The sequence below is a fragment of the Lytechinus variegatus genome, chromosome 14 (assembly GCF_018143015.1).
Source record: "Lytechinus variegatus isolate NC3 chromosome 14, Lvar_3.0, whole genome shotgun sequence".
NCBI classification, from domain to species: Eukaryota; Metazoa; Echinodermata; class Echinoidea; order Temnopleuroida; family Toxopneustidae; genus Lytechinus; species Lytechinus variegatus.
This window is the reverse complement of record NC_054753.1, coordinates 23,942,008-24,014,096: the sequence shown is the minus strand read 5'-3', so window position 1 is coordinate 24,014,096 and position 72,089 is coordinate 23,942,008. Positions and strand designations below refer to the sequence as shown.

Here is a 72,089-nt window from a genome sequence, read left to right as displayed (position 1 = left end):
TGAGTACATTTTTTTTTTAGAAACAAAAGATGATTTGGAAACAATGGAACATCAGAAAAGTTGAGAACTTGCTAAGATTAATTTCAGCAATGTTGAGGAAATTTCATTACTATAACAGTTTTGACCCTGAAATCAAAGAGGCTACATTATGAGAAATATGACAGGAATTGACGACAGCTACAAAAACACTTGTCTTGCCTTGTATCACCCAAAGCACAAGTATGAGTAAATGTTGCAAAAATAGATGCCTTTTTAAAAACACTTCAATGACACATAATCTGGATATTTTAGTGCATGAGTTGGACACTTTGCGGCAATTGCCTTCACCATTATTACTCATATGTGTATGTCTCCGTTTTACTTTTTTTCAGTCATAAAATCTTTCTCTCCCTCTCTCTCTCTCTCGGTTGTTTTGTACTCACAATTTGGCTTTTCCTTTCTTGTCCTCACATTTAATTTCTCCCTTCCTTCTTTGTTTCATTCAAACTCGATTTTTATTCCTGCTATCTTCTTTGTTCTCTCTTTGATTCCCATTCTTTATTACTACTTTTACCCCTTTCATAAACCCCATTAAAATGAATTAGGCGGCTAATAGCAGCATAATTTGGTCGTAAAATTGGAGGAGGACAAGAGTTATCCGCATTACTCTGATGCTGCAATTATCCGCATTACTCTGATGCTGCTATTATCCGCATAATAGCAGCATCGGGACAAGATTTTGAGTTTATGAACGCATTTCCAAATAATGCGGATAATTGCCATGGTGCGGTCACAAGGTCACCCTTTTCCAACACAACCGCATCGGAGGGGGCGTGTCCAGTTGTCATGGCGATTATCCGCCTTTTTCAGGACGGGCGCTCGTAAAAATAATGCGGCTTATTTTCGGAGTTTATGAACGCAATTTTTATTGAATTATACGCATTACTCTTAGGCGGCTAATTGGAGGATAGGTTTATGAAAAGGGTATTAGTAATACCATTCCCTTCTCCCTCCCTCCCCTCTTCCCCTCCCTCCCCCTCTCTCTCTCTCTCTTTCCCCCTCTTCTCTATCATGATTTCTCTTCCTTTCTCTCTCCAGCTTGACAGGTGGATGTTATATGATAGCACCCTTTTAAATCTAATTCCTCCACTGGACACTTCACACCATTTTCCATTCAAGCGTAAAGACTACTTAGTAGGTGTAGGCTGGATACATAGAATGGCACTTTTTTTTTACTGTTTTTACCTAAATTAGATAGGGATGAAAGAAATGTAAATGGAAGTGGGGATTGAAAAAAAAGTGCATTTTATTTCAGATGAGATTGAGAAAGCGGTAGGAAGAGGTTGGAGGGAGAGGGGGAGAAGAGAGGATGGGAGAGGAGAGGAAGGAAAGGAAGAAAGTGAAGAGGAGAAGAATGAATGAAGAGTTAAAAATATTGGCAAAAACTTAGAAAGGAGAGAAAAAAAAAATGAAGGGAAAAGTCAGGGATGAGACAGCTATCACTGCATAGTAAGTGGACTAACATTATCCTTTCAAGATAGCACTGACAATTCCCAAGTCAATAACACCAGGAGTCAATTCAGGAACATTGATGCATCCAACAGATGTTTTATAATGAATTCATATCTAGCCTAGATGAAATAAAACCCTGTAATCTTGCCTATGTAAGATGGTGATATAAGGTATCCTCAATGTAACCATAATAAACCTGTTACCTACTGCATTCTGCAATTTCCCTTGGTATTATTTAGGAATCATCTGATTCCATCATGCAACAGGTTTAATAGTGCTATGTCGGGCAATATCTTTGTGGTAGTATATTGCTTCAATGAAAATGATTACACAATTACCTATATGCTTACTCACTGTTGAGTTTTTCAAGCTCTTGGAAGACAGTTTAGCTGGCAGGCACAGACTCCTTTAATGCTCAGATTTCACAGGGCTTACATATATTTGTGAAGCTTTTGTGAAGGACGTGAATGTACGAAAATGAAAGCTTGACATTCAGATTCATGCAGTATAAGCAATTAAGGTTCAATAGGGTCTGTTCCTACAGATTAGAGATGATCTTGGTCTAACCAAAGAAGAGAGCAAATGATGCTATCTTTCACAACACTGAAAGTCTGTAATGAGTTCATATCTATGGAAGATGAGATAAAATCTATAACAAGCTGTTGTCTCTTGGAAGTGATGGTAACCTTTATGGATTAATATAATAATATCAAACCTATGTCAGGTAAAGCTTGCACAATGTGTAAATGTTTAAAGTCCTTGAATTATGCTTGTTTCATGGAGCTAAATTAGCTCCATGCTTGTTTGAGGTTCATGGATTATTTTGTTTGAGTTTGCCAACTTCCTGATTTGCTACATTATTGTTTAGCGAATGACTTTGAGCTGCAAGCCTATTGCTGTGCAAAGAATAAGATGAAAGACTCACCTTGTAACAACAAGTCCATTTGAAAACAACAGAGGCAATACTATAAAACAGTCAGAAATACATATATATATTCACATGGGGAAAGGCCATAATAGTTTATATATATATATATATTTTACATTTTTTACAGAATGGCAGTGCCATTTTAAAGATATGTATTCCAATTCCATTATGAAGTATTCAGTTACTTTCAAATTCATTAGTCTCCTACCAGATATTCATGATTTATGAATATCATTTTAATGAAGGTGCAGTCAAGGTCCAAAGAAATTGTTGCCTTCAGAATTCATTGCATTGTATTGTACATCTTTAAAGAACATCTACCAGAAATGCCTTTGGCTTGAGCATACCCCTGGGGCATGCCTGAGGCATTCAAGAGTAATGGTCCTATCTTACCACCAGTGACAACCAAACCAGGAACTGGTGGACCAATTTATTAGTCCAACCCGGGGTCAGACATCCTCGTTACCTCCGAGAAATCGAACAATGATTAATGGTTGGATGGGGGAAATTTAAGTTGTAAGAGCCTTAGTTGGGAACCACGTTCTGGTATCCTAATTTGCAATCATCCCCGGCATCATAAGTGATTAACACTCCTTAACGGCAATTTAATGCCATTTTTTTCGGCGGCCCGCATCTGGTGATTCGCAACCAACCCTGTCAGAGGAGCGGTAGCAGTTTTTATGAACCCTCTAATATGATCCGTGTGATGAGGGGCCCGGGGTTTGGGTAATCTGTCATCATTCCATGCACGTCCTGTAATTAGGGGATGAGTTTTAATTTTCATACGTGTGGCTCATCTCGCCGTGCAGACCCACCCCTCGCTGCGGCATTGGCGGAATCGCACTCTCACACTCTCCCTCTTTTTCCTTCCACAATCCCAAGATTTGGAGGTGTACATGTATGGTCAAAATGGTTATCGCCACGGTAACCACTCGTGGCTGAAGTAGGGGGTAAAGTGATGTAGCTGATTGTGATCTGGTAATGAATTGGAACTTGATCTAGCCGAATCGATGAAACCTTTGTGGCTTGTATTATGTGAAACCTGTTGTCTAGTTCAGTGATCGTATCGACGTGCATCGCTTCCCTTTTTGTGTGATTTCATAAGGAGAATTGGGATTCATGATTTTGCGCAGTCTATCATTGAAACATCATTTTGATGATATTAGCTTTCGTTTAATCCAGATGGTGAATTTTCCTGATTGAGCTCCTTTCTTGTTGATATCATATTCATCATTCTATGGACCAGTTGGGATGCTCTGTAATGTTTTAATTGGAATTGCCATCCAGATATTCTTGTATTCAAAATTCCTCATTATAACATGGTATTATTCATCTTCAGATGGTAGCGGCGGATCCAGGATTTCACAACAGATGGGGTGCAAAGAGCAAGTATATAAATACCGGTAGAAGGGAGTGTGCAATGCTGACAACTAGATTCAGCTATATTGATACATGTTGATCAGAGGGTGATTCTCAAAATACAAAGGGGTGCACGTCCCTCGCGCTCTTGCCTTGATCCGCCTCTGGATCATGGATCCGTTTTAGCTCCATTTTCTTATTAATTTCATTTTAACCTATAATAAATGCAGTATTGTTGTAAAGTAATTGCAAACCATTCAGCCATCAAAATGATATTTACTATCTTCAGAGGCTGCAAAGATAGGGTACCAGATAGAAGGTAAAAATGTCTGAAAAGAGAATGTTTGAGATTCGCGTGGGTAGCCATGAAGTTGGCATTTATTTTCATGTTTGCTTGCAGTCTTCATGTTGTCGATCTTGTTTGATTTTCCAAATTAGTTTTCTCAATGTCGCGCTCAAGTAGGCTCTGGAGAGTCCTCAAAGTCATTACTAATCTAAACTTGTCCCATCATTTCTGTCTGAACACTTAAAGAGCAATTGTGTTCTTAAATTACTTTGATTCAATTTGTTGTACAGTTCACTATTTTGGGGGAGGGTTTCATGGAGAGTTTTCTTGCTGATTTTCGCTGACTAATTTGCTCTCCAATCGGATTCAAGGATTCTCAGTAGCTTTTAACGTCTATCATAGATAACCACTGACAATTTTTTTTCAGGAAAATTTTCTCAGAGATATTTAGGGAAATGAGAGAGATCTTTGTTTTTATCACTTCAGAAGATGTTACTTTGATTGAAGGTTAAAATTTTATATTGAAAATTAAATCTATATTAAAGAAAAAAATACATGTTCTTTGTTTCTAACTTCAGTCTCAAATTCTTGATTGAATAGCCTTCTTCTTTTTGAAAAAAAAGTATATATTTTCATAGAAGGTCAAAATGAAAATTGAATTATTGCTGAAAATTTACCTAAATTTATATTTCTCAGATTAAATTGAGTAAGACAGCTCAGGTTTATATCTAAGTGGTATTGATTTCAATCATTCTTAATTCTTTTATAAGGTGTCTCCCACTTTCTTGGACTGTGCAAAACAGGATTTTTAAAAGGGGGGGGGGGCTTCAAGCTGAATTAAATGTTGACAACCAACCAAAAAAGGTCTTCATAAAAAATTGACAAGCAAATAAAAAAAAAGTCAACAAAATTTTATGGGGGGGGTGGGTATAAAAAATATTGAAGGGGTAGCTGAACACCCGTAACCCCCCTGCGTACGCTACTGGTGCAAATTGTCTTTACCCCCAAGTTATTCCCAAGTTTAAACTTTCAGTCAGTGTTAACATGAAATCATGCAAGAACAAATCTCAATTTGATCTTTAAAGTCCCTCGCTGTCATCACAAGCCAGACTTTTACTCCCTCTTTTTGCTATTCGGGTCACTGTCTTGGTGACTATGATTCCAACATTTCTCTCGTTCTTGATTAATAATCGATCTGAACATTAATGATGCACAGGCTCTGAAGAAGCCCATTATGCATAAATTCTTGAAAGGAAAACCCAATATCAAATCAGACATTTCATTATGATTGTGTCATCCTGTCTAAATGAAACAACTATTTTGGGTAATGCTAGAGTACATTTGCCTTGATAAGAAATGGCTTTGATTTGAAGAAATAGAGATGATTTTCATGTTTCAAAATAGTATTTCAATCCATATCTATCACTTATCTAAACGCTGGTGAAGGAGGGGAAAACATACCAATGATGTGCATAAAGGTTGATAGTAATTCTAATACACATAGTTTTAAAAACTAGATGTATTTTCTCTAGAAAAGTTGAATTATTGTGTACTCAAAACAATAATAATGATAGTACAAAATATTTTGTTTTTGTTCACACTATTTTCGGTGTATTGACATTTAATGTAAAAGTTTACCTCAATTACGACAAGAAGTAAAAATCTGGTCATGAATTAAACTTTGCGTAAAGAATGTTGGGGGATGGGATATTATTGTATGAAATTTTATCGCACCACCTTCTTAAATCTTCTGAGTTTCTCGACGAAAGTCTTCAAACTTGTAAACAGCAATAGCTATTGTATTTTCATCAGAAATCTTTAAAAGAATTATTCAAGAACTTTGATGTATCCTTTAGTTTCTTCAACATTTATTTATTTTTTTCAAATCAGAACCAGGCAGACTTGTACTCGATTGTTTACTTGTGGGTGTTGTTGCGGAAAGAATGGAGGAAAGTTTCATCGTGTAGCTCGCCGTGTTCAGTTACATGAATGTTTAGATCGATGGCGGAGGGAAAGCTATTTCCGAAGACATGAATGTAAATGTATCTTCTTTCCCCCTGTAGCCAGTAATTGCCTAATGAAATGGGAACTCTCCGGATTGTGTCTTGCAGACCGTACGTGAATCGGCGCGAGAATGGGCTTTAGCTATGGACCATCCATTGGGGTTTTTATCTCGCATGTCGTTTTGTTCTTTACATGAATGTATTTCACAGAATGTGGGTCAACCTGTTATTGTAACCTGATTTTAGATCCCCTGGATACATGTAGGAAAGTGAAATGTAGCCATTGCAATTTCCTCTGTAATGGGGGTGTTTCTGATTGGAAAGACCAGGTTTTAAAACGTAATTCAAAATTTTGTTCCCATGCTTTCAATCTTGCACTTTATTTCATTTGTAAGATCATTCTATTTCTATCAGTTTTGTGATATTAGATGCTTGGATTTTAGATCAAATCAACTTTTTTAATGGTTGTGTCTATAGGGAGTGTGTTCATATGAACGTGTTTGGAATGTGGTGTATGTAATATTTCACTATATTTTAGCCCTTATCCTTAACATCACTTCTTTTTCAACAATCCTCTTATACTTGCTTCAGTTATATCCAAATTGCAGCTTTTGCCATATTAGATTGCTTGGATTTTAGATTAAATCAACTTTTTAGTGGTTGTGTCTACAGGGAGTTTGTGAATGTGGTTTAAATGTGGTGTTTGTAATATTTCATCCAATATCTTTTATCCCATATCCATAATAGCACTTCTTAACCAATCCTCTTTTGCTTCCATTATATCAAAATGGCAGCTCATATTTAGGCCTGTTGCTTCTCAGTGCAATTTCTTGATTCTATATGTAAAGATTGAAATCTTGATGCACTGAATGATCAATTAATTATTGTATTAGTATTAAGTAGCCAGTAATGAGCATCAAAGAACATGTGAGAAGAATCTGAATTGTCTCAGGATCATCTCCAAGACAATTAAGCATATGAAGAGCTCACTTGCAAAAGGGGTTAGGTCCATTTTTCATCAAATGTGATTTTTTTTTTGTCTCAATGTATAGATTTTTAGTAGCTCTATAAGATGATACCAAAGAAAAGTTGAAATTCCCTTTAAAAAAGTGATCTAAAATGGCAAAGAAAAATCACTTTTTTTTCAAAAGGGGTTAGGTCCATTTCAATTTGGTTGCAAAAGGGGTTAGGTCCACACAGAATTTTTTGGAAAAGAATATTAAGAAAAAAATATGAAGACAGGTAGATTTCTTTTTTACCCAATATATGGTCTCATGGTAGGGTAGTACATCATGACAATTTAGTTTCTCATAAGAATATTGCAATTAGTGAGAATGTAAACCATGTTTTTCTCAGAATGGTCCAAAGTGGACCTATATAACCCCTTTTGCAACCAAACTCTTCATATGTATGTGCAATCTATACCTAAAAACCTAGAAGGGGGTTCAAACTCCATTTGTGGATTATCTCCTTTTGAATTGGGCTGTAGAGTTCATGGCCTATATCATGGAGGTAACCTTTATACCTATACTATTCCATGGCATAATGCCGAATCAATTCTATGATAAGTGAAACTTATGATACCCATTTAGCTGGAGGGCTTGAACCTGTTCTTCTATTAGGCTCAGTTACACCGAAGAAACAGACTCCATATTGATAAATTCTATCACATTACTACCAATGACATACCATCGGTTGGTTTGGAGTCTGTTCTGTGGGTGTGACTGCAGCGTAAGGTCAGTGATTGGAGCTAGTGATCCAGTTTGAAACAAGTAATAGTAATCCTTTGCATTATCCGGAGAGGTCTGTAATGCTCTTTGATGCGTCAAGTTAGGGCCTTTTTGGCTGTTTGGGAAGATCTATTTGTTAGGTGTAAATGGTTGGGTGCCAGCAATGCTTTGCTTCCCTGCTGGATGCCTTGCGTGTTTTATCACACTTGTATTATTATGAACGGCGCAAATTCAAATTCAAAAGTTTATTGATATAAAATCCTGACATTCAAGGATCATCATCAAAAAACAAACAAAAGAAAAAACGTTTATGTAAACATAAACAACGATTAGGCAAGATCATGGGATTCAAATTTTTAACAAAAAAATACCAATCTTGGATAAAGTGTTAAATGCGAGGAAAAAAGATGTGTATATTTAATATTATCAGAGTTGCTAATTTTCCGGATTTTTCCGGAATTCCGGATTTTTTCCTTTGCTGAAAAATATTCCGGGAAAAAAAATCGATTGTCAAAGTGAAATCCGTAAAAATTTCCCCTCCAAATCTTGTCACGGAGTTCGCTACGGAGAGCGCAATTTCAATTTTGGATGGCCAATTTGCGCAGACGGAAAATTATTAGCGTTGTGCGCAGCATGAAGTTTAGCTGGTACTGTACTTGCACAGTACGCGCGAGCAATACATTGTAGCAGTTGCAAACGCCGCTCTATACCCTGCAGGGATACGGGTGTCAGCGCTATCCATTCGGGCGATCGCCCGGTAGAACCGCTCGAAGCACGGCCCGGTGTGGCTGCAATTGCCTGCTGCTGCGTGAGTGATTGGTTGTCTGCCGCGGGATTTCAGCTGAAAACCTATTTGCTACCATGAAATATGTGTTCTCTGGTGCGTATTCATCAATTCATATGTGTGAACTATCCATCATTTTGATAGAAATTGTGATTTATGGATTTTCAATAGTATAGGATTGTCTTGTTGATGAGTACAGTGAGTGAAAAAGGGCACCCCAGCTGCTACATACACCCGTCCCGAGTCGCACCCATTGGCCGCAGCATATTAACCCGCAGCAGGTTAACCCGTACCGTAATGAGTACGGGTTACATGTTTTTTTTTTTTTTTTTAGCACCTTTCTTGCCTATGATATGAAGTTTATTATGTCATTAATTATTTGTTATGTACTACTGTAGATTAATGATTTCAGCCCTCTAAAGAATAAGAAAACGTTCCAGCTTCAGGGGGCTTCGCCCTTGACCCCGCCAGGGGCCCTGGGCGGGCCCCTGGACCCCGGCCTGGGTTTTCAGGATTTTTTTGAGCTATCAGTTAGCATCTCTGATATTATATATATTTACAGAGCATTATACAATATGAATACATTCTGAATTCATAATGTTGTATACATAAAGTATGTTTCTATTCATACATATATGAATGCAAACATATACACACACTCATACATCTATACAGATGTATAATCATATAGCATGAGAATAGTAATATAACTGTACAGCTGTATATTTGAATGGGCGTATATACAAAATTTACACACGACGTATTGAATTACAATTAAATATCAATTGAGATTTATACCCTTTTCATAAACCTATCCTCCAATTAGCCGCCTAAGAGTAATGCGGATAATTCAATAAAAATTGCATTCATAAACTCCGAAAATAAGCCGCATTATTTTTACGAGCGCCCGTCCTGAAAAAGGGGGATAATCGCCATGACAACTGGACACGCCCCCTCCGATGCGGTTGTGTTGGAAAAGGGTGACCTTGTGACCGCACCATGGCAATTATCCGCATAATTTGGAAATGCGTTCATAAACTCAAAATCTTGTCCCGATGCTGCTATTATGCGGATAATAGCAGCATCAGAGTAATGCGGATAACTCTTGTCCTCCTCCAATTTTACGACCAAATTATGCTGCTATTAGCCGCCTAATTCATTTTAATGGGGTTTATGAAAGGGGTATAAGATCTTAAGAATTATTTGAATGATTTAAATTTAAATTACAATCATTCAATCAATCAATCCATCCATCCATCCATCAATCAATCAATCTGTGAGGCTCAAAATAGAAGGATTTTTTTTATATTTTTACTCCTTTGTGTTTCAATTACAATCCTCATTTTGGTGTTTGAACTCAGCTTACATGTTTGAAAATATAATCAACTTCAACATACAATATATATAGCATTCATTTCATTGCATTTTTTCTCCCATGCCTTTGTGTAAAGGGGGTCAAAATGGGTTAAACTAATCTATCCACTGCTCAAATCAGGGGTGGATGACATTATACACGGATACAAATTGGAATATATCCTATCTGTCTGGCTATAAATAACACCAATATCAGTTATGAAACTGATACTTTGGGGACTGTTCACATTTTGAACCCATTAATCAGTGTACAAAATCTGAACTAAATATTTTCAAGTATGCATTAGTGAATTACACCTGTTAATTATTTATTGACCACCTGCCGGCAACAGAGATTTACCAACACTTTGATCTGGCTTTGATTTATAGAATCCAAATCATTGGCCCAACAACTATTATGGCAAGTTCCCCCAAGTCTGCGCAGTCCCCCTTGTCTGCGCGCATGCGTATCTGCGCGATTCTAGTAAAAGAAGATATGCAACGAACACAAACTTTACACATGCAACACATAGAAAGATATTTATTAAAAAATCTGACTCAAAATGGTGGAAAAATAATGAAATTTGGGAATTTCATGTTACGGCCTCAAAATGCAGCCTTTCTCATCAAAATACCCGAATCGTGTGCAAAGTTAATGGGTGCGCAGACATGGGGTACCATTTTTTTTTTCAATCTAAAAATGACTGCCCGAGGTTTTTTTAAAAGAAAATCCCATATTTCTTTCAAATTTTTATGAGATATTTGGTACACTTACTAATAATAATTTAAGGAACATTATTAACTGAAAGATTTTGTGAAATAAAAAGAAATTCATGTTAAATCTTAACTCAAATCGTTAGGTGCGTAGACTTGGGGACCACCATCATATGTAAAAAATAACATTTCTTTCTGGAGAGTGTGTCACAATGTGAATAGATTTTCCAGCTCTGTCATCATGGAATGACTACCCTTGGGAATGTGGGTAAAAAACATTAATGACATCCACAGAGTTTTCACAAACATATAACTCTTTAGTATGTACTTGTCCTAGACATGTGTTTAATATAACACTATCAATTCAAATGCATTACCCATTACCCATAAATTTCATTTTGTAGCTGTGTTGTCATGTAGCTGAGCCACATGAATAGTATAGGATAAAATTAGCTATGAAACTCCCTTGTGGTACTTCCAGGCTTCTTTACTTGAAAGTTTTTTTTCTTTATTGAAAGTTTTAAATTCACTGGCTTTTGTCATATAAAAGAATTGCATGAGCATGTTTGATAGAAATTGAATTACAAAAGTACTTTGATCTGTTGGTGCCTTTATTATAACCTAGTTAGGAATTCATCATATTTCATGGTACTATTATCAACAACCTGTCGCACATTACAGCACCAAATATACTTTTATGAAATGCAAGTTCATAGAAACGTAGACTATACTGGTATGTGTAACTAGACATTTCTCACTACCGGTAACTAGTATTTAATAACGACCAAGTGTAAAGAGATGCTACAGCATATATTCAGAGGGTTCCAAATGCAGTATTATGGATGATCTTGAGAGTATATCTACTTCTAAAGACTCTACTTGTTTTAGGTGGATATGGGAGAACACTTCGTGCTCTGAGTTTGAGATTCTATTTATTTATTGCAGTCCTTTTTTCTGTCTCTTGGCATCAGATAGCTTTCTGAAATCTTGTGAGTCTTGTTTTCTTTCAGTATTCTTTGAATTACTGTTTAGAAACTTTAAGATTCACAAATTTTTGTATAGTTTTCATATACAGTTTTTGTAGGCTATTATACGCAGGTGAGTGCAGATAGACATTTAGAGTGTTTTGGCCCAGTGGTTCCATCTTAGGACTTTGAAACAGAGGGTTGGAAGTTCAAATCCCAGCCATGGAGCAATTTACTTCAACCAGGAGTTGATTCACGTTTTGAGTGTGTATCAGTGGCTTAATTGGCTAAAGCCAGGATGATGATGCTACATTTATTGTCGAGTGCTGCGACGTCTGATACAGAGGTATTAGGTACTAAATAAGCAAGTAGGCCTATAGTTATTTATTGTAGTGTGCTTAGAGACTTCTGATAGAGGTATTAGGTGCTCTAAAAGCAAGTATGATTATCAATTTTCTCTAGTATTCCTTCAGCCGTTACATATGGACCATGGTACCATTAGCCTTCAGTCGGAACATGTGTTTCACGGTCACGACGACGGTGACAAGGCACAATTCACATCTGCCCGTGTTTGCTTGTTGGAAAATGAGTATTTGATGACAGGTGTGTATGTATTTGATCAGGTACAGGGATCCGTGAAATCAACAATGTCGAAGACAGCATTTTAAACATGGGATGTTTTATGTCTGTGGTATTGAATTTGAATTATTCTTTGTGGAAGGTGAAATATGTATTGATAGAGACGGGTATTTGTGTCTGGATTGACTTTATTGATGAATGTCTTTGTATAGTTACGGCTTAAAATCAATCTTGACTTAAAGTGATTGGTCCATTAGAGGGTGAGGGAGAGAGAGAGAGAGATGGGTAAGGAGAGAAAGAAAAACATTCAATTTGAATAAAGAACAGGAAAGGAGAGATGAATAGAGTGAGAAAGAGAGAGATATAGAGTGAGAGGGGGAGAGAGTAAACTAGGTATAAAATGCATAGGGAAGGAAAATAGAAAAAATATTGTAATTTTAATGTTGGAGGTTTTGGCATGCAAACAGAGAAGAAAAATATTATAATAAACCTTGAAATGGTGTTTGAAAATTGACTTTGTCCAGATGGGGATACATAGCATGAGCTTATTAAAAATATTGGCACAGGTATTGCTCATTTTATTGGTGAATATTGGAAAGAGACAGACACCCACGCTTTAGATTGGATGTCACCGCTGGTGTGATATGATATTGGAGCTGTGTATTGGACGATCCTAAATGAATGATGCAGCGTTTGGGACAGTTTTGACTCCATCTCGGGGTGCTAGTTGGATTCATGGATTTATCTCAGAAATGGAGTGTTGGTTTTGGCTGTGCTCATCGACCGATGAAATATATCACTTGATATTAATAGCTTTGACTTGTTCGCTCAATTTGGCTTCAGGTCCCTCGGCGTCGTAATGATTTGTGTTTGTTAATCATATTCATGAGGATTTATCATCGCTTGATAAACGAATTGGATGTTTTTGGATGGTTAATCTGAAAGTGAATTGATAAAGCTAGCTCTGGTGATCGTGTGGCATTTTACGATTACATGAATCATTAATATCTCATGGCCTTGAAGTCCATGGACACAAAAGATTTGCTGCTGATGCTATCCAATGAGTTCCTAGATGTTGTAACACAAAGCTCAGCGATTGATCGTGGGGATGCATTCTATGATTGATTGCATTGACTATTGTGTATGATCGATTTTAAACATTAGCCCTACGATCAGTAGCAGAGATTTATGTTACTGGGTCCTGGTCAGTCTTCCAAGCTGATTGAAAAGAAATATCCATATTGAATTGTGATTATTAGTCATTGGACTATTGATTCTGGAAAGTCAATGTGATGAAACTCTGATGTGTCTTTTATTGTTACAAACCCCTAAGGACTCTACCGGTTTCTTTGAATACATGGTTTTGTCTCTTGTAGGAAGAAATCACATCTTTTCAAGTCACGATGGTTCACTATAGGACTGAAGTATTTCAAGTTTCCTGATAGGACACTAGCCAGGTTCTACAGAAAATAAAGAAAAGAGCTTGAAAAGTATTTTCATTCATTCTGTTGATTTATCCTACTCTTAATTTGGAGACCCAAGGCAACACTCCATCTGACAGAGATTTTTTTTTTGTACAATGTGTTCAAGGTGTTTAGTTTTTAGTAAATGACTGCTTCAATTTCCTCAGTGGCAGTTTCTAGCTATTGAATTCACCTAAAATTTGTTCTGTTGGTGCAAGAATGCCTTTAACACGACATTTCATCACTCCCTTAGCAGCACGCATAAGGACGTAAGTCTTAACCAGATATCAAAGCCATTGGCCATAATAATTGGCCACACTGTTCTGTGTACAGCTTCAATGAAATAGAGCCTACAAATCTTGATTCACACATTTGTTTGTCGCTTCGTGCTACTTTCTTGCTCTGTGTCAATGGACTCGAGTACCCTTCTTGCTCTCACCTTGAGGTGTAAAGTGCATTTTCTAAATAGAGTGTGTTTGTTTCTCCTGCGGCTTGAGTTAAGATGATGATGATATTTCTTGCATGTCATTTGATCGATGAGGCATCCTCTGCTCTCTGCTTCATCAGAGATCTGAATATTACCCCTCCAAGTTCGCTCTCCATCTCTGGCTGTCTGTCGGTTGCAGATTTTGCCAGAGAGCAAACGTTTCAAACAGGATTATATCAATTCCAACAGGTTCGCACCATCTATCATGTGAAGTCATGTGGACGAGGAACACTATATTGATGAATACCGCACGTTGTTTACTCAAATGGAAATATGTAACTCTTTCTTGGTGATATTTGATAAGCGGCAAGACAATCAGTAGGATGCCGTCCCGCACGGTGAACTTACTCTGAAGAATCAAGCTGAAGTATGCGTTATGACACTGCCATGGATTAAGTAACCTCAGTGTGGAGTAGCTGATTATAACGGATACGCTTTAATCGTTGAATGATCGTGTTCCACACCTTCGCAGTATTAACATTTTGGATAATCCCTGTGTATGAGGAATAGGACTCTTTTTGAATAAAACCACAGCAATTATGGAGTCCAACCAACGGCTAACGATGGATCGTGATCGTATTCTGTCGGCGAGAGGATCGCGTTCGGTGTCGGCGTATCGCCTTAAGCGAGTTGCCTCGGACATCGACCTGCAGAAGTGCCGGTGTCTATGCACATGTGGACAGAGCATGTTTTCATCAATGTCTACGAGTATGACTGAACTTATTCAAAGGTAAAACTTCTTCACTTGTATCTATTCCATTTGAGTCCTTGAACTAATGTTATCTAAGAAAGAATAGTTTTGTGAATATTCAATGTATCATGACTTACAAATAAATGTATTTTCCTGCTTTTACATCCTGCATGAGCTGCATGTTTCTATACATGTATTATTTTTTAAAGTAATAATGATGACAAGAATGATTTTAATAGCTGGATTTATATTTTAACATTTCATGGTTCAGTCAAGTTGGTCCTTATTGTCACAGTGGTAAAATGTGAAATATTGTTAAATTCAATCAATAAAAGTAATAGTGAGTGATGGACATCATCGATTCTCTCCTTTGCATATCACTGAGTTGTGTATACACATGTAACTCTTTTGTGAAAAATAAGTGAAACTTTAAAATGTCATAACTTTCTTATTTTACATCTGATTTTGATGAAATTATCAGTGTTGTGTTTGTTTGATTTACCTCTATTGATTCAAATCAACATTTTTCTGAAGCTAGCGGTTTGTTTTTGGTGAAGATTTGTTTATGCCATTTTAACTAGAGTTACGGCAAACTATACCATAATTGTCCCTTTTCATATTAGAAGGATGCACATGAAAAATATTTCACATATGTATACATTATTATTGGTAATATTACCATTATGTGAGAAGTGGGATTTTTTATTGATAGAGTAAATGGCGACAATAGTCAAATATGACTAATTGCCACTCAAACCAATATAAGAAGAAGAAGAAGGTATATGACAAATCGTGTATCCACGCCTTGGTGTTAGGTATATAGTTCTTCAAAGCCAAGCTTTTAACTTCCTCATTCGCACCTTGAGATCAAGATGTTTACATTTATTATGATAACAGTATAACCATTACACAATGGTATCTTTGAATGGTACATATAAAAAAATATATACACCAGTACTTTCATTGTTGTGGTGACAAGTAGGGGCTGTGGGACAGTTTTGAAAGTAGGGGCTATACACTCTACATTCCAAGGATTTAAAATAAATCCAGATCGGCTGTGAATAGTGACCAGCCGAATATTAGATTAAGATTCAAATCATTAGGATTTAAAGATGAAGCGAAAAGAATTGAATTTAAATCATTTGAGAGTTAAAAAGTTAATCCTAAAGATTAAAAATAAATCCAAAAATTTGACTGGTCACCATTCCCAACCGATCTGGATTTATTTTAGATCCTTGGAATTTAGAGTGTATCCATATACAGAAAATCACAATCATACTGGTTATTTTACATTTTTGTACATGTTGATTGAAAAAAGTGTGCCCCAGGCCCAGCCCACCCCTCCCATTCCGCAGCCTGTGATAATGATGAACATGAATAATGAGAATCCATGATGAAAATCCATTTTATTGTTTGAAATAGACATATACATGAACTGAAATACTAAAAAAATATGCTTTGCCCAGTTGATTGTGGGCCCGGCAGCCGTTGTGCAGCGCTAGATCGACGAGGCTCTATCTCTTTAATGGTTGAATGCCAAACAGGGTAGCAGCAACCCCCATCTTTTAACATCTGTTGGTCTGACGCGGCCGGGGTTTGAACCCCACCCTCCCGGTTGTGAGACAGACTCTACTGAGCCAACACACTGGTGTGAATAGTGTTTAATGTGATCACATTGTTGCCATGTCTTATCCTTGCATTTATGTGTACAGTGTACATATTCATTTTGTGTATTTATTCAAGCATTAATGCTGTGTTGTAATATATCTTTCTTCACCTCGCAACCTATTCCTGGCCAAGCTAGAGCCTTGGTAGATTTTATTTTCCAACGTTTTGTTTCAAAATCGATTTGTATATATGAATAAGCATTAGCACTATTGTACTGTAAAGCCAAAGTTTATTGTGTGAACATATTTTGGCTATGGGCCTTATGAAAGCTCTTTTGGAGATTATCTTACCTCTTCCCGGTATCTTTTCATATACTTTTGAATGTTATTTTGATAATATGATACAAGGAAACATGTAGCAGTCCTGTAAATCTCAGGGAAGTGAGGGGTTGGGTTAACTGTTAAAGAAGTTGAAGAAGAAGCAGAAGAAAAAATCGCTTCGTGGAAAAGGAATTAATGGTTATGATGGGGAGGGAATGAAAGAAAGGCAAAGTTCAATGAATAAATATATATTCTTAAAATTTTGATACCTTTTTCCTGATTTAGTGAAAAAGCAAATTGAACTTTGCTGGGGAAGTTCTTCGCCTCTCGATGTGGTGCCGGCCCGGGGGGGGGGGGGGCACTTCCATTTACGAGTGGATACCATGCGCGACCATGGGGTCTCGAAAAGCACCCTAAACACGTAATTTCCATATTCTGAAAATGCACCCCTTAACAAGTATTGACATGTGAAACTCTACCCTTAACAAGTATTGGAACAAAATGATACTCTTGGCAAATATTCCCTGAAAAGAACCCCTAAACAAGTACAGGAATGTTTTATTGTTACTTGTCCTTCGGTCATCGGCTTTACGTTATTTGGTTTAGTACGACCCCACCTTCTACACCTCGTAGAAACACGTAGTGTTGGGGCAAATAGGACATCCTTTATCAAACATTTTAAATTTGTTTTATCATCCCCGCAAATTCGACCCTAAACACATAATTTTCCTAGCGAAATATATACCCTTTTTTCATTATTTTTGTGTTTTTGACACCCTTATCACGTTACGTACGTAACGTCCCCTATTGTGAAAAAGACATCCTTTTTACATGCTTTTTTGGTCGTGCATGGTATCCACTCGTCAATGTAAGTGGCCCCCCTGGGGGTGCGGTGAAGTTTGCCGGGGAAAAGCACAGTATATGAAAGGGGTTTCAGAGAAAAGGAATGTGAGGGTGACAGAGATATAAAGAGAAACTGAGAGGGAGAAAGGGGTAGGGATGGAAAGAGAGAGAGAAATAGAGAGATGAAGAGAAACAGAAAGGGAGAGAGAGAGATCAAGAGATAGTTGTGTTCTCATTAGACAGTGTCAGTTATTGTAATTGTCAGAAACCATCAACACACTGAGTCACCCCTCAAGACCCTGGTTGAAAAGGTTGAAGCACCTCTCTCACATCACTCATAATGATCTCTAAAACTATGGAATCAGTCAATGTCAAACTCTTTTTATAATATTTGCATTTGGTTCAACAATGTATTTTCAATGGTGCTTCAAATTCAATTGAATTCATTTTAACTTCGTTCAAATATACAATAAAATGATACTTATCCCCCCAAAAAGCTTAACAATAAGAAAAAAATTAGAATTGTTCAGTATTGAAAAGAAAATGTAACAGATTTATGGAGTCAGAAAGGCCATTGGCCTATCAAAGTGGACCACCCTTTTTTACAACTCAATTTGATTAATACTTCTTTGATAATTCTATCCAATATTTTCTTCTAATTGTTTTTGAGAAGTTATTTAGATGAAATTACCCCACCTGAATATTCTGTGTTGTAGAAGTCACTGTGAAAGTTTGTTGATCAAGTGAACTCCTTCCAAAAGGAAAATAGTCCAGGGAAAAGGAAATATTGTCCAGGATACACAATGATACTGTATCTCACAACATTAGAATAAGAAATTTAGACTATTAGTTAGGCCTATATACTCAAAACATGATGCTTCTTTTAATAGTGATGTAATCGATGCTAAAAATAGACATGTGCAGGATCAAATTTTCTTGCAAGTGTTTTGATTTTCCCCATTTTTAGTTGAATTGGAAACAACTCCCAAGATCCTTGATAAACAGAAGAAATTTTGCAGGATTTGGTTGGTTTATGATTGATTTGTGGAGAGAGAAGGGATGTACACTCCCACTTACCATTAGTCTGTAAATCTAAACCCATTTGTCCATTTGTTCAAGTTATGGTATGAAGTTTTTGGAAATGTTGGTATATGTCCACGGGTAGTATATGCAAATAAGTGGACAGATGATGATATATCATACAATACTTCTTCTATATTTCTTTACAAAGATTTTGTGAAAATGAAGACATTTTTCTAATGTAATTAGTATGAATGTGTTCATTAAAGATGACTGCAATTTCCTGAATCAGTAATAAGTATGATTGATACTGAATTTGATATACAAATATTGTGATTTAGTTGAAATTATTGTTTAAAAGCTTTAAATTGCATTATTTGGGGCTAACCTTGATTGGCATTTTGCTATTGGGTTAGTTTCAATTACATTTTTGGGGTTCAATATATTTATGGAATAATCCCCTCCTATTTTCATACTGTTCTCATTTCTTGATCAAAGGATTTGAAACGTCTTAATCATTTTCATATTTCAAAGAAGTTTCTCAATGCCTTTGCTCATTGTGAGCTTGTTTCAACACCAATGTGTGTGTTTCATGCAGATTAAAGGTATTGTTTAACTTTGTGAGCAGCTGATTTAAAAAATTCTCAAACCAAGATGAAACATGTGCACAAGTGCATGTATTAGAACTAATAAACCCTGAAAACAACCAATATTGAGAATGATAAGCTAAAACTACAAGGCAAACCCCGATTTTGTAAATAGGCGTCTTATAGACACCTACATAGTACACATAAGTGTATGGGATGAAATTAAGATGGTGTTTCCGGTCACTTTATATTTCAATTTTTGAAGCACTAAATAATTATTTTCGAACACAATTTTTTTCTGGGCTTCATTTTTGTAACATATCACAGATACAGGTGACAAGTGTGACCTTCTAGCTCAGATCTTTTCAAAGTCAAACCAATGTTAACCAATCACTTTAATAAAAACAGTATTTCATTGCCTGAAGTATAAATTACATTGTATGTTCATTAAGATAAATGGATCTAATTTTATAGTTGATTTATTTCTAGAACTAAATTTATTTTAAAGATAAATTCCAGTATTGGTAACGATCTCAAAATGACTTTTTACAGAATCTGATATAATGACCACCCAAGTGTCTGTTTGTATGAATAAAAAATATGTGCCAAAGGATTCTGGAAGAATTTGTGTAATAGCTGAGAAATAAGCAAAATAAGCGCGGATTTGGTCACTTCCGTCGGGTCTTTACTCCAGCAATAATAATACACTGTCCCACGTGTGCCTATCTGTGTTGGTGATCTTCAGTGTGAATATTTTTCGGCGTAGATTTCAAGATTTCACAAAGTTCAGTTTATGTAACTGTACCAGATCTAGATCCTCGATGATATACTGACAATTAAGCCTGGTTTTACAGACTTTCTCATGAAATCAGTGTTTATTGCAACTACTGGCATTTCTCTTTAAGGTTGTGGTTTCAACCAAAGAAATCACATTTATTTTTACCCTCATTTTTTGGCAACATCCGATTGTATCCTTTGTCGCATGCCATGAATAAACCATTCATGATTTACAGTAGCAAGAAATACTCATATTATCAAATAGTATTGTATTGATTTAGATCAAATTTTAATGAGTTGTCACGGTTGATGCTTATAATCGACCCAAAGTCATCACCGTGAAGGTCTTTTATATTTGGATTTCTTAATTGCGGTCATGATTGTTATTGTAGGCATAAAGGAGTGAGTAATATCTAAAAACATGGATTAGGATGAGGTTTTTTTTGCAAATTCATTTTAAAAATTCTTATGAATCTGCATGTTTTGCTGGTACTGATAACACTAAAAGCTTGCCCTTTGTATGAATGTCTTATATATTTTTTTTTAGTTTCTATAAATTTTCAAGAACCATTATATTTGATTCTGAATTTTCTGATTATATTTGCCAAAATATTCTCGATGAATACTCATGTCTAAAAATCGTGGTCAAGCTTCTCTGTTAGTTTGTGAAAAGGAAGATTTAATGGTGCAAACTTTGAAAAAATTTCACAAGGTGACGGGTATTGGATGCGCATTTTCTTTTACATTTTGAACACAAAGTGACTGATTTGCTGTGTATGCCATACAAGACAGCAAATAAATGCCACTGTGGAAGAGAAAACAATATTTTCAAGGTATTTTCATTTTCAATTATCACATAATAAAATAGTTTAATTGTCTGAAACTTTTTGAGGTAAAAGACATCGGCCAAGGATGTCAGAAAATCTAAAACTACTCAGATTTTATTCTTTGATATTTTTCGGTTTCCCAGTTTATGAAATGAGAGACAACCTTTTAACCCCCCTAAACTACAACTTATCTCTAGTGTGAAAGTCCCTGTGTACTACAGACATTATGAATTAAATATCTTGGGTTGGCTGCGTTCCTCATCAGCAGAATTTAAGGAGTACACTGCCCTCAAATACAGATTGAACACTAATTAATGAATGAGGGAACGAGACATTCGGGTCCTATTAAACTTGTGTAGATTAATCAGTAATTGCAAGGACCATAATCAAACTGTTTTGTCTTTCTGATTAAGGTTTCAATCTTGGATTGTTAATGGACTGAAACAAAATGGAGAGCCTTTCTTGAGCAGTATGAGATGGAGAATTGTTATTGTCTTAGAAATGGAAAGATGTATGGAGGAGAAGGAGATGAAGAAGAAAACTGTGAGGAGAGAAGGAGGAGGAAGAGGGGAGGGGAAGGAGAAATAAAAGGAGGTTAATAAGGAGAGAGTGTATGAGAGAGAAAGAGAGAGGGGGAGAAGGTAGGGGAAAGATTAGAAAGTGGATATTTTAATTTTAAAAAGTCATATGAAGAAGGAGAGAGATGAGCGAAGGAGAGAGTGAGGGAGAGAGAAGGAGAAGAAGAAGGAGGAGGAGGGGTAGGATGACAGAAGGAGAAGGAAGTTATAGAAGGGGAAGAGAAAGAGAAATAGAGAGAGGAGAGAGAGATATATAGAGGAGGATTGGACATAGATATTTCAATGTGACAAGGTAAAAATAGGGCAAGAGGGAGCGAGGGAGAGAGAGGGGTAAAGGGAAGAAGGGGCAGAATAGATGCCCCTTGGCACAATATGTATATTCAATCATGGTGCATAAATCATGACTGATTACATGCTGTATGAATGAATGATCGAACGTGGAGCTATCATCAGAATTATAGGGTGTCCCTGTGAAGCTAAATACTGTCCTCTAGTGGCTATATCTGTCTTACTCTCTCTGCAGGTGACAACATTGATGATGTCATTGGGTTTTGAGGTAGAAAAATGTGCTAACTTTATCTTTGAAATTTGTGATTTAATCATCATGATCATTTGGCTCAAACAAATGTTCTATATGGGGAGTCATGTACATTGCCCTTATTTGAAGACAATGTTTTTTAATTGAATTTTCCTTCTTTTTAGTATTTCTTGGTAGGGCCTATATGTAGGGCCTATATGTCTAACTAACATTGTCAAAGTATTGATCTGTCATTAATGTATTATCCTGGGGCCGATTGCACGAAATGGTCTTTCCAAGGACCGTCTTTCGTGTCGCCCATCTTTTATGATACGCTATAAGCGGGGTGTTTCTGAAATTTATGATAAAGAATAAGGATTCGTTAGCTTACTTTTAAATCAAATTTTATACAATTTCATGATATATCACATCATTTTATAAACAAATATTTTGTTTATTTTAATGGACGAATGAAATATGTTTGCAGATGATTTATTTAAAATGCGTTTCACATGGCGTATCATAAAAGATGGGCGACACGAAAGACGGTCCATGCAAAGACCCTTTCGTGCAATCAGCCCCAGAGTCCTGACCACTTTCATGCATATGCATGTGAATGCATATTAGCTTTATACCTTGCATATTTGTAGTTCATCATTATAACTGTTAACCTAATAAAATTCTTTTCACACCATCAACTGAAAGAAGTAGCGATAGTGAGGTTATTTCTTTAAAGTAGAAATGTGTCGGGTAGTGAACGTTCTGCCAAAAGTCCTCCTAAATTCTGAATACAGGACATCTTGCAGTACTTTCCATGTTATTTTTCTTCTGTCGTTGTTTAATTTCCTCGGCTTCAGAAAAAGGGGAAATCCCCTGAAGAAGGTGACGTCAGGCAACATTTTGGGTTCATTCTCACCTGATTATTTTACTGTATAAGAAATAGAATCATGTAGTATAACGAGCAAAATTTTCTCAAGTATGTATGGGTAGGCTAGAAATAGAATGTTCTTTGCAAAGTCTACAAATTCTTAGTGTCTTTTTTTTAGTACGCATTACATGAATATGAAGTATGATTGTCTATATTTTACTAAAAGGTCATTTTAATTTTGGAAGCCTTTTCCCTTTTTTTGTGACAGGGTGTTTAATGTTGGTCTGTTTAATCACCACATGAGGTGAGATAGAAGGGAATGAGTGCATTTTTCAAGATGCCCTGGGCTGCCTAGTGCAATAATTATCAGTGCTTCTCACTTATTCATTGGTCATTTTGTTATTTTTTATTTGAAAATTGATGGAAATTTTGATTATCTAATCAGTGAAACCTGTCACTAGCTGGAATGCAATGGATATATCCTCTTAAATTCCATTCTATTTTTTGGGCCAAAATATAAGTCTCCTAATCTTAGGCTTATTCATTTTGAAATGTATTTTATCTATGAAGTGATACCAACTTGAGATTTCAGATTTATGAGAATGACATAGGGATGGCATAAAAAATGCCACCACTTTTATATCTAATGCCCTTTTTACACAGGATTTTCTTAACCCCGGACTATCGCTAACCCCGTACTATCCTTAACCCCGTACTATTTTTTTTTCCTTTTCACACATGCCAAATTGTTATTGCTAACCCCGGATAAGGAATGCTTGCTTTTTACACACGAAACTCGCTAACCCCGGACTAGTGGTTTTTGTCGATCATTCGTAGTACAAGTGCTTCACTCGTACACTTTTTACACACGCTACAATTTCCTTAACCCCGTACTATAGGTGGGGCCAAATAGTACGGGGTTAAGCTTAGCCCACTTTCGTTTTACACATGCGATCTTAACCCCGTACTATTGCTCTTAGCACCGCAATTGGTGGGATAACCCTGCTTTTTTGCAGGGCCAAATAATCCCGTACTATAGGTGGGGTTAGCCCACTTTGCAAAAACGCTGTGTAAAACGAAAGTGGGCTAAGCTTAACCCCGTACTATAGGTGGGGCTAAATTGCCATTTAGCCCCACCAATAGTACGGGGTTAAGGAAATTTTAGCCTGTCTAAAAAGGGTATAAAAGCATTGCCTAAAATAAGTTGTAAACAAATTCCATTACAGAAACTGAAGATGTACTCTAAAGTAAAGCAAAAGTGACTTTTATAGCTGAAATTCTCTCTCTGATCACCCCCTAGGTAACTGTCTTTAGTAGTGATTTATGGTAGGTATTTTGTGGGTAAATTTATTTCCATGGCTTGGTGTGGGCTGATGATTAGAGATGCCAATGGCGATTAATTTATCAATTATCTCTGTCTGAATCTGTGCTGAAGATCTTAAGTCTTTTGGTACTAAGTTTGTAATACTAAATAGATTCATTATTGTGGATTGAAAAAGAGATAAAGAGTTGCAGCGGCACTCGAAAGCTCGTGAACTTGTAAGCTAGTGAACACTTTTTGCGAGAGTGATCACGAATTTCCTAGAAAGCCAGTGAACACTTTGCGAAAGTGATCACGAATTTCCTTGTTGACCATAGTAGATTGCGAGACAAATGAATACCCTCTAGCGATTAAGTTTGTAATGTTAATCACTCACTATGCATAGCATAGGTGATGATTAGGACTCACTCTAACAAAACAAATGGGTTGGAATTTTTGAGTTTTTATGATTTGCTGTAACAAACCATTCGATCATGGCTTGCCAAAGTTCATTTTATCTCTGCATGTATCTTGCTTTGCTTGTGTTTTCATTATCAGAGGTTGATGTTTTTGAATGTCCAGGAGCTGTGAACCACAAGGTCTGAGGTTCAATACCCATCTCAGATCTTCTGCACCATTGTCTTTTGGCAAGACGTTATTCTCATTTACTGCTCCCCATCCAGGGTGTCAAATTAGAACCAGGGGCAATGAACCACAAGGTCTGAGGTTCAATACCCATCTCAGATCTTCTGCACCATTGTCTTTTGGCAAGACGTTATCTTCGTTACTGCTCCCCATCCAGGGTGTCAAATTAGAACCCCGTGAAATATGAGGTCCTTGTAGTTTTTCAGCATTGCTTCCCCCACAGTGATTTCCTTTTCCTGGAATACTCCCCAGGGAGTGGAGAATGTGCATACTATACAACATGAAACCTTGATAGAATTCCTTGATTATTTATAATTTACAATAAAAATGTTGAGATAATCATGTTTATACCTATTTTCTTGACCGAACTTGTAGTTTATGTTGCTCTTGCTGCAGTAAGGATGTGTGGGATCCATCAATAATTTTGAAAAATCAAAACAAGGAGTCTACATGTTATTTAAAACAAATTTGAAATAATCATGGAACAAAAATAAAAGCTACCAATTTTCCTATATCCTGCCCCTCCCCTATGTTTCTCCTCCCTCGTTTATAAAATATGTCTATACTTAAATTAAACGCTCTATACCCAGACATATTTCATATTAGATTCCCACAACCTTGAGTATATTATTGAATATATCATTTCCTCTGTGACATTTTCATTGTCCAGTGCGTATTTCCTTTGAAAGATAAGATTATACCAAAGAATATTAATAATAATAGTTCTAAAGTATGTTTGTTTTGTAGATAATAGAGCGATATTAATATCACATGAGGAAGTATAAGAAAACTTCGTGTGAAAAGGGTAAAATTATTTATAAGAAAATGTTCACTTATCTTCACCAGTAGAGGGAGTTTTCCACTAAGTAACTTCTCTCAATTAAGGAACTTCATAGCTATATGATAATGAGGTTTATGAAAGATGAATGCACAATAGCTAGGTCCTTACTTGCACATAGGACATGAATTACCGTGGGGGACCATTATTTGCAGGGCAAGATTTTCTGATTTGTTCATTTGCACTGCTTGCCATCAAGGGGGGGGGGGGGGTGAAAGTGATTGTACATTCAGATCAGAGAAAATTATCTGCAAAAATGTTAAGACTGAAATAAAAGTTAAGCAATTATTGTTTTGTGAATGGGACATACTTCATACACATTACTGTAAAATACGAAGTCATTGTAACAAAATGTTGCAGAAAGAAACGAAGGAAGGGGGGGGGCATTCTGCTGATGAATAATATAAGTTGTTTATGATATTTTTGTATAAAACTCCATTTATTATTCATTCCCTAATGCCACATGTATCAAGATTGCTCAGGCCTATACATTGCATATTTTTTTAAATCTTATTTCTTTCTTAAAAAAATATTTATCATAGAGATGTACATTGATTTCAGTGTGAATGGGACCTGTGCAGGGCAGAGCAGGAGGAGGGATAACAGAACTGGAAATCCATTAATTCATTTCCCTCCCCAGCTGCTTGCCTGAGAATGGAAAAGTAGAAGAATTTTTAACATTTTTATTCAAGTTCAAGTAGGAATAGCCTTGCAGATAGAGTCATGTGGAACACAATGAGTAGGTAAGGAATGATGTGGGGAGGGGGGAGAAAGATGGGAGGGGAGAGGGAAGGGGTTGAGGGTCGGAAAATATATTGAGAAAGAAAGTGAGGGATGTAATATAGTATTTTCAAAATGAAACAGAGAGAGAGAAAAAAAAGCTTAGCTCTATGATATAGGCCTACTTATTAAAGGGAAAGTTCACCCTGACAAAAACTTCATTGTAAAAATAGCAGAAAAAATAATAAAAATTATTGCCGAAGGTTTGAGAAAAATTCATCAAATAATTAAAAAGCTATTAGAATTTCAATTATTTGATTTGTGACGTCATATGCGAGCAGCATTCCTACATAGCGAATGGTAAAAAATCAATGAAATGTCGTTTTCTCAGAAAATTGAAAATGGTTTTCACTGTACCTTTTGTAAATCAATAGACAAATCATTTCACACCCGATCATGAATAGAAAACAAAATTAAGTCATCAGGAACCATGCAAAATTTGAAATCAATGCATTTTATATTACATAACACATGGGGCAGCTGCTCGTATATGACGTCACAAATCCAAAACTTTGAACTCTAATACCTTTCTTACTCTTAAACAGACTTTCCTCAAACCTTCACCAATATTGTTCACTGTTTTTTCTGCTATTTTTGCAACAAATTTTTCTTCAGGGTGAACTTCCCCTTTAACCAAAGGAACAGGATGAAGGGGGGAAGAGGGTGAGGGGGATGTAGCAGGGTAGGAATGGGGTATAAAGAGGGAAAGGAGAAGCAGCAAGGTAGAGGGAGTAGGAAGCAAAAGAAAAAAAGTTTATATTACAGGAGAATTACAAGAGAATAAAAGATGGAAAAGAGGAGGAAGGAAGGAGATGTGATAAAGAAGGAAAGATCGGATAGAGTGCTGAGAGAGAATGACACTGTGAGATGGAAGATGCTAGGAGAGAGATACAGAGAGAGCGAGCAAAATAAGAGAAATGGTTCTGCGGAATACATTAATCCTCGATATGAATCTTGTTTACTGGTGAATGTGTTTTTGTTCCAATCTTCTTTTTTTTAATCTTTGACATTGCTATCACCTTCTAATCGAAACCAAGGTTTCCCAGTCACAGATTTGCACACGTAGGAGAAGAATTCGTTAAAAAGGTAAAAACAACCACAAGGCATTACAAACACCCTGACCCAAAGTCTTCTCCTTGTCTGCAATTAAGGCAGACAAAGATAAGTGGACATGACATTCAAGAAAGCGGCAAAACCCACAAATCCAACGCCTTTTTTGTTCACTTAAAATAGTGAACAGTTGACGCTTGTACTTGATTAGACACCCATTTCCGTTTTCTGACCGATCGGTCCCAAATATCGTCAGGAGAGAGGGGGCAGTTGTCACGGCCGATAAGCATATTTGTCCATCTGTTGCATTGACCCTGTCAGGATCATCATCGGCAATTAATCGGGGATGAGGGTTGATTGTGATCGATGCGTCCGTGACGATGAGACAAGCTTTGAAGAATCTCGGAGTAATCCTTTGAATGGGGTGAGGAGCATCGATAAAGCACTGTACCAGACATGATATATAACCGTGACTCAGATTAAACTATTTCCTCTTAACTTGATGATATAGTGAGATAACCCTGTTAATTCATTTCTCGCCAACCATGACTAGTCTTCTTCTTCTCCCATGATTTTGCCAAGCTAACGGGTAAACAAGTGGGTGGGCGTATGTGTTTCCAGTCTGGGAAAACAAAAACACTGCAAGTAGAACTGCTGTCCCTCGATTATAGTAACATGTTAACAAAACACGGACAATTTCAAGCAATTTTGGGTGATCTATTTCTAGATGTAAGTTAATTTCCCAAAAGTTGTTTTTTGTGACGAGTCTCTAGAGAAACAGTCATAACAGAATGTGTCACTCATCGTTTTTCCTCGGGCCCTGCTCGAAGATTAGATATTAATTTTCTGATTGGTCTGGAATTGTGGGACAATACACAATCCGCTTGTGGCTGGCTAAGTTGGCAGTTCTCTCGGATAAAATGTAAGGTTGGAAATTCCTCAATTTCACTTCCAATTTGGGAGACTGACATGTTTATAGATATTTGTGTGTTTTGTGCGTGTTACACGTCAATCTCCTGCAAATACAGATTGATTTGTTTCAAAGCTTGTAGTACTTGGTTTACTCTGAAGTTTGAGTTATGTTTCATCTGTTTATTCATCAATTCTACGAATACACTGCCTCCTCAACTAGATGTTAAAGTGCACAAGTTGCACAAAAATTTCTTTTTTTTTTCTTGAAATGTGCAATTCTCTCCCAGTGAAGCCTTACGTGTCAAAATTTGTACAATTTGGATTTCTGCTGCTGCAAATTGCTTCCGTGAAAGCCATGCCTGATTTCACGATTCTAACACAGCTGTCTGCCTCCAGAGCTTGGCAAGACTCCTCTTGAATGACTATCTACTGACAATGATGTCACCTTGATTCCATATTACAAGCGGAAACTTGTAACACATCAGCTGTGAAAAGCTACTGGAAAAGCGCAGTGTCTCCGCCAGCTTTCGACTTTCCTTCCCCTTTCACCATCTCCTCTGCATTTTATGTTGATGCAGACTACACGTCCTTTGGAAAATAACCGCTGGATTATTCACAAATATTTAATTCTATATTCATCGCTTGGAAGGGATGAAGCAGGAGTAATTTATTCAAATAGTATGAGAGCAAAAGAACGCTTGTGGTTTTATCCAAGCCTGAGTGGACACCAGTTGTCTGCTTATGCATAAAGGGAGCTGATTTGCATTTGCTAGGAGCAATCCTATTCAAAGAATTTCGAGATCACCTCATCTGTCATTGCTACAATACATTTTGGAAAGCACACTGGACATAGGATTCTATTTCATTTTATGTCTCTTTTCATCAGAAATCAGCATCTCAAAATTTTAGCCACGAACTCTGTGAGCAGCACTGAGGCCTATTCTTGTTCTTGATGCATATTGTATATTTTTTTATGGAACGAATCTGAATTTGTTAGCTTATCGATACACACAATCTCAATGTCATTAGAATGTCATGAGAATTGGATATACAAGTTTTCTGCTTTTGTGGGAGATAGATCCCCATTTCAGCTCCATGCATTCAATTACTAATTACTATTGATGCGTCTATGTTTGTTTCTACTGAAGTTCGGTGGACTGGCCTCTCGGAGGACGTCTGAGGGGTTCGGCGTAATCACGCTTTTGGAATTATCCTACCCTGGACGGGGAGGCAAATCAAATTGAGCCAGGGCCTCCTCATGTGCATCCAACCAACCAACCCAAGGGATGTTTACATTGATTTATGTTCCACGACGAAACAAGATCCTCAACTCCGTGTCTCCTTCTCATCGATTCGGTCTCAAGAATACCCCCGATATATATCATGCTGTGGTTTTGGGGGAACGAGACGAGAATTGGCCGATCGGTATCATTGTCATTGATGAATGTTGCTTTCCTTCAGATTGTTACCTTATTTTGCAGGTGCCAGCCGCAGACCCAACTCAGGAGTGCAAATAAATCCCTGACTTCATAGTAGTACAGAAATAAGAAGCAACTCTCCATTGAATTTGGAAAAAGAAAGGGGTTTCCCCTACAGAGTTTAAAAGAGGATTTGGAATAGCAGAAGTGGTGGTTGTTTTTAGTGATTTGAAAGTCTCATCCCTCTGTGCTTGTGTAAAGATAGACATAACCTTGCCATACTGATCTGTTTATGTAGCTTTTATTTCCATCGTTACTGATAAAAAGGAAGAGTAATAGGAAATAAAAGAACGGTGCCAGATCCTGTTTTGCCATTTTACAATTTACCTGCGTGATATCAACAGTGCCAATATAATAAATAGCCTGGCAAAAAAATGTCATCGATATCATTCAGTAGCTTCACTTTTATAACGAAAGGATAGTGAGATCTGTGGGCAGTGCTCAACTACCGGTAAAGACTTTAACATAAATTTCAGCGCTTGAATGATTCTATTTAGATGGTAATTACCTACTCCGCAAAGCAACCGTTGATTTGAATTGACTGATTGCTACTTGAACCTATCCTGACCTGCCCCCAACCTCAACGTTGAGGGTTGAACCCGACCGCCGTCCGCTACGTTTATTGGCCGTTAGTTGCAGAGAGGAAAAGGGGTATTTGGGACTGAATGTAATTAGTAGCTGGTGGAGATAGCAAGCTTAGCCAGCTCCCCTCACTCTCCGTCTTGGACTCCAGTGCGTCTGGGGTCATCCCTAATCAGGGTCCGTAGATACAAACCCCGCTGAGAGAGGGCTCGACTTGAAGGCTGAGACCTAAGACGAGACAATTAGACCTGATTGGGACCATTACTGGGATAATTTATGTGTACTTAGTGCTCATCATCGGGCGGAGGTCTATCTCTCGATTGCGCTGGCTTTCCGAAGCGTCTCTCCCCGACTCGGATTTATCATTAAGCACAGTGGATCGAAGAAGGAATAAATGTTACATAGAATGCGGTTGATTGCTCCTCCTGTTATCTCTTGCCCTTTCTGGATTTATACCCCTGACTCTCTGACTCAATAGCAAGCTTCAGGAGAATGAGACTGGCACTTGAAAGAGTCCCAAACAGGAGCTTCGCCAGAAAATGTAACATAATTTATATTCAGGCTCGGCATGAGAATCAGTTACAGAGATAGAGACAGGCAGTTCAGCAAATATACACTCTATTTCTTATTCCTGATGACAATTGGGCGAGTTCTCCATCGATCTATGGTAGAAAACAATCTTTACTGAAGCATATGTGATGTGTTTCCTCTTGTGTGGATATATTCAGGATTTGTATCTATTAGCAAGGAATCAATCAGAAGGAAGATTTTACATAGCTTTTAAAGTTTGGAAAAAGCTTTGTTTATGTGATGCTGGCATCATCTGTATATCTACGGATAATTGATTCAAGTATAATACTGTTGACAAATGAGCCAAACCTTATAACTTCATAGTGTTTATGGGACAAAAATCTTAAAGAAATATGATGCCCCAATGTCACTAGTTCTGTGCCTCAAGCAATCAACAGTTCTCTGTCACTCGCATCGTCTGTCGGCAGTTTATTTTTCCTACCAAAGCCCAAAAGTCGTCACGGTGCATTCTCTCTTCATGGAATGAGGGCAATATCATCACCTTATCAACAAGCGTAAACGAAGTTTGGTGGCGGACAGACACTTAACACTCCTGCATACCACTTGTAAAAAAAATCTTCTCTTTCAAACGTCCCAGGCTAGTGACATTTTCAACGCTCCATGCTCCGGGCTATTCTACTAGCTGTTATGCAGAGACAAGCTGTGTATATCACGGAGTGTTGAATATATTTTGATTTGAGGACGCAATTTCGTAAATAGAAAATTTAGCCCGCAGAGGAAAAGATGGTGGTGGTGAACGCCGTTGATCGAAGGAAGAGCACCTCGGATGCGAGAACGACAAGGTAGGAAAAAAGAAGAGAAGAGAAAGGAAAATGAATGTAATAATAAGCTTAAGGAAGTTGAAGACATTCTGTTTAGTAGGAAATACTCTGGTATAATTGTTTAAGTTGTCGATTAAATCTGTAATCATTATTGTAAAATCATTTTGTTTTGCTGATCAAGGGTAGGCCCATCATCTTGCATTTTATTTAGAAAAATCACTTTTGGATCAGACGATGTCATTGCAGCAGGTTTGCCTGACCTAGGAGTGATGAATGAGAGATAAAAGAAGAATATACCTGACAACATTCAAAGCATTGACAGAAAAATGAAAAAAAAAGCGGCTGGTTTGTGAATAAAGGGGCATGAGAGAAATTAAATAAAATCAGGACTATAGATGATTAAAGTTGATTGTAAAAGTTCAAGAGTTATTCGGAGGGCAAGCACGGACCTGGGAGCAAGCCTGAGGGGAAGATCTATGACATCATACAACTCTTCTCATGACATAACCGAAGTAGGAAGGAAAGATAAGAAAGATGAGATGGGGAGAGAGAGAGGGGTGCAAGAAGTTGAAAGATCATTCACCGCAAGGAGGGCAATGCTCACTGGAGAAGGGAAAATGGTAGAGATGTGAAATTATGGAGAGGTGGATGGGAGAGAGCAGGAGAGAAGAAAGAGCTAGAACTGGAGAGAAAGGAAAGAGATATAGAGGTTAGGAGTGGAAGGGCGAGTAAGAAAGAGAGGTAGAAAGTCTTGAAGATGGAAACACGACTTTCATCTGGAAGATATTTACACTCAAAATTTCAAGGATTTGAAATAATTACAGATTGGCTGTGAATAGTGACCAGTCGAATTTAAATTTATTTTCAATCTTAAGGATTAACTTTAAGATCTGAAAAGATGTCAATTCAAATCTTTTAGCTTTACGTTTAAATCCACGAGGTTTAAATCTAAATCTTTGGCTGGTCAGTCACATTGGATTCATTTTAAATCCTTGAAATTTAGAGAGTTGAGGGAAACAGCAATGATAGGGTAAAGATTGGTGGAAAGGGGGGGGGGGGGCAGAATGGGATCGAAGAGGGTGGAGGGGAAGAGGAAAAGGGGGATTAAGAAACAAAGGTATGAAGAGGAAGAAAGAGATCAAGTTTTGGGGAAAGGGTTGAAACGGGGGTAGGCTTTAGAGGAAGGAGAAGAGAGATGGGAGATAAAAGAAGTAAGTTGATAACAGGAATCTGAGCCGGCTCGATGACGTAGGTATGTTGCCTGCAAAAACCCCCTTCACGGTTTCATCTAACTTAATAAAGCACAAATTTACACGATAAGGCTGGCTAGGAGCAACCGTCCTGATGATGAGTTTCTCCCAGTAACTCTCCATGTTCTCCCTGCCAAGTTTTTAGAAGAAGTTCAGAAGGTGGAACATACTGCTCGACCTTGCATCGGCCAGAAGAAACCAATCTCAACCAGAACATGTGTTGGACACAGTAGATGAACTCCTTTAAGGGTTCTCCTCCATGCCTGGATGTTTAATACTGCTATCTAGTTTACGCCAATTTTCTTCTTTGGGAAATCCAAGACATTCGATCTCCCTGAATGTTCAGCTGATTGTGTTTGTACTTGGAAAATTGTCCAAATCTTTAGCATCGGTCACCAAATTTGAAGGTCACTCAAAGTGATGTGTTTGGGATTAACTAGAGGTGTATAGATTCTGTAGAGAGAATACATGAAAGACCCTCTAAATCCTAAGTTTTTGCTTCTGAACAAGATATTCAGGTATGTATAAAAAAATGTTGCCAATTTGAAATGACCTGTTGATAAAGAGGTCTATACGATATGAAGTTGTGTTTGCTGGTTGTCTAGAGAGAGTCCTGTTGGTGACAGTTTACTTTGTTTTCCAGAAAGATTTTCCAAGTATGATCTCGCAGAAATTATCTCTCAACTACCAACTAATCTGTGCTCATGTTTGTTCAGTGGAATTAATAATTGCCTAAATTTTCACATAATTTTACTATGCAATTGATAATTCTGTTTACATTTCTTTTGTATTGTTAATTTTTTTTAATCATTAATCAACATTTAATCATTCTTGTTCACAGCATCTACCCTAAATGGAAAATGACACTGTGCATTTTTCTATCCTTTTCAAGCTTGGAAGTGTTGACTTTTACTTTCCGATAGCTGAAATCCCCATGAACAAAAAAAACTTGAGATGCATTTAGAATCTCATAATGGTACTCATCTTTCTGAGTATCTGCATTCTGCTTCCAATGAATAGATGCTCGTCCTCCACGCTTGCTGCATGGCTTATCCCTGCACGCTCAATTTAACTTGTTTTGTAGTGAGCAGTCTCTGTTCATGAATAATTCATGAAGCGTGGTTTCTGGACTGCATCATGTGGCTATTTCGGGGGAGCTGACGCCTTGCCAAAGCACTGGAGACATAGCGGCCAATCTCAGGTTACCTCAATTTGGCATACCCTGATGTGATTTTTTGGTGCCTGTTATTTTTCAGTAAACATCTTACTTCAGCCTTCATTTGATGGAAATCCCTTTGGTTTAACATTGTCCAGTAAGGTTTGTTTCCTCTGTTATGCCAGCAAATGGCAATTGTGTTAAATCTTTCCACCCCTCTTTGGTTGTATTGAATCTGTCATAAAGTCATAATTATATTCATCTGATTATATTTCTATTTCTTTGATCACTAAGGCCACATATATTTTTCACTCTGTTTTAATTCTTATTTTATTCTTATCTCCTCTCTCTGTAACTTTTTCTCTCTGTTGCTTGACTATTATACAACCTCCCATATAGACATTTATTTATTGTGTCTGTATTATATTGAATATGTATTGTTACTTTGATTATATTTTGAAACTTTTGTTGATTGGAAATAAATAAATCTAAAGAATCACTTTATCTTTTCCATTCAACATTGCCATTCTGAATTTGTTGCTACTTAGAATATAAATGAAATAGTCACATAATTATTCCCTCTCGCGTCAGATATATTGTTTTTAAATGAACATGCATTTCTGAATCATTCTTCATCTTAACTGTTCTCTCTCATCTCTCTCTCTCTGCCCCCTCCCATACCTTTTTTCTCTCCTCTCTCGTTCTCTTATTCTTGATCATCTTGTGTATACATGACATGTTATTATCAGGAGCCATGGAATAGTTCTGAAGGAGGGGGGGGGGGGCTGACAAAGCAAAAAAAAAAAACGTTTTTAAAAAGGGGTGGGGGTTCAGCCCCCTAAACCCCCTGATTCCATAGCCCCTGCATATTAAACATCGTGGATTTAGTCGCAGCATTTAATGTCTTTTTAGCTCTTGTCCTGCTTCCCACCCCCAGCCCCATGCATGCATCGCCTCCTACCCTCAGAGTATGGAATGCTTGATGTGGCTGAAATAGAATTGAAATCTGGTAAACAGTTTTCCATCTCCTCCGGGACATCTCTTCCTAGCCTGCTAATCATCTCTCCATTTAATTTCGCTCCTTGATCGTCCTCTCAACCCCATGTAACATTCATTAATGATGATGGTCTGTTATGAAGCGCACAAGGGAATGATATTAGCAAAAGAAAATATGTCATAAATACCTCACAAGCATTACCAGCATCATCACGGAGTGTTCAAGTATTTAGAAACTAATTTTCTGTTGTAATTGAATTTCATTTTGGAATATGAATGAAGGAATGAATGAAACTTTTATATTGACAAAGTCTATTGTCAAACCATGTACATCTTTTGAAAAAATGTTGCTAGTTTGTTATGAAGAGCGATATTTGATTACGAAAATATGTCATAAATACTTTTCAATTAATACCAGTATTTGTATGAATCTGTACAGCACTTCAAAATGAAATGTGTCACGTATTTCAGTACATTACTATTGATTTTTTTCTTTTTTGCTTTTCTTTTTAAAACACTGCATTGGAATATAGTTCAGCGAGGCCTGACTAGCATTTGTGCTATTTTTTGGACTCCTTTTTCTAGTGTATGTTTCATTATACTGTCGTTTTTCTGTGATTTGTATCATTATTACCTGTAAACATGTCAATATTGTGGGTATAAATCAAATCAAATATTTGATCATGAATTCATCTGCCATTGGTGCAATGGTGTTGTATAATGATCCCCCTCCCATGAAAGGTTACAATAGACACGCACGACCGTTCCTTTCAAATCATGATTGGTTTCTTTGAACATTCGGAAATAGAGAGGAAGAGATTTGTAGAGAGATAGTTAGCCGAAAATAATAACTTAATTAGGGGACCAGTAAACGCTCTGTGTTGTAACAGAAAGTTGTTTTCGGAGAGGAAGTATCAAATTGCATTGTCCAGAAGAACATGATTGATTAGTTTTTCCTTGTTTTCAAGGGAAATGGCTATCTGGATTGGGTTTTGTAACTCATACCCTTTTCATAAACCTATCCTCCAATTAGCCGCCTAAGAGTAATGCGGATAATTCAATAAAAATTGCGTTCATAAACTCCGAAAATAAGCCGCATTATTTTTACGAGCGCCCGTCCTGAAAAAGGCGGATAATCGCCATGACAACTGGACACGCCCCCTCCGATGCGGTTGTGTTGGAAAAGGGTGACCTTGTGACCGCACCATGGCAATTATCCGCATAATTTGGAAATGCGTTCATAAACTCAAAATCTTGTCCCGATGCTGCTATTATGCGGATAATAGCAGCATCAGAGTAATGCGGATAACTCTTGTCCTCCTCCAATTTTACGACCAAATTATGCTGCTATTAGCCGCCTAATTCATAGTAATTGGGTTTATGAAAGGGGTATAAGGTTCAGTATTCAGGATTTGAGATCACCTTCAGATATTATCCAAAGTGCCTTGCATTTCTGAATGTACATTATAATAAAACCTATTATTACAACCTGTTTCATCATTGCTGTGAATAAACTTAGACTAACCGTTGCTATGTCAGGATGTTTTCCCCAAACGCATGTACAGATTTATAAGACAAAGGAATAGTAAGCAAATCAATGAGCAGATTTAACAAATCAAAGCACAATTTTTATTGTGTTTTGATTACGGTACTTTTAACATCTAAGTTTCTGTATAATTTTGCCTCTTTTTGGCATTGCTTTCAGTAAAGATCTAACAAAGGCTAAAGTAATTATAATCAAACATGATATCAAAATCACGAAAAATTTCAATTGGGGGTACCTTGGGATGTTTGGTTTTTGTTTTTAATAATATTTAGTATGAAACTTCATTCCCTTGAACAATTGCTAGATTAGAGGCACAGGGGTCCCGTCTTTATGCCCATTGTTTTTTTATTCTGAAGGGAATAATCAATTGATATAACCTGAAACGAAGAATTTATAAATTGTTAATGAGTCTGATGATGATTCAGTGGTCTTGAGCTCATTGTTTGGATGAACCTCTTGGCAATGTATCATATTGGAAATGCATGTAATTAGTTGAAAAAAAGTTGTCCTAAAATTGTTTTATACTTCCAAACATCTGTATTGTCTTGAAAAGACTCCACTCCATTCAGCCAGTTTTTAAGGGGTTAATCAGGTTGTGTGAAGAGGCGTTTTTTTTTTTCTTTATTTGCATCATTTTTATATGAATCAGAAACAATTATGTTATGAGTGAACAAATCACTCTCATATTTTGTTTCTTCTGAAAATGTAATATGTGCAAATAACCATCTAGCTATTATATACTATTCCTATTATGGTATTATTGAACTTATTTTAGTAGTAAGTTCCCGGAACATTCTTGTCAACAGAGGTCAGCGCTTCTTAATGGATTTTGTTTCACAAGATGACATTGTATGTAGGGCCTATAGGTTTTTCTGAGCTGATAGTGTTAGTGTGGTGTGTGATTGTTTGGAGTTGGATCTCCCTACATGTATTCCAATAAAAAAAAATATGGAAAGATATCTGCAGTTTCATTTAGTAACATCTGCAGAAGTTGAACAGGACGACTGCGAGAGAGATACCGTTTTGTAGAGCAACCAGTAGGCATGTAGTGATCATGCATATCCTCTGTCGTCGGGGGCAACACTGCTCCATGTCTAGTCTCAGAATAGCGCCCAGGATTGGATGTGGCATTGATGTGCATCACAAAGATACAACGCCCTCGTGGCTCTGTCATCAAAATTCTTTGAGGGTCATTTTGATATTGTCCTGATGGAGAGGACAGGCAGTTTACCCGAAGTAGTTTCTTCTGATTTTCGTTACCGCTTTAGAAATTATTTGATTTTAATCTGGATCTTTCCTGATTGTGTGAGATGGGTATTGAGTTGATAGTCTGATGTAAAACAAAGTGCCATTGGACAAGACAAGAAAATTTGATAAGGTTTTGAATATTTTTGTTTTCAAATATTTCATCAAATCATAAGTAAAATGCTATTGAATGGTAATAATGGTGTGGATTTATAGAGCGCACATAATAACCAAAGATATTCACGACACAAGCCCAGGTTCTCTTGTATATAAAAAAATTGCAAACATAAATAAACTCCACAAAGTAATTAAAATATAACACACTATAAGCAAAAGTTACAAACAGTAACAGTTGCTCATCAGAATTCCTTGCTACAAACGTAAAATATCCAGGAAGTAATAGTGATATCAGGAGTTTATGCCATGTATTATAGACAAATGAGAGTAATTGCAGTAAACACTGATTTAACTAGAAAGTCTTTAAAGCCAAGATTGTCAATTTATCCTCATATATCTAGATCTGGTACAGCAACACAAACTGAACTCGGTGATTTCACAAAATCGAAGTTGAAAACTGATTACACTGAAGATTGCCAATACAGATATGTGACAGTGTAATATTATTTCTCAGAAAAATAATCAACATTTGATTCAAAGCCAATTCTTATTTCCTAATTTCTCAGCAATTACACAATTTCTTCCAGAATCCTTTAGCAGAATCCTTTTTATCAGTGAAAATCTTTGTGGTCATGTAATTGGATTCTGCGCAAACTCATTTTGAAATCATTACCACAACTGGGCTGAACTGGCATTTCTTGTTAAAATGTGTGGGTCTATACAGCAAATTTTAGATCTTATTTTGAAAGAAAGATTTAAATCTAATGGGATAGCACAGCATCCTTCTTGCTCCGAGATACTACTCATCCTTCATATTTTGCTACATCATGCATGTAATACTCAACAAGTCCCCCAAGAGAAGAGGGAACAAAATCTACTGCCAATAAACCTGTAAAATCTGACACTTGAACTTGGCAACCGGCCTGACACTTTTTGAATTCTCATTGCCATGGTAACAGTGCTCTCTCTCTTTACCACTCTCCCCATCCCTACCAACTTGCCCATGCCAGAGTTTGGATTATTATTTCTGATTAGGAATGGAGCGTTTTCGCAGGGTACGATGTTTCAGCGTTCTGGGAAAGAATCAATTCTGGAGGATGCGTTGGATTATGGTGTAGTGAAAAAGGAAAAAGAAAGGTGTAAGAAGAAGGATTTTCCCCCATCCGATTACTAGATCAAGTGGGTTTATTTGAGATGACAGATGTGTTAGTTATGGCCTCCCTAACTGGCACTGTGTGAAGCCTCTATGGGTGCGTTTATGCACAACTTTTTTACCCTAGAATCATGATCCTGCAGAATCATGGTTGCATTAAGTCGAAAGTGAAAATAAATGTCTTTCAAATCACAAACATGAAACACGGAAAAAGGGGCGATTGGGAAGACGTTTCTGTAAAATCACGAACGAGAAAGGTCGTATAAACATAATCGTGATTTGAATCATGATTCTATGACATCATTATGTCGGGCTACTTCCGGTTTTATGTTCATTATGCTCAGTGTTTGGGTCAAACTGCGCACAGGATCGGCCCGAATCCGACTAGAAACAGCATGCTATGATGAAATAATGACTCTGGACATCTTATCTTTTAACTCTCTCTCTCTCTTTCTTCCTGTCTTTCTTTTTCTTTTTTCTCTATATTGATCTCTCACAACCTCTGTCCCCTGCAAGCGTTTGATAGTTTGTTTTTTATTAAAGATATACATATTCTGCCATGGAAGCAAATTGACTTATTAAAATACCCTTTTCTTGGGCCTTAATTGAATGTCCTGAAGATATATATTAAAATGAATTCAAAGTAATTCTGATTGACTGTGGTTAGTGAAAAGCTGAACTCAACATTTAAATCCAAATCCTAAATATCTGCTTTAAACTTGCAATGATTTGAAGTCAAATCTTTTGAACTAATCCATACTTTGGTCAGTAAATTAACCTCAATAGATTTTGATTTACTTTAAATCGTATGATTAAACAATAGGATTTACTTAAAATCCCTGTAATTCAGAATGTAGCCCATATTGTGTCAGTTCTAAGTTGGAAGATTGGTACCCGACTTTCAAAGACTACGTTTCTTCCTTCATGTTTTTGGTTTTGGGTCAGGTAGAATTCCTGTACTTCCCCGACTCCTTTGACAGGTTGCCTATGGTAACCATAAACAAATGCCAACTGCACCACCTTTGCAATGCCAACAGGCAGCTTGGTGTAGATTTTGTTACAGAGTTTGCGTGATGTTATTCAAATAACCTAAGTTAGGTGTGATTCAAATGTGGTACAGTGTATTAATAAAAAGGAGGGTCTTCTATCTTACAGCCAAAGAAATTTTGTGTGGACCAGAGGATGAAATATACCATTAGGATTCTTGGAAAATTCAGGGTGAATGGTAATCAAATGTCTTGAAAATTCTCAAGAAACTGTTTTTTTTCTTCACAGTTATTTGGGTGTTAACAAATTTACTCTAAAGTTGAATGAAATTATTTGTTCTTCCAGTCAGATTCTGCTTTTACCTCTCTCAACTCGTTTAGATGCCCAAATTATACGACTAAAAATACATGGTATAGCTGTAAAATTGATTTGCATGTCTGTAGCCGATAATAAACAATCTCTGTTTTGAACCTTGTCTACTTTCCCTGCTTTAGTCACATCCACGCAATATTTCATGTTTCATATTTTATTTTAAATGTCTGGAGAGTTTTTTTTCATCGACCAAAATATTCAGTGAATTTCACTGACAACTCTGAACCAATCAGATGCAAAGATTTCAGTAACTTATAATAATAGTCACTGAAGTGTTTGTTTTATGAAATGCTCCCCATTACATTGGGGTTTTCCCCCTATGATTCATCAAAATGAAACTCAACAAAGTTTTTAGGTTTTTGAAAATGTTCAAAAGTACTTCTACATGTGAAGGGTTTTGGTTTGATGATGGTAATAAGGAGCGCTCTGGGAGATGACTGTCGTGTCTGGGAGACAGGAATGAAAGATAAACATCTTGCAAGAATCGTATTAGAATGTGGGACAAAATGGAGAGGTGAATGGAATCGTGTGACTTTTGTCAACCCAAAGGATTTCTGAGAGATAGATGGGACGAGATAGAGAGAGAGAGGCTTGAATGTTGGATTTTGCAACAAGATGGCGAACAAGAATAATAATAATAATAATAATGATAGTGTATATTTGTAGAGCGCGCACAGTAGACGCTCATGGCGCTAGCCAAGCAACAGTTCTCTTTTACACTGGAAAAAATAAGATTTTATAGAAATTTATATAAATACTACACAAAAACCATGAACAAGTACAATGTACCCAAGAAACAAAAAAAGACAGAGAAAGTGGGAGAAAGGCAATGCTATTAAGAAGAAAAATAAGGAAGAGAGGAGAAGGAGGAACTTGAAAGATCACTTTCAAACATGTCACATAATATGAGTAAGACAAAATAAAGAAAGAGAGATGAAATTAAAAGGTAAATACCAGTTATGGTAATGATCTCAAAATGAGTTCAAACAGATCCAATAAAATGACCATCCCAAAGTGTTTGTATGTATTAATAAAAAGTATGTGCCAAATGACTTTAGAAGAAAATTTGTATTTACTGAGAATTTTTGTTCCAAACAATATTATTACACTGTCCCAAATATGCTTTTCTGTGTTGGCGATCATCAGAGTTCTTGGTTTTGAACTAGGGTTTCATGATATCACAAAGATAAGTACCGGATCTGATTATATGATTGCATGGGTACAATTACCTTGATTTTAAAGACTTTCTCATGAACTAATTATTTGCTGCAACTACTTTCTTTTATATCTTGAATGCAGAATGAATACAGATGACTTGATGTGCTGAATTTCTTTCATGTGCAATATGAAATCAATTTCATGTTAAATATAATGGGACATCAAACTCAGTCATTTTATCGATAACATTCATACATACATCGCTTTAAATGTATTGAACTATGATGGACTTTTCCGAAGATTTTAATCGATTTTCCTTTTTTTCTTGTCTTTTTCCTTTGTATTTATAGAGATGCAGAAGGGTCAAGTAATACTCCATGTAGACTTCATAGAAGATCGGCACTAAGAAGAGTACACACTTTGGTAAGTTTAAACAAAAGTGTCATACATGAGAACAGCCACCTTATGCTACAGTCACTCTGGCAAATAATGAATAGGAATGTTGAGTTCTGTAGGTTAGCGAAGTTCTGGCCGAAAACTTGATGGCAGTTGGGGAAGGAGTATGAAATAATGTCCAGAAGTTTGATTTACGGCATTGATATTAACGATATAACATAACATTCCAAAGATTATGATATGATTATAAAGGGGGTCAGGGTGAGAAAATACCTTGCTGATCGATCAGGGAAGTCACCTTAACCCTTTAAAAGCCATGTTGACTAACAATGTGTGATAAACTCCTGTCATGGTAAGAAGAGGCTTAGCAGACCTGGTGCCCGCATTCTTGCATCAAGGTGTACTTGATTATCCCAGGTGAGAAATACTTTCCAATTGCTGACTTGGCTCTTCCGCAATTCTGTGACCCTAAATCCAAGCTCATCACATCGCACCGATTGTTGTGTTCTACCCTCCTGTGCTTCAACACAACAAAACCAGACTCGTCAAATTAGGTTTTAGCTTTGCGAATGCTTCGTGACGCAGGCTACATATGGTAGAGTGCTCACATAGTACCAGAGCTGGAGTGGTAATATCGTTTTGTAGAATTTGGGAAGGTCGCTAGTTCTAAACTATGCTGGTTGGGTCAGCTGAGGAATTTAGATGGAGTTTGCATGGATTCAGTATCCCTGGTGTAAAACTTGAAAGAAAAAATGGAGGGGCAAATAGACCTACATGCAACACACATCCGACAGTATAAAATCCATTGATTATCAGGTTATCCTATGGTAAATATTTCACATCGCAATATTTTTTTTACAGATAATTCTGAAAAAAAATCTTTTTAGGGTTTAACTGACACATGTGTGCAGTGATTCATAATGTAGGCAGAGCAGCGATCTTTAATAGTCTATGGTGACCCAAGTTCAAAGCCAAGTCAACGCATGCAGATTTCATTTTATAAGGCAGCATATTCCTTTTTCGAGGAGTCCCTCAAGGATGCTGTTGTTCTCCAGTTTTGTTTTTGCATCCTTAGTAGGGAGTGGACAATGGCAACCAAACACAAGTCTGTTTTATTTTCTTGGAGAGGTGGCTCTTCTTGGCCGTCTTAGCCATCTTGGCAACATGATGTGACAGTATGATACATTCTGGGGTTGGTAACCACTCATGGGTGAGAGCTGATGGATGTCTCTTCTCCAGTTTTGTATGAAAGCAGTTCAATTAATTCCATTATACTCAATGTTGAATCAGAGAAATTTTGTTATCCCTCAGATACTATTATGGTCCTTTAAAGGGGAAGTTCACCCTGACAAAAAGTTTATTGTAAAAATAGCAGAAAAAAATAATGAAAAAATTGGCGAAGGTTTGAGAAAAATTCATCAAATGATTAAAAAGTTATTAGAATTTCAATTATTTGATTTGAGACGTCATATGCGAGCAGCATTCCTACATAGCGAATGGTAAAACATCAGTGAAATGTCATTTTCTCAGAAAATTGAAAATGTTTTTTACTGTACCTTTTGTATATCAATAGACAAATCATTTCACACCCAATCAGGAATAGAAAACAAAATCAAGTCATCAGGAACCATATAAAATTTGAAATTCATGCGTTTTATATTACATAACACATGGGGCAGCTGCTCGTTTATGACGTCACAAATCCAAAACTTTGGACTCTAATAACTTTCTTACTCTTTAACGGATTTTCCTCAAACCTTCACCATATTTTTTACTATTTTTTCTGCTATTTTTACAACAAAGTCTTCTTCAGGGTGAACTTCCCCTTTAAGGATTGTGCCCTTTATAACAAGATACTTCACACAATTTGCATAATATTGCTGCGGCTTCATGGTCCATAATTTCATTCAGTACATTTAGGATAAAAACCACTAAGTATTCACTTTCAACATGTTCAACTCCTGGATTGAGTGTGGTTAAAAGTAGATTAGCGTCCTTCCGAATGGTGACTTTTCCAAAGGACTGTAATTTTGCAGCAGTAGTTCGGAGCCATGATGATGTGATTGAACATCTTAAACCTCAGTGTGGTTCACAAGCTAGAGACTGCTGTGCATCACATCGTCAATTCTGTCATTCCAACTTTCGTGGTCACATTTCTGTCTCTTATTTCTTCATGAGTTCACAAATCTTTCAAAAGATCCACCACTTCCCACTTTTCTGTCTCTCTTGATTTGTTTTCTTACCGATCCCGATATTTCATGTGAAACTTCCTCTAAGCCGAATACAAAAATGGCCTTGCCAGTTGGAAGTGTGAGTTTGTTGGTAGTAATTATTGCAAAAGTTGAATAGGTTCACCCTTTCACCTTTGATGTACCCCTCTCTACCTCTCTCTCCGTTTGTCTCTTGCTTTCTCTTGCACTATCTCTCTTTCTCTCATGACTCTTGCTCTTCCTCTTTCCCCCTACATACCTGTATATTTCCTATTGTCCTTTGGGGGTGTTCTATCGCCAGGAAGCGGGTCCAGGTGGTTTTTCCTAATCAACTTTGACGCAGATCGGCCCGGATTTCGAAGTTCCCTGTTTGGGTGTCCCTGCGCAACTATGACCTAACACATAGAGCATCCTCTTTCCTGTATATCCACCAAAAAGTAAACCATGCTACAAGTGCACAGGCAGTCCAGGGCATAGCCTGGCGTGGAATTAGTAGTGCAACATCGGGAAATAGAGCGGGTAGTTGACGAAGGCTTGTTGGTGTTGATGACGATGTCTTTGCGGAAAATGTCAATGGAGGCAGTGCATGGCCTATTGGCATAAGGATGTTGGATGTGAATAAGGTTTAAGGAACGATTTGCAGATCCTTGTGGAGTTGTGGTAATGTTTCTTGGTCTGCATATTCATGATCATCGCCATCAGCATCATCATCACCATCATCATCATCATCATTACCATCATCATCCAATTGCTTTGTTATCATTTGAAAATCCTTGACATGTGGATTATTATATGGGATCATTTGAACCCCCTCTACTGTCTGATGACATCATTCTCTCATAATCTTGGCGACTATCACCAATGTCATCATTATAATAGTTGCAGCAAATGTTTTAAGAAAATTGTCTGTAGTCACTACCATTTCAGCAAAACAGTTTACAACTTGGCCTTTTCCTTGACTGCTTCAACGTTGTTATTGAGGTCGTTTTAATATTTTATTAATTCATCTTTATTGTAAAAACCATTCAACATCCATAGATAAAGAAGAACATATATAACCCAGGACCGAGGTTTACAAATAAAAGTATAAGTTCCTCAGGCAGGTCGTTTTTAATATATCTTAGTCAGCAATCTGCACCCCAGATTACACATAAGTCCAAATATCTGTCATCTGATATGTAAAGAGTTGGTACAACTCAATTGCACTTGTTATTTATTTATTTTTTATTCAACAAAAAATAACCACAAGATATCAGCATAGCATAAATTAACAATATTCTTTGGTCTGTTATGTCAATGATTATTATAATCATTCTGCTGCATAAATTACCAGCATCTTAGTAATTCTTAAATACCATCAATGCAATCAGTACTACCACCAATGCAAACATCAACATCATAAGCATCATTATAATAATCATCATCATCTTCACAGTCATTGCCGTCATCGTCGTCATCAATCACAATAATAATAGCAGTCCTTTTAATTTCATCATTATTGTCATCACCATCATCAGGATCATTTTATCTCCTGGATTCTTAGCGATATCTTCTCTTTTCATCGTCATTCCTTCCATCCTCATCTTAGAGCATTGCACGACTATTGTTCCATTATTTGGATTGATAATTGGAGATATTTTCTCTGTCGGACCCCATCCGCAACAAAAATGATGCTGTCTGTAGTAAGGGTAAGGTTCTAAAGATCATGGATCATGGTAATAGTATGCAGCGCTTAGAGATATATTTGTATTAAGCACTATACAAATGTTGCATATTATTATAATATAGCACTGGCGTAGTACAGATTGGGGGAGGGGGCTTGGGGGCTCATGCCCCTCTAATTTTTCACCACCACGAAAAAAATTAAGAGAATAGGACAGAGAGAAAAGTGAATCATTTTCTGAATATTATGTCAAAATGTATCACAAAATTGGGTTTTTTAAATAAAAATGTCAAAATTTTTGCTTGATCGCATCGCTCACTCGCAACTTTGAGTAAATTTGAATAAATTTTACGCGATACGCCATATCAAGCCCCCTAGTTACAGTCTATGGAAATTATGTGTTATAGCAAAATCATTTTATCTACTTTAGTAATAACATATTGATTATTTTCATGACAAGCTATGTATATTATATGTTTTACCTTTAACAGACCGGTGAGCCGGGCTCCCCGAGGACAGGACGCAGCAACCGTCAAAGATCTCCCAGTACGCCCAACGCACCAGACCCCAAGATGTTGCAGAGAGGGCTGGTAAGTCATTTGCTTCCGTGGCCTTGAACTTGAACTCTAAGTAGCATCGTTAACGCATGCCATTGTGGCTTCTGTCAAAGAAGGCAGAGTAGATTCCTGGGCCTGGTAACACAAAGCTTTGCGATGGATAGCTAATACATGAAAGATTGGTGCTGTTTGGTTCCTGGTCAGTGTTATGAACAAACTATGCATGCAACAAAGCTTTTGATTGGTCAATGCTATTTAGCAATTGATCACAAACCTTTGTGTTAAGGAGCCCTGATATTGGAATTCAGTCAAGACACTCTTCAGAAACACCCCAAATTCAGTACTATCTGGCCTAAACATGAATATGTTACTTTCCTTATATTATGATAATCATGGCTGAAAATCATGATTATCATTAAATTCATGAAGGAGACATAATAGTTGAGTAGTATTATCACTGGTGTCACATTTGTGGCATACACTTGGGTAGAAAGCGAGTGTGACTGTCCTAAATCCTTAATTTCAAGTTAAATGTCCTTGACCCTCATTTTCTGGTTCCTCAGTGAGATTAGGTGGTTTCAGACCGCCTCGAAGTTCGTCGGTTCCAGGTATTCTCTGATCGGGAAATTTACCCCGATCAGAAAATACCAGGTATTTTGGTAATGTGAAAGCAAACTATGCGTAATTTTTTTTTTCCAATTTTTGTCACCTATCCCCAATTCCTGCAAGAAGATTAGTCACTTGTGCCTGAAAAACTCTGTCAGAATTTATTTTTACTTCTTAAGAAACCTGAGCAAGATGAAAATACGCCTTTCATTATTGAAAAGAAATATCAAATGCAGTCTGTTTACATTTGAGTATCCTAGAAATCAAATATCAGTCAATACTTAAGCATGGATGTGTTTGAGAGGAAATGAGTAATAACACAATTGATGCAGATCATTATCTTGATTTCAAGTGCTTCTAATGGAAAGTATGAAATATTCTATCAGGGACTATCTTTAGAAACTTGTAATGCACATGAGAATATGCACATTGCACGTATGAACTCTCTTAAAATGTGGCTTGCGTTCTTTGAACCTGAGGCTCCAATCAGCGGAATCAGGAATCTCATGTCAGCAGATACCAAGATGCTAAAACCAATTGTTGACTCACACCAGGAAAAAAAATGAAAATAATTTCCTTCCGTCCTCTGGCCTGGCGGCGGACCTCGCAGGATTTTTTTTCTGTTGATTGGCTGTGAAAATGTAGTTTCCACTTCAGAGAAAGCATCAACAGAAGAATCGTCCCCTGTAAAACAGAGCTCTGTCTGAGGAAAATATGATCATTTTTTTTCTCAACTATTCCCCCCCCTTCTTTAAAAAAATTGAACTGCAAAAAACAAAGTTCCTTTGCCATGATTTCCTGCTTTTATAAATGTTTATTCACAGATTCTTATATCTATTTCCCACTAGTCTTGAAAATTCAATTCAATTTGGTTTTATTGTGAGAAATGATAACATGACAAAACTTCAAAGACTGATATCAGATTTACAAAGTAAAAAACACATATACATGATTATGACCCAGGTTTTTAAAAACAATACAATGGATTAACAGTGCTAGACTATTAATCTAGATACATTATAAAGCCATATTATGGAGATCATCATTCTGGCAAGTTCCAAATATTGCAATTGATTGAAGAAAGATTAAAATTGTAAAAAAAAAACCCTCTATAAGACAGGATATACTCATTCTGAGGAACAATAAATATATCTCCACTGGCAAGAAATTTATAAAACCAGCTTTACCCATGTTTTCCTTCTTGTAAAATCTACCATAGTTAAAAGAGATCTATTTGTAAATACCAACTGGGTTCCGTAACACAAAGATTAGCGATTAATCGCTCATTCAAAAGAACAATTCTGATTAGTTCCCAGTCAGTTTATTGAGCAAAATGCACATGCAACCATGATCTTGATAGGCCATTTCATTTAGCGATTAATCTGTAACTTTTTGTGGTACAGGGCCCCCGAGAACTCTTTTCCTCTATTGTGAAAATTAGTTGAAAATCTTGTAGGTTGTCTCATTTCTGGAGATTACATCAGCTCCATGATATGGGCAAGAAGTCTGACAGTTATATTCATTCACTCGCTAATCTCATTGTAGGATAATCCAAGGTGATAATTGGTTGAATGGGATTAAGACACTTGATAGGTAATAGGGATTAGGGGATTGAGGATAAGAGGGAGTAGGGTTGAGTGGCTTTGTGGTGGGACAGTGCCAGAGTGGTGTAAGCAATATGAATGCTTTTCACACTACACATATTTTCCTTAACCCCAGGAGATTGGTGGGGCTAAAGTGGGTGGGGGGGTCTAGCCCCACCAATTTCCCGGGTTTAAGCTTAGCCTACTTCGGTTTCACACTACATTTTAGCAAAGTTGGCTAGTACGATACCGTCTGGCCCTGCAAGCACCACAGTTGCGGTGCTAAGAGATGCAGTGTGAAACAAAACTGGGCCTAGGATAAGTGGGGCTACGCATTAGCCAATCACAGATGTCAAAATTACATGTTAATCACACTCTGTGTGTCAAAATCATCAATATTCATGAGCTGTGCGATCGTCCAGGGTTAAGGAAATGCAGTGTGAAAAGCATAATGGAAGACTGTGCAGTGTCATAAAACACCTTGTCAATACTAAATCAGATCGTACTGAGCATGTCGAGTGTAATCAAGGATCTCCTCCCAACTCCCTGGTGTAATGTTAACCAAAATACATTATAGTTCTGAAGTATTGGCATTGTAACTCTTTCCTGATTTTTTAATTACTTTTGGACATGAAACTCAGCGGTTGCTTATGATTTCTTCAATTCAAGTGCCTGGTCTTGATCAACAGCTGTATAAAAAAATCTGGACACACTCTAAATTTCACCTTGACTTGGTGATGTAGATGAACTCCTTCCTGATTGTTGAATATTTCCTGTGGAATAAAAATCATTAAAAAAACAAATAATTCCTCTGAAATCAAAAAGAAACAAAATTTCCAGTGAAATAAAAACATGCAAGTGTTAATGTGAAACTGAATCATTCATATTATGCATAAAACTGACCATTCTCTTCAATTTTCACATATCTATTGTCATGTTTGTTGAAAATATTATATCTTGGATGAGCAAGTGTGTCTGGACAAAGTCATCTTCCACCTTGAAGTGAAGACAAACCCCACCCTTTTTTATTCATAATTTCCTTTGCAACTGGCAAAAGCAAATGTTTCCGATATATAACTCACAAACACATTCAGATGTCAGAAGTGCATGTTTTAATCATGTTATTTGTATCCCAATGAATGTAGGTGGTGAGATTTATGTTCCTCCTTGAAAACAGAGACAAACTCCACCCTTCTGATTAATTATTTCCTTCTCAAGAGAACAAACTCTTTATCACAGATAAACAGACAGTTGTCTTCAAAATACCTGCTTGTATGTTGGAAATTTATTTCTTGATCAATACACTGTTGAGTCCCTTTATTTACTTCAATAACTCCATACATCTACTTGTTTGCTAGTTCAGCCCTCTGGACTGCCATACCCGAATAGAACTCCCAAGGATTTAAAAAGCGCGAGCGCGCCCTCTCCCGTTCAGGCTTACTACCCATGATCACCGCGCAATTAGCGTCCATCTTCCTCTTTTGCTTTCGGCAAGCCACCTGTCAAGACGTGCTCAGATAAGTCTCCTAAGAGCTCAAATCTTTTTGAGCTTTGGTATATTATTTTCGCTTATCTGTGGTGCATTCTCCCTTTTAATTTCAATCTTTCCATTTGTGTGTAAGATTGTGTTCAGAATTTACACTTGGCGTGACTTTTTAGACGTGTTTTTGGTGACACTTAAATTGTTTTTCTAACGTTTGAGTTCTCGTCGCGCCGCATCGCTAGCGCGTTCGCGAGGCACCGGGCTTGGCCTGCCTACGTGGCAGCAAGCCTTCACCACCTGTCATGGTTATTGTTCTTCACGTTCAAAGCGTGGTGGCTTTTGGTGCCGTTTTTGAATTAAATTCTAGACAGCCTCTACACTTTGTTGTCGAGGGTGTTATTGTTATTTCTTTTTGCAGGTTGGGATCTTCAACTCTGTTCCTTCCTTGCTTTCTGGAATTGATTTATTAAGATTTTCGATTGATTATTGATTGATTAATTCTTCAATTCTCTTTCCTTTCTGTTCTGAATAAATTTCTTAATTGATATTTTATTCACAGGCGGATCTTAAAGCTCAATTCCTTTTTCCTTCTGTTCTGAATAAATTTCTTGATTGATATTTTATTCACAGGCGGGTCTTAAAGCTCAATTCCTTTTCCTTCTGTTCTGAATAAATTTCTTGATTGATATTTTATTCACAGGCGGATCCTAAAGCTCAATTCCTTTTCCTTTCTGTTCTGAATAAAATTCTTGATTAATATTTTATTCACAGACGCTTCGGGGATTGTTTAATTCGGCTTACGCTATTATACCTGATGATTGTTTGGTTATTCAATCCCCCCTAAAAAAAAAAAAAAAAAAAAAAATTTTTGTTCTTTACAGGTGGGGTCTCCTTCCTGTTAGAAATTTTTTTGACCTGTCCCGGAATTGTTTTCTTCGTTCAATTCCCTCTTCCCTCCTAGTCTTATATATTTTTTTATTTCGACAGGCGGGCTCTACGATTCCCTTTGAGGATTTACTGTGTCGTTCTTCCTCTTGGAATCGTTACTAGAGACGTTCCTCCTTCCTCTTCTGAATTTCTTTACCTTTCCACAGGAGGTTACTTTTTTTTTTCCTCTTGGAAATTATCGTAAAATTTCTCTTATCTGGAATTATTTGTCTCTCAATCCCTTTTCTTCCTGCTCTGAAATGCTTGTTTTTGTGTTTCTTCGCAGGTGGAAACTTCGTTCTCTTCTGAACTTGCATTCATTTTTGAATTTTTGTTTCGAATTTTTCCTTCGGGCACAAAAAAGAGAATATAGTAGGGGAACCTTGTAGGAGTTTCTTTTTTCAAAGTCTCCGACCTCCTTTTTATTTTCTTACAGGCAGATACCTAAACTATTCTTAGGTTCTTCTTCCTCCCTACCCCTCCCCTCTTGTTTTGTTCTGTTTGCTCAAACAAACTCCTTTTAGGAGGAGGGAAAGACCACTCCGGTCTCCACTTTTAATCTAAGCGAGATCTTTGTAAAAAAAAAAAGAAAAAGAAAAATTCTTGTTTTTCCTTTTTCAGGGTAGAGAGAGGTATCTTTGAATGGGACTAACACAGCCCCAGAGGACCTGGTGCCCTCCACGGGGACCGTCCCGATTGCAAGTTACAGAAGTCGGCCGCCTCCAGGCGAGCAGGAGGGACGCCGCGGTGAGCGCCCAGCGGCGGTGAGTATGAGGGTGCGTCGATCAGCATTCCGAATTTGCGGTCGGATGCTAAGAGAAGGAAGGCCGAGACTGTGGTGCCACGGTCTTGGACAAAGGAAAAAGTGGTAGCCAAGGCTTCCAAGCCTAAACTAGGTCCTGCCGCCGCAGCACCCATAGGGCTATGCGACCCACCGGCTACCGGGTCACCAGAAGTCCGGAGGGAGAGTCCGGAGGGAGAGTGCGGTTCTCTCCCCCCGGCACAGGTCAGGATCTCTGCCGTATAAGTCGTCCTCCGTTGACAGCATCGGGAGAGATCGCCCAGCCCCTGACCGCGAGAGGCGTCACACAGACTGTAACCACAATCTGACCCCGTCAGATTCGGGTGAAGTTTCGTTGTTGGCGGCCGCCCTGCCAGGGGCGGCAAATCGTAAGAAATCACCCGTGCCTCTTGTGCCTTCTTCTGCCCCGGCCACGCCGGCGGAGGCCGCAAAATAATAAGAAGAAGAAGAGGTCGCTGATGCCCCTGAGCATCAAGCGAGACAAGTGGGCAATAACCACCAGACACCCGGGAAATCCTCGAGCGATTCTGTTAAATCGCCAGCCAGTGCACCGACTAACCGGGTGCCCCAAGATCGCGTGTGCTTTCCAGCATTTTCGTCGATCTCAGAGCACGTGTCCCAGCCGACACGCGGGGCCACCCCGGCGCTTACTGGACAACCTCCCGGTTCAGTCCATAGAGCGAGACTCCCTTTACGAGGACAACCCCTATCCCGCGGTCGACTTTTCAGTAAGCGCTCAGGCGCTGCTTGACAAGTATCTACCTCACATCTACCCTCCGAGCGGGGGTATTGATGAAGCAAGGGAGTCCATATTTTCTCGCCCCGCCTCTTCAGGCTCTCCGAGCTCAATCGGCCGAATTGGGGGTCTCGGAGAGTGACGGGGTCGCTCTAGACGAGGCGGCTCCTACGACGAGGAAGCCGCCAGCTCCGTGGGTGTAAACCCACCCCCGCTCTGCTGCTGCCCAGAAGCGCCAGGCTCCGGCGCCGCCGTCTCGAAATTTTCAAGCCTCTCAAGGCTAGCGAGAAGGCAGAGGCAGGGGGGGGGGCGATTATTATGCAGGTACTCCCGAATTCGCCCTCTACGTCAAGCTCACATACGGCGACGACTCCTTCAGCGGTAACTCTCTCCATTCTTCCCCCTAAGCGGGCCCGTAGATTGGAGGTATGAATCTCTTACATACCGCATGCCGCACTTCTCTCGTGAGAATGTTTGGCTGCTTTGAGAGGACAACCTATCACGTCCGCGGACCGTCCGCCCAGGCGACGGGACCGTCGCTTTTCTGGCCTGAACCTCACTTTCTATTCGAAAGTAAGGGTGCCCTGTCTTACTTAGCTCTTACCCTTGCAACGCCAGAGTCAGGGCTATAGTACAGACACCCGTTCTCCAGCGATCGCCGCTGAAGAGAGGGCGACTCTGATATGAGCACCATCACCGCTCAGCGGTATGTCTCACTATCTCATAGCTCTCCGAGCTTATGAGTATGTATATCGGATCTGAATGTCACGGCGATTAAAAGTTCTCCTGTGCTTAATAATCGCTATGCCTTCACCACCCGGTGCATTATGGTTATGTTAACCTATTTGTCTCGTATTCGGGCGGCTCGTACGAACCCTGCCCGAGCTGCCATCACCGGTCGTCCCCCCGGACACCGCCGGCAGCACCCGCACCGAATACGTGGAAGGAATCAGCTTTTCATATGCTAGATATCCCTCCTGTTGACATTCACAGCTGTTCCCCGAGTCTTTCCCGGTTGGGTAAACATCATCTCGGAGGAAAGTAACCGCCGTACATCTCATGAGATTGTTGGCTATGTACGTGCGTTCAAACTTGTTTAAAGCCCCAGGATTCTCTGTCGGCATTCTATGCCTACTTTCTGGGCACACCCACCGTACCGGGTCGGCGAGTTCACACCAAACTGTACACCGCCAGACCATCGGTCGAGCTCTAACTGTCTATCTTATAGACTGCCCTCTATGTGGGTCAATCTTGCGGGCGTCTCCGCCGCTCCCTCCTTGTGCGGAGTGGTCTACGGTGGATGTCTTTACCGTGCCCGTTAGTCGAATCGGCTTCTTTCTTAGAAATTTTTTCACGCACACTCGAGTCGCCCCGCATGCTGCTTTCATCCTCCTTCCATGCAAGGCATGTGGCCAGGGTCACCGCACGACCGAGGATGATGTAACAGTGGATGGATGTATGCTTATGCCTTCCTAACCACGATCACTACGACCCGCCTTCTCTCGGGCCGACTGTGGATGAGCCTCTCCATGTAAGTGATTTACTTCACTGGAGTTCTTCTTTTAGAAATTTAGATTCTCATCCCCCACTGCTTAGGGCGTCATTTTTGCCGCCCCCCGCAGCTTTTTGGAGCTCCTTATCTTACCGATATCGGACTGTTCCACGCTGCCGCAACCGGCGCCGGCGGTGCTCGCTCTTACGATCACCTGAGAAACAGGCCTTGTGACTGTTTTTATAAACAACTGGTTCTCACCGCAGACTGATGGAAATTTTGTGATTACTTCCTCAAGTCTCCTTCGCTTGTTTCTTCAAGCGAGGACTTCGACACTCTTAGCCAGTTTCCGTCCCTAACTTGATAGGACAGGGCCGTTGCTACCTCATTCGATTCCGTTGGGAATGTAACGGTTGAGGTATCATATCTGGCGATGTCTGTTCGTTTAGAGCATCTCTTGATGGTCGTTTACACGTAATATCGTGACAGATTTTTTTTCGCCAGCTCCCTCTGGCGTACACTTGCTGCTGCTAGGGATTCCCCCGCCCAGCGGACAGCCATCGCAGCCTAGCCTCACGGGCTCTCTTGGCGATGGTGGCTTGAGCCAAGCCACCTCTTCCACCGCGGGCACTGCACCCTCAGATGGGTGCTTCAATCAGTATGGGAGAAAGGGGATCCTGAGTTCTCTCTCGATCACTCGGTCTAACACACTTTTGTCGTGATGTGTACCGCGCTGTATCCCTGACACGCCCGGTTGAGCTGTTTTGACCAGACTGCTCTATTCTACATAGGCAACATGTCCGCGGCATTCCTTATTAACAGGATGGCACTCAGTCGCTTTCTCGACCCTTGTCTGCCTTACGAGTGGTTTTCTTCCTAAATCCCTACTCTCCGTCGTTCCTGGTCCCCTTCGGACCGCTAGTAACTTTTTACCACAGCTCTCTATCAGAATTCTGCAGATTTCTGCCCTCACGCATTTGAGACAGATATCGAATTCTGGGCGCTTTCTCCCACGCGGAGGCTTAATTCTGAGATATCTCGCCTTCTCAGATTGGTCGATTGATCACTTACTGAGCCTTAAAAGCTTCAGTTTTCCGATCACGATTCTTGTTGAAATTTTCAACAAATTTCGATTCTTACGCTCTAGTCAGCAGGTGATGTTGTTCTCCTGACACTAGGCCGAGGGCCCATGATACTTAGTATTCCTGAGTATACAGGGCATTCCTCTCGAGGACATTTTTGAGGGCCGCCTTTTGGCGCTCAACTAACTCCTTCACTTCTTTCTACTTGAAGGACATTCCGTCCAGCGAGGCGAGATTTGCTGCTTCGGCGCTTAAAGCAGCTGCGGCTTTTTCCCCCTCTCCCTAAATTTCGTTGTTTTTGTTTTTTCTTTTAAATTTTCTTAGGCTTACAATTGAAAACATGCCTCCCTACGGTTTGAGTCCGTGCTGGTCTAGCAAATCAAGTAGATGTATGGAGTTATTGAAGTAAATTATGAAAATACCTGATTTTCTTATTTACGAGATAACTCATACATCTACTTGATACCCTCCCACCGACCCTCCGCCTTGCGTAGCAACATGTTTCAACGTATGGGCTTGCGAAAGGTGAGGAAGATGGACGCTAATTGCGCGGTGATCATGGGTAGTAAGCCTGAACGGGAGAGGGCGCGCTCGCGCTTTTTAAATCCTTGGGAGTTCTATTCGGGTATGGCAGTCCAGAGGGCTGAACTAGCAAATCAAGTAGATGTATGAGTTATCTCGTAAATAAAAAAATCAGGTAAGTATTTTCATATTTAAACATATAGACAGGCCCCTTTCTCATGGAGATTAAAATAGTAATAATAAAAATGTATTATTTACCCAGGGTAGCCACTTCAGTTAAAAAAACTCCGCTATAGCAAGAATGCAGAAGGTCCCATTTCTAAATAAGATTTTGGTACACCTCTACCACTGAGCGACCATGCTCGAACTTCAATGATCCATGTTTTAAAATTATTTTTTGATCTACCAACTCATATGTATGAGTATGACGCATTTAAGTTCCTCTTTGAAAATATTATCCTGTCTCATTACTTATTTGATTATTTCCTTAGCAATCAATTTTGGGCTGTCTATCTTGGGCATGCTATGATGAAAACAAAAATAGGCCTATTAAGCAAATGACAATGGTTTTTAGCCAAATGTTACAACATGAATACCGGAATCAGGAGAATTACTCAACTTCCTCCTGTGGATTCGAGAGGAAACAGGGTTATAACATCTGATTGGTACCAGAAGGGGCGTTATTTCATACTATTCGCCCTTCCACGTGGAGATAACGCCCTTTTTGTGTTAAATATCAGTCGATAGATCCTGGGGCGCTTCCGGAACTGAGATAAATTTGTCCAATTGTTCGGTAACCTGGGGTCTAATTTCCATGAATACGGCCCGAACATAGCCCAGCCTATGGATTCCCTATGACATAGGATGCTAATTTGATAATCAGGTAGTGGGGTTATGCTCCTTTAAAAGCCTAGAATTTGAATTTCATGGTCAATATCAATTCTTGAACGGTTTGAAGATTAGACTGATTAAGGACATGAATAAAAACCATGGGGAAATTCAGAAAGGTAATTATTTATTTGTTTTGATTTAAATCGGATTTTGTGTATTGATTCATGTGAGTGCGTGGTGTTAAAACCATTCTATCGATTTGCAGCAGTGGAAAGCTCATATTTTAGTTACGAGTATTTGACAAAATAAAGTTGATAGATGTGACAATTTTTTCTGTTTTTTTTTCTTGTGACACAAAAGATGCAATCAATATTCTGATTAATTGTTACTTAATGCCATGGTTCATGCCCTTCCATAGACTTATATTTATTTTGGTAATACAGCCTTACAATTATGCACATCACATCGAAAATGGCCTTGTGCTATGCATGCGGCTAACTTGCGTTTCTACGATAATGCAACACTTTCAAAAGTATAGACTAAAGTCGTTCTTGCACTGATACAACTGTAATTAGTGTACAAATTTTCAGAAGTAGTGCCCTCATAAGTAGGGACAATGATTTTCTTTTTTGCCAGTAAATAAAACAGAAATTTCATTTGGTTTTAACAATTTTCATGTAAGAATTCATTGAATTCATCTTTCCAAACAGAAGTCAGGTTTTTGCTGTGTATATTTTCAGGGTGACAAGACGGAATTTCCATTTTCAGATCAAGTTGAAATGGAATTACAGATTGTCTGAAATGGAAAAGACCATTTTTTTAACGGAAAATCACTGTCTCTGCATAAGCGTGACAAAGCAGCAAATTGTATTTGATATGTTTGGGTAGTCTGGGGTTTTTGGACTTTGAACTTGAAAAATATTTTGTGGCAAAGTTAAGTTCCAATGGTATTCACCTTGTAATGCGTGTGCCCATTCACATGCATGATGATCTCCTGCAATAAAGGTATCATAGCCATAGGTTTCCTTTCCTGCGTAATTGCAAATTATTATTTATAGAATTGTCTGACAGTATTGTTTTTAAAAATGCAAAGTGTTGGTGTATTTGTTTTAAAACAAACATTTGAAAAGTACTCAAAAAGACTGCACCAAAGAGATGAACAAGTTTTAAAAGTTTCTTAAGCTGATACTATTTTTTCAGACTTAGTTTTATCCCTAATGCTTCATATTTATTGTTTAATAGCAACTTTCCCCGTGAAAAGTTTAATGTTAATTTTTAAAGCTTCACAGTTGATCACTAGATTAGAATCTAATAATTACCATACCGTGTTTATCACTATCCAAATTTAATCACAGATTTCATTGAGCAATAAAACAGCTTCTTAGCTTTATCATGGTAGGGTCTATGGCTTTATATATCAATTTATTAATCCAACTTCCTCTTTGTATAGAGTTCCAAAAATAGGACTTGGAAAAAAAATGTGATGTTTGTTCATGCAGACACAACACGCTCATATATCAACGTTAGATCTCCCATGGGTGCATATATTCAATTATTGGTTGTTTGGTGCCAAACTTTATATAGGAGGGAATACAATGGGACCAACAAATAGACCAATCAGTTGGACCAGCTCCAAAAGATGTGTTGATAATTGGGTTAGACCGCCCCCTGTGAACAGGGGAAAATCCAGATGCATTCTTATTGGGTGCGGCTAGTCTTGATTTCTGACTATGGTAGAATCAGGGCAAACTTTGATGTTGTCCTATCTGGAGATTGCAGCAACAGATTCTTCCAGGGGCGCTCCAGAATTAACTGGAGTCAACTGGAATGGTTTAATAGAGCATTCAGAGGGTTAATAGCTATCTAGGGATGTGTTCAATGTTGATTTACAAATTTAAACAGAAAAATGAATCATGATTGAAAAGGAAATTACAAAACAGGGATATGAGAAAAGAGTGTTTTCAATGTCCCCCATTCCTGGTTGTAAAAGTAAACATCTTTCAGTTGCGATTTGGAGAAAAAATTAAATGCCCCCCCAAAAAAAACATTTTAAAACACATTTGGCACAGATTCGAACTGAAGCATTGCAAATGCGACACCGAACACAAATGAGTTATGAAACGTCTTTAAATTTGCTTTCGCTTATTTTGCATTGGAAGCCTACACAAGTGGGTACCAGAATTGACCTTTCTTGTGATGGGTCAAACTGCACAGTATGCCCCGTTAACGAGAGTGGGAAATGTAAGATGATCGACGTATAATCTACTCTATATTTTTCGACATTGAAAGAACACCGCTTATCATGTTTGTGTTCTGCGTTATGTAGTTGCATTTTCAATCATGATTCATGTTGCTGTTTAATTTGAAAATCAATATTCAAGACACCCCAGTAGATTTGCTGAGGATGATCACAAATTAAGAGATTAATTTTAATGCTCCATGTCACGCGAATGATGATGGCCAATTAGTGTCATATAACATCTGCCTGAAATCATCACAGCTAGGTTCTCACGGTAAATGAGATATAGAAAACAATCTCACTTCTCCAGGAAATAAATTGGTACTCCTCCAATAACATTATTTATGTTCTTTATTTAGGTATTTATCTCTTACCCCCCCCCAGGAAGTGAACCAACAAACATGAATTTGACAGAAAAGAAGAGGGAGTAGAATTCTAAAGTTTTGTGAAGGAAGAATTTGCATACATGGGGCAAGGAGGTTTCAGAGACACCTGCTTGTGAAAGATATTCAGTGAGGGGCAGGGAAAACTGCCCTTATCAAGATTCATTTTTCTTGGAGGGGGGGGGGCATTAAATACACTTTCACGAGGTGCAAACCTTCCCCTTTACCCTTATCCCCCTATAGCCATGTTGGAAACATGAGAATTTACTACCCTGAATATGTGTGTGTTTTTTTTTTTTGGGGGGGGTATTCGTGCACCTATTATATGTCAAGATTATGAACCTTCTCTTGAGCATATGGCCGATTTATTGCCTATTCCAGTGTACTTTACCATCTTGAATGGGTGTATGAACATTACTTTGATAAGGTATGCAGTATGCACGATTTTGGATGAGCGAAGGGCTATATCAAAATCATATCGGAGTACATGTACCAGTTCAGAAAATTAACCTGTTTTGTGATGACTTTAACATAAGGAAGCTAAGTAGACCTGGAATTATATAAGTTGGTAAGATATTAATTTGCTTATTTTGTCTTAATCTTTCATGGCATAGAATATTGGTACGTAAATTGTTTAATGTATTGAACAGGATGTCGACTTTTGACAGAATATTGTGTTGTGAGTTGTGACATATGGTTACGAGATATTGTCATTAGATTGTGTATAACATAGTTGGTCTGTGGTATAATACATATTTGGTCTCATGAAGTGGCAAATATCCAAAAATGATTGTGAAATAATTTTTCTTATTTTTTGTGTCCATTAACTGACAATACACTGGCATTTTCATTGTCAAACTCTCTTAAGTTATTGATCACCTTTGCGGACATGGGTACTTCATTGAAAGAGAGAAATGAACAAGTAGGCATAATGGTGTTTAATTGGACAGTTTGGATGGGGTAAAGCTCACTGGAAAGAAAATAATCCAAAACCGTCTTTTGAAGTTATAGAATCTCATGTTTGATACATATCTTGCACCAATTTGTCAGCTTACTGTATATATTTTTGCTGTTTTGAAGCACTTCCTCGGAACGGAATATGCCATGTTTCAGCTTGTAAGCTTAGGCTATATATTTGTGTAAATCGGAATTTGCCCCCAACCCATGAAACAAGGGTCTGCATGGAAGACTACCCTCACTCCCGGGGCATTGATCACAAATTGTTCTTGTGTGTTTGTCAACTGGCTGAGCAAGAAGAAAAGGGAAGAAAACTGAAAAATCCATATTGTCCTTGTAGGGCATGCATTGAAATGATGGAAGACTATTTAGTATATCTGATTGAGTAAAACGAAAGATTAGAGAACGCACATCGTCATTTTGGTCTGTGGTGCATATAGCTTCACCGTTCAAAAGCGGCAGGTTAATTCCTCATTTGTTGAAGTACAAGTATGGTACAAGACAACTTTTCAGGTCTACTAGTTTTCAACTTCAGGAATCTATGTACAGGTGTATGAGATGCCAGTGCGGTATTAGAGGTAGGCTTGAATTTAACTGCATTTCCTCTTGTGATTCTTTAGATGGTGATTACACCATCATTTTATTTATCATGATTTTGTGTATTGGCTTTTGCAGGTACGCACCTAGCATGTGGTGATTTCTTTATTGAAGAAACTTTTGCATTAGGAACCATATGCAAATAATTTGTGATTTTTCGTCTGATTGTCAGAGTTAAAGTTTTAAAGTTAGCAAAGCTTTGCGTTGCGAGTCACTAGCATAAAAACTGGACTAATTTCTTCTTTTGTAACTATCATATACTCCTCCAATAAGCCAGTTCGTAGTTCCTTTCTGCACATGATCAAGTGATTCTAGCTACGCATGATCAGAGGAAGGTCATTTGTACTAAAGTGACATGGTGGTTTAAAACTAATGAGATAAGGACCAACTTTGACGTCTTGATTATTCATATTCTTTTGAATAGTGGTATTCATTTACATCCACAAAAACAATGCATCCACGAACGACTGGTATTTCACAGTTTGCTAAGGACATTGTGCAACATGCTATGGTATGCATTCGAAGTAGGAATCCAACAAATATCTTCATAAAGTGTTCATTGGCATGATTGGTGTGCTATTCTAGTCAACTGGTCTATTCAATTTCTTCATCCTGCTATGTAAGGCAAGCTTACGTAATATCTTGCTTTGAAATCTGCCTATCATAATGAAAGAAATGAAAGGTCATTTGACCAAAATTGTCCCTGAAGTAACTACGAACTGGTCTCTACTGCCCGATCATTCGAAGCCTGTGGGCCTATATCATGGTCCAAGCTTTTACTAAAGAGTGAAGAATGAAGAGTGGGGCCCCCACTCTTCACCATAAATTCAACATGTGGTGATTTTCTCCAAACTATAATCAAGATGTCCCTTCTCATTATATCGGAATAATTTCATTTCACAAATTCAAATTTAATTAACATTTTTTGGTTATAAGAGAAAAGTTCTCAACTAAATTCTCTACAGCCCTATGTAAATATCTGCTATACAAAATACTTTACGTGTGGAGTATTTGGAGCAAATTGTGATGCGATACCAGGAAAATTATTCCATTTATTGATATGAAGTATGGAAATGAAGTAAACAAACCATAAGCTAAATATAGAAAGTTTTTTTTGGAAATAAGATAAACAAACCGAAAGCTGAATAAAAAACTTTTATAAAGGATTCACACCACAGGATAATTTTGTAAGTATTGTGGAATAGGGTTCATGGTCGTATATAGGGGGTAAGAATATGTAGCTAATTGAAGACACATTTAAGCGGGTAAGCGAAGTGACCAAACTTTTCATGCAGGTATTTTTGGCATTTAACAATCTGAAATACAGACCTGGCATACATTTTCAGTGGATTTTTGTGGAAATTTGCTTTTTAAATAAAAAAAAATATCAATCGGTATTTTTAAAGGTTAACAGAAATTTGCGAACCACTATCAAACATGTTAACACTGTACAACTCAACACAAATTTTCGAGGATGATATTGAAGTTGAATCCTAGTTTTATTGTCATGATCAAGGTCACATAATGCAGTACTTAAAACCTATTTTAATCCCTGCTCTGAAATGAGACGAATCAGTCATTTTGATTTTAATGTTAGAAAATACAACCAGTCGACTGAACTACAGCTGCTGACGAATCTAATGTTTCCTTGAGTTTTTAAGTGAACTTCTCTATATCAATTTCTCATTGACATTTATAGCAAATAAAATGAGTTATTGCTTTATTGAACTAGACACTCACCCGACCTGCTTAATTTTACTTGCAAAAGGGATGTACACTATTAAATTACACTCAGAATTTTTACGAAATAAAGCTAAACAAAATTGCAAGTTTTTTTAAAACAATTGATAGGTTCATCCGATCTTTGGGTTTATTATTTTGTGAGTTTTTATATTGTTAGTGAAAAATAATTGAATGGCATCTGTGCATTTGGAAAGGTACAGAAGTAAAGTTTTTGGTGATGTAAAAATCTTTTTCTTTTCATGAGATTTTTTCAAAGATTAATTTTGTCATTTGTCTCTTTTTGGAAATGGACTTTGCATTAACACCTTACATCAACTGTCACTTTGGATGGGAACAATAGCATCAATTTGTTCCCACAGGTCTTTATGAAATTTGACATGCAAAAGATTTGTGTATACACGTATATCATGATTTTTTCTCTCATTTCATTTTTCTCATTTGAGCACACATACCAACAAGGAAGAGAGGAGAGAGACATTCTTGACAGTTTAAATTAAGTTACACAAACACTGTCACTTTGAATTTAAAATAGATTGTGATCATAACAATATTTTAAAATAAATTCATCTTATTTTGTTCATGTTAATTGCAGTCTAGACGTCAGGCATTAGGCAATGCACCACAACAAAAACTGTCAGAATCTGCTTACTTAAAAGAGTATGAAGGATTGCTATTTGAACGTTTTAAGAAAAGAGAAATTCTAATTTTGTTCAAATACCTTTTTGTTTTGATTTTGTTATATATTTTTTTAATGTGCTTTAAAGCAGGTTACTATTCGATATAATAGCATCAATTATGCATTTGTCATGCTACCATACACTACATGAATATTGGTAAAGAAGTTTGTACCATATACCTGTAATAAACAAATATGATTCATATCATGACATACATCACATCATGAAATTTAAGGGCTATTTAAATGAGAAAAAAGGGTTCAAAGAACAGTTCTGCCCTTTAATTGCCCGTCAGTGGCGCATAATGACACCATAATACCATCATAAATACTTACCAGTTATTGTACCCTGATATGTTTTTTCTTCCTGAAATTGGGTAATGATAATAATGCCTCAATTCAATTCAATTTATTGACCATTAAAAAGACATCAAAAATATTTACAAAAATAACATGATACAACAAATTCAAAATATAACAGGTTACAAGTTTCTTAATGGTCAGGGCCCCTAAGAAGCAAGACTGCTTATAGCCGGGGCCCTACAAATATACAAATAATATAACTGATAAAAAGGGTTATAAACAAATACACACACACATACACACACTTTCACACAATGCAAAAACACAGGAGATAGAACAGAATAGAAGATAAGACGAGATAAAAAAAGAAGATAAAATACTATTACAGGGTGGGATTTGAGTTCTTTAAATAATTGAACAAAAATGACTTTGAAAGTAACTTAAATCGTGAGAGTGTTGTGCTGTTTTTTATATCAGAATTGAGAGAATTCCATTCTTTCACCCCGATATATCTGATGGAATTGCGAATAAAATTAATTTTAGAAAAAGGAATACGATAGTTGTTTTGATGTCTAGTAGAGTAATTATGAATTTGAGAATTTGTATGAAACATTTGTGAAAAATTTTCTGGAAGGGTGCCTTTGTGAAATTTAAACATAAAAATCCATGTATTTAAACAAATTAACTCAAATAAAGGTAACTCTTTGTGTTTAACAAAAAGAGGTGCACTTGGACTCATATAATGAGAATTTGTTAACAAACGAAGAGCTTTCTTTTGTGAAATAAATAATTTAGATAAATTTGATTTAATGCCTGATGCATTGAAAGCACACTCTTAAAACAAACATGGTAAAATGACTAGATAAGTAGTCAGAGATAAGTAGTCAGATTTATAGTGCAACTGATATGTTTATTCAGATATAATTATACTTCTGTTCTAGTCAAATTTGACTAGAAAATTTGACTGCAATTGCATCAAGCTGACTCATTCATATATTCATTTTAACTAACATATTTTAGAGTTTATAAATCTTCTATACCAATCAATACACCTGGATTAATGATGGCAAAAGTAAGTTTAATGCTTGCCAAATGATACTGACATAGCACACGACAAACAAATATAGTGTAATTATTACAGAAAAAATGAAAACTTGGCAAAAGTTGTACTGCATGTAATGTGAAGAGTGACACCACTCCACCCCTGCTCCACAAATGCAGACAATTGTCACAAGCCTGTAAAAATCATGTTACAAATTGTCGTATATTACATTAGATTTAAGTACACAGACTGTCTCAGCATCGGTGTATAGGTTTCATCTGAATTCTTGTTTATTATTTTTCAAATTCAAGTCTAAATATATGTAATTTCCTTGTCATTTCAAACAATAGAATTATATAATCATTGTTTTAATTAGATTTACATGTAAATACTGTGGGGGAGGAAAGATCCTCAGGGAATTTGTATATTGTGTGGGAGGTGCCTAACATAAACAGAACAATCAATTTGCAATCAATAACATATGTTTTTATTAGTTGACTTTGCTTACACTCTAATAATACATCTTGATATTATGCTGAACAGTGTAATATGATTATTTCAAAGGAGAAGCAAATTTTGATATATTTGAAAACATAATTTAACAAAGTTTAATAAGGAAGTGTCAAGTAAAATCAGAGTTAAAAAATGAATCTTTGAGAGTGCATGCATGGAATGATTTTGCCTCACAAATTTGAATAGCATTTCACGAGGAAAGCTCTCAAACTAAGTAATGTACAGTCCTATGTGAAAATATGCTATACAAAGACTTTATGCATAGCGGTATTTCAAAATTGTGGAGTAAACGGTGATGTGATACCAGGAAAATATTATTCCATGTATACATGGTAAAATAGTATTCATTGTCCTTCATGAGGAATGAAAATAAACACTACGTATTTTTTTTTTTGGGGGGGGGGGAGGGTCATATACCCTTTGGCAGTGAAAACATTGTAGTAGGTCTATACTTAAGATGAATCACTTAAATAAATTTAAAAAAGACTAAAATCATGCTGCAAAGTGATTGAGAAAATATAAAAAGGGATAAAGTCACAAAAATCTGATTCTCTCTATTGTCCGTTTGAAATTCCAGTAAGAAATTCTCTACGGCTATTTGAAAAATGTAAAACCCCATAGAAAGCACTCATGAATATTCTTGGCATATCATAGGTGGTGATACAGGCAAAAAATGAATTTTTAATTTTTGGGTGCGCAATTTCACAACTTCCTAAATCTGCAACATTTGAAAAGCTTCATCATTGCCATCAATGGGGATTTTCCAGGGATTCTTTTCAAGTTTCCAGGGCTTTTTGAGCATTTTGGGGGCAAAATGGCACCTGGGCCTATGATATAAACTGATGTAGGACTATTGTTTATCATTCTTGTGATGGTGTACACAGTCTTTCTAGCAAAACCCTGATAGCACTATCAATTATTATCCGCAACTTCCTTATTTACTCTATGCTACATTCTATTTGTACACCCAGTTTACCTATTGTGATGAAGTAAACATTTTCATTGTTTTGAACAAATGGCGCTATTATTATCATGATGTGAAAAATTGCCTCTTTTCAACAGCAAGAGGTTTGTGTCAGAGGCCTTCCATAGAAAAAACAGCAAAATACAACAATGCACTGCAATTTCTACTTCTACTATTTCAGTCTTCTCATTTTTCTTTGTGTATTTTTTTTATCAGGGTGGACACTCCAATTTTAAGTACATGATTCCATACACTTTGGACTAACAGACATTTATTGCTTAATGGGTGGTATATGAATGCATTACTACATAGTTTGCTACATTAAAGTTCCCAAAATGCATGCTTATCTCTTTATGGCAAAAGACATATAAAGGACACTGCTCTATAGCATCAGCTTTTATTGCAATTTTTTCAGCATTTTTTTCAGGTGGTTTACAAGATATGTTATTATGTAGTTTTCTTTAGGCATGAATACTTCTCTGAAAAAAAAATGGAAAGGTTTTCAAATGATATTTGTACAAGCATGGCCCTGGAATGTGCAGGGAGGATCCTGGAGGATGTGTCTGTTGTTTATTTTCTAGGATTTTTGTTGTTGTTTCTACTGAGATTTCAAAATTAATTTATGTAAAAACAACAATCATATGTCCCTCTAATTCCTGCCCTTCCCCATAGGGTATAGACTAACACTGGTGTATTTTTGTTCTATTGTTCCCCACAGTTCACATTGATATTGTTATTTTTGTCTTTAAAATGATTTCACTTTGATTTTTGTCTCACCTGCGAAGCAAAGTGAGACTATAGGCGCCGCTTTTCCGACGGCGACGGCGGCGGCGGCGGCGGCGTCAACATCAAATCTTAACCTGAGGTTAAGTTTTTGAAATGACATCATAACTTAGAAAGTATATGGACCTAGTTAATAAAACTTGGCCATAAGGTTAATCAAGTATTACTGAACATCCTATTAGAGTTTCATGTCACATGACCAAGGTCAAAGGTCATTTAGGGTCAATGAACTTAGACCATGTTGGAGGAATCAACATCGAAATCTTAACCTGAGGTTAAGTTTTTGAAATGTCATCATAACTTAGAAAATATATGGACCTAGTTCATGAAACTTGGACATAAGGTTAATCAAGTATCAATGAACATCCTGCATGAGTTTCACGTCACATGACCAAGGTCAAAGGTCATTTAGGGAGCCCATCCATATTGCATTGGCAGCGTGCACCCCGCGAGCGTACGCTTGCACACTCTAAGACGGGATAATAGCGTCGGCCAGCGGCAGCTAGCTGCGATAATTAAAACACAATAGAACTCACATCCGCTCTCGCAGCTCCCCCTGTGCCTGCTGCCGCTCGCTGCCATACTTTATGATACATTTGATTATAGATTTAATCCTCAGCTCGCTGCATCTAGCGGCAGCTAGCTGCCGCTAGCTGCGCTGTAGAAATCTCAAGCGCTGTCGCTGCCCCCCATTTCTATCAAAATTCGCAAAGGCAATCTCACCCCGCGCCGGCCACGGCTAGCCTTCAATATTCCGCGACTCGCTCTGGAATGAAGACCCGGAATGAAGAGTAAACATGTACGTCGTGGTGCCTGTACTAGTTCCACTTGTCGTGTTACTCGACTTCAAATTATTATATTTAAAAGCATGATAATGAAAGGCGTTCCTCTTTTATGTCCGTATCGAAGCATTTCATGCAAGCACGTTCTATTGGAAATGATTACAGCTAGCTAGCGATAGAATATGCTCGGCTGCATCGTGTCGCATGCATGGCGACCGAGTACTACAGATCAACACGTGCGCATAATTATAAATATGACAAAAATTCTCGATCTAGCTCGATAAGTCGATGGTTCTCAATAGTTTCCGTTGTCAACGAACTGAACTGAAAATTAACGCCATCAATAGAAATACTGCCGATTTCGAAAATGTTGCAGCTTTCGAGTTGAGATTGACACGGAAGATTCACACATGAAAAATAAGTTGAATTAATGACCTTTTTTAACGTATGATTTTGGGACCGGATACAGATGGATTACACGCCTATTTTATCCCGTTTTATCCGAACGTCAACGTTGCTTCTTGGCACTGACAAAAATATTAATTCCCGAGCATGAAAATCAAGAAGCGCAAGACAAACCGTTCGTTTAAAAAGAATGTTAATGATCGAGCAGTTGCACGAATGGTACCCATGCATAGTTTTTTTTTACCTCTATTAAGGCCATAGTTTGAGACATCTTGGTATGAATAGGCCTATATCATCCAACTCGCCGGATAATGTCCGCCAAGAGTGTATAACTAGAGGGGTAGGCCTATTCATCTTTGCCACGGGAAGATTAATATTCTTAGAACATTTATTTTTTCTGACAGAGGCCAGATAAAATGACACAATATGAATATGATGCCCGAATTTACTAAATTAGTGCGAACATTGATATCAACGGCAAACTAAATTTTGGAGAATGATAATGACGCCATATCATTAAACACGCTAAATCGCAAATCAACAAAATGTCTACTTTTTCTTTTGTTAGACATACTGCCTTACTTTTTATGTTGGTTTGAAATACTTCCTTTTATGATATTTTTGTTTTGATTTTTTGACATTTCGATTTTGTTTCTGACATCGTATAAATTGTTTGGGTATATTTATGTTGGGTTTTTTGTTTAACTTATGCCGAATTTTTGATATTGTAGGCACTCTTGATTCTAGAAAATTATTGGAAACGCAATCTGCTTCTTTTGGACTTTTTTGGAAAAATACGCGAATTGTATTTCTTCCAGGAGAATAAAAGTTTACATTGGAAGGTTTTAATTGATTTCATGATATATAATTTCCACTTCAAAACAATTTCAAAAATACGTCTCGAACGATCGTGCATTAATCTAAGACTAAGATGTTGAGTACTTTTATTCCAACGTATTTCCCTTTTATTGGAAAGATAACCGAATAATATTTATTTCAGGAAAAAGAGCTTATGGTATCTGAAATAAATTCTATATAATTTCCACCTCAAAACAATTTTGAAATACGTTCCGATCGATCATGAGCTGTGATCTGAGAGTTGAGACCATTTATCTAATGTATTTAGGACTTATATTTCTGACTTAATTGAAAAGATACGTGAATTGTACTTCTTTTTAGGAGAGTGTTTATTCTCAAAGGAAATTAAATTATTTCAATATGATTTCCAAATCAAAACAATTTTTAAAATAATTTCTGTCTCGAACGATTTTCAATTAATCTGAGACGTTTAAAATTTTTATTCCAACCCTTTACCTCTTACCGGACCTAATAAACCGGCCAAAGTCAACGATCAGCACCATTAGCGTACCTAATAAGGGGGGGGGGGGCAGACTGCCCCCCCTGACGAGTCACAACACATGCAAGTGACGTATCCCTGCCCCTCCCCCCTGACGAGTCCAAAGTGATCCCTGACGAGCCATAAGTGACCCCTCTCCTATGTGAAGACTTTTTTTTGCTTGTCAATTTTTTTTTACCATTTGTACCTCGGTCACCTCGGTCACATTTGCTCTATGGCGGCTGTACGGCGAGTCGGAAACAGCCGTTTTAACATTTTTGAACCAGCTGCATATAGGTGGTTTGTATATAAAACAAACGAATAAACGGCTGTTTTAATTCGCCTTACGGCTGCCGTACATCAAATGTGACCGAGGTTTAAGTCTCGGTATAAAAATCAGTGCTTTTTAGTATCAATAATCTTCAATACTGTCTTTCTAGGCACGGGATTAAATCCGATCAGCCTTTCATCCACCGGTTTTCTATAGTGCGTTAACAATTCCCTAGTGACGCTAAAGACCACACGCAGAGGGGGAAGGGGGGATTGCGGGGGCGTTAAGGGTCGAATGCAAATTACAAACGCCGTCTTTTGATCGCTCTATATCATTTCGAGCAGGAACAATAATAAAAAAAACCCGGATGTGCGGTTTAGTAGTCCATAGTTTTTTTTCTTATTAAAAAAACATTGAATGAAGAAAAAGAAAACGCTTGGGATCCAGATGACATCCCCATACAAAACATCAAAGTTTTGAAAAAAAAAGTGAAACTGTATGATACTCATTGTAATTTCCATACTGCAGTATTTGATAAATCCAATCATTTGAGGCCTATTTTTTTAGTTTAGCAACATTTTGTGAATAAATAGGCTAGGGCCATTACACACATAATGGGAACTGATACATGTGACAATCCTTTTTTTAGTGCCGCATGTGTTTATTCAAATGAGGAAACTCTTCACCCTCTATATTTTATTATGAACATGATGAATGGGTGCTACTGCGTATATTTCGCGAACCGATTCCATTGTTGGATGCATGGAATATCTCTGTCGTTCTTTGATTTTCGCCATCATTTCCGATTGATCATGTGTTGATGTAAGAGCGATTGTTTTGAGGTGCAAACAATTTAAGATAAATTTCATATATCTTCAGGACTGAATTCATGTTCTCTGAGAACGTAAATGACACTTTCCCGGCAATATCGGAAAGGCAAATGAAATAGAGTTACAAACATCTCAAATTAATGCAGGATCGATCACGCATGATTTTAAATTTAATGCGAGTGTAAACGATTTAAATAACTGATATTCCCGTATATGGACGAACCCATGTTCTGTCAGAAAAAAATTGTTGAAGATATGCCTTATAGAAAATTCAAGCGCGCTTCGTGTCGTGTCGTGTTTTCGTGCTTGCACCATTTACATAGGCCAAATGAAATCTGATCTAGTTATATAGCAATATAATGAGGCATATCTTTTAAAGTAGCTGATAGGGCAGCTAGGCATTGTGGCCCCGGGTAAATCTATGAGTGCCCTCACTAGTATGGACTTGGTTGTATACCCCCCCCCCCCCGATTTTTAAGTTTATCTTTCTTTTAATTATGTTAACAATTTGCAAAGATTTTGTATCCCCACGCCGATACAAAAGGTAAGTTATAATCAAAGTTCTAATAATCCCGCCTTCTAACAAGGTATTCTTTTTAGATGCCTATTGACATTACCGCCCTAAAAATATATATGTACATAATTATACCAAAGGGCTATACATACTTTGTTGGTTTCAACGTGCCCAGGATTTTATAGGTCTAATAATTTTCGACCCCCCCCCCCCCCCCGTTTACATGAAATCGCCGAACAATTTTTCAAAAGATTCTAGTGTTGGATGACTTTTAAAAGCATTAAAATATTATAAGAGGGCAAAAAAGTAGACTCCACAGGATGTTCTTTCTTATCCTCTTTTAAGATTAACTGATTAAATACCTAACAATTGTGCTGTTTAAGTCATTAAAGATCAAAGCGGCCATTTGCTTTCACAATATAATGCGCGGCAAGTTCTTTTCAAAGAAAGTATCCGACGTAGATTATATTGATAAATTATCATTGAAGGGTCATGGGCGTAGCGGACATAACTATTCTGCGAAAGATCCTGCTCTTTTCATTGCGCTTGAGCGTTTTTCAGACTACTCGTTACAATGGGCTTCTAAATTGATTAATTGTGTATACATTGCACGAGTATGGAAACATAATGAATTGCGAAGAAGCACCATTACACTCACCTGCTGCGACAAAATAATCCAATGATTATATAAAATGAAATGAAATTACTTGAATACTTTTGCATCAAATATTATGGCATAAAATCACAAATTTTGTAATTTGAACCATCAAATTAATGGCAAGGTGAATTGTATCATTCTAAAACAGGAACAAGCGATTGTCGTGCATTGGTGGAAGAAATAGTTCATTTTTAAGCAGGGTTAATTAGATATATATGAATTCTTCCACCTTGAAACGTACTAGAAGTATTTATAAAATTATTTATTAGACAGTTTTTGGCTCAATATTTCGTACATTTATGCCTTTATTTCGTGTCGGAGCAGAAATAAACACAAGCGATAATCGTACATTGTTTGAAAATACCGTAGATTATTGCGAAAGGCAGTCAGATGCTTTCCGCCTCATAACTATTTAGAAATCTACGGCCTATTTTATCTATTAACATGCCAAATATTTTGCGTCATTTCATGTCGGGTCGGATTCAAGAACAAGCTATCATCGTACATT

General features: G+C 37.5%; 1 protein-coding gene across 2 annotated transcripts; it reads left to right on the top strand.

Moving 5' to 3' along the window:
* Positions 1 to 13,947: 13,947 nt before the first annotated feature.
* Positions 13,948 to 46,893, top strand: LOC121427558. 2 transcript variants are annotated; one of them, XM_041624008.1, is made up of 3 exons: positions 13,948 to 14,872; positions 42,046 to 42,118; positions 46,456 to 46,893. In XM_041624008.1, the coding sequence occupies exons 1-3, from the start codon at positions 14,682 to 14,684 to the stop codon at positions 46,579 to 46,581; spliced, it is 390 nt and encodes a 129-aa protein (XP_041479942.1). In that variant the 5' UTR covers positions 13,948 to 14,681; the 3' UTR covers positions 46,582 to 46,893. The 2 variants fall into 2 exon arrangements, with proteins under 2 accessions (XP_041479942.1, XP_041479943.1); XM_041624009.1 differs by lacking the exon at positions 13,948 to 14,872 and adding an exon at positions 30,898 to 31,736.
* The last annotated feature ends 25,196 nt before the right edge of the window (positions 46,894 to 72,089 follow it).

Coding starts and splice junctions, on each gene's coding strand:
- LOC121427558 (XM_041624008.1), top strand. CDS start 14,682: ATGGAGTCCAACCAACGGCTAACGATGGATCGTGATCGTATTCTGTCG. Junction 14,873..42,045: donor ATGACTGAACTTATTCAAAG/GTAAAACTTCTT, acceptor TTGTATTTATAG/AGATGCAGAAGGGTCAAGTA. Junction 42,119..46,455: donor TAAGAAGAGTACACACTTTG/GTAAGTTTAAAC, acceptor TACCTTTAACAG/ACCGGTGAGCCGGGCTCCCC.